Source organism: Micromys minutus, assembly GCF_963924665.1.
Source record: "Micromys minutus genome assembly, chromosome: 10".
Taxonomy (NCBI): Eukaryota; Metazoa; Chordata; class Mammalia; order Rodentia; family Muridae; genus Micromys; species Micromys minutus.
In genome coordinates, this window is record NC_137979.1 from 37,287,520 (window position 1) to 37,359,608 (window position 72,089).

The window sequence follows — 72,089 nt, forward strand, 5'->3', positions numbered from 1 at the left end:
GAAATTGTGAGCAGATTCAGCTGTGTTTTCTCTTGGGATATAAACACATACGTGCACACGCGCGCACATGCAAATCTAAATTTACTAAAGAAGCAGGAAGTATCAAGGTGCAGTCCCTCCCAGAGTAACACTCTAATAAATGTAAACAGAAAGATTGTGGTTGCTGTGTAACTGAACTTTGCCCTATGAGCCAATGGCACCTGCTGGGTGGGCCAGTTTCTAGTTCCCTATTTCTTCCCCATTTCTTGTGACTCAGAATGAGTCTGTTTAATAGACTTCAAGATAGACTTCTTTAAAGAATACTCTATCAATGCCCTGAAGTGACCTCTTCTCTGTCATTTGTCTGGAAGGCAGCCAGCAAAGCAGCAGGAGCTCCCGGTGCAGCAGTGTTAGGAAAAGAGAATTTTAGAAATGGGAGCTCCCAGCCTCTGGACAGCAAAAGTAGGTCAGAAGTTACTGCCAGAGTTCCGCTTTACTTCCGCCTTGCTGTGTTGGTGTTTGAACCTAGGAACTTGGACATGCTAGGCAAGCATCCTTTTACTGAATGACATACCGGGGATGTTTTATTTTTGAGAGAGTCTCACTGATTTGTCCAGGCTGGCCTTGACCTCACTCTCTAAACCAGGCAGTTTGTGAACTTCTTACCTCAGTTTTCAGAGTAGCAAATATCGCAGGCGTATACCACCAGGTCTGACTCTTCTGGTTTGTTTGTTTGTTTTGATTTCTCCCTTCCCTGATGCTAATGATGGTTGTGGTGCTTTGAATATGAGTGAGGCCGGATGCTTCCCATCATGATGATAATGGACTGAGCCTGTGAAACTGTAAGCCAGCCTCAGTGAAATGCTTTCATTTAGAAGATTTGCTTTGGTCACAGTAAGAGACCCGTGACTAAGACAATGGTCCTCTAGTCCTTAAGGCAACACTGCTCAGAGGAAATGCCAGTTCCAACAGCTCAGTGTCAGCTGCCTCATTTAGAACAGCTGCTTGTCCGAGTCCTGCCTGCCTGGCCAGCCCTTGTGGGCCCCTGCTGTGAACTCTGCCCTAGCGTCTTCTCACATAGTGCCACTAAGGGTGACTTTCTCATCCTGTTTGTCTGGAGGACTGCTGTGTGCCAGGCATTGTAACCATGGTAGGGGTGTTCTGAAAAACCACCCCCAAATCCATGCCTGGGGGTAGGTGGGACAGGGGTTCTATATCCTACGGAGGGATGTGGGGGGTGGGGGTGTAGAGGGGTGTAGAAAACAGGCAAGACTATGGCATAGTAAACAGACATCATGTGCTGCTCTGAGTAAAGTAGCAGGGTGAGATCTTCAGAAGGTAAAACTGGGGGGAAAGCATGAAGGTAAGGTGTGTGTGTGTGTGTGTGTGTGTGTGTTTAAAACCTGAGCTGTGGGCTGGAGAGATGGCTCATCAGTTAAGACTACTCCCTGTTCTTGCAGAGGACTGGACATTTAGTTCTCAGCACCCACACCCTGCAGCTCTTTACTGCCTGTGACTCCAGCTCGAAGGATCTATCCTGCACTCTCTTCTAGCCCTCAGGGATGACTGTGCTCACTCCCCAGCCCCCAATCCTGTGCAAACATATAATTATCATCATCTTTAAAACCTCAGCTGAGGCTGATCCATTCCTGAAATCACAGCACTTCAGGTTGAGTCAAGGCCAGCCCGAGTTCTGTGGTGAGACCTTGCTATCTATCTATCTATCTATCTATCTATCTGTCTGTCTGTCTGTCTGTCTGTCTGTCTATCTATCTATCTATCTATCTATCTATCTATCTATCTATCTATCTATCTATCTATCTATCTATCTATTATACGTTCACTGAAGGTGTCCTCAGACACACAGAAGAGGGCATCAGATCTCATTACAGATGGTTGTGAGCCACCATGTGGTTGCTGGGAATTGAACTCAGGACCTTTAAGAAGAGCAGTCAGTGCTCTTAACCACTGAGCCATCTCTCCAGCCCAACATCAGATTTTGTAGTGTCACAGATGGCTCCCCCGAGGTCTCTTTGAAGTGAGTGGCCCTTGTCTTGTGTGACTGACTCCTTGTTAGTCATTTATGGCTCCTTGGTTTTGCATTCAGAGCAACTTGACTTTACTTTCTTCTATTGGTTGTCATCTTACCTCTTGGTGACCGGACCTGCCACCTCCACCCCTAGTTTATCTGGAATCCTCCTAACTGCTGTTACCACTGTGATCCCGAATAAAAACAATAGCTGATAATGCGTTTGTTTCCGCTTTCCGCTTTCCCACCCAGCGCTCTACGTGAACCTGATGAACAGGATGCAGTTCTCGATAGACCCCAACTTACTATTATATTTTATGTGTATCCATGTTTTAGCTGCATGTACATCTGTGTGCCATGTGCACGTCTGTCTGATGCCTGAAGAGGGCAGAAGAGGGGTTTGAATCCCCTGAAACTGGAGTCATGGATGGTTGTAAGCCGCCATATTGGTGCTGGGGAATCAAACCCAGGTCCTCCTCAAGAGCAGCCAATGCTTTTGACTGCCAAGCCAGCTTTCCAGCCATCCCCTCCTTAAAAAATTGTTTTTAAAGAGGTTTTAACATTTCTTTTGGAACTGAAGAGATGGCTCAGCAGTTAAGAGCACTGAGTGCTCTTCCAGAGGTCCTGAGTTCAAATCATAGCAACCACATGGTGGCTCACAACCATCTGTAATGAGATCTGATGCCCTTTTCTGGTGTGTCTGAAGACAGTTACAGTGTACTCATAAAATAAATAAACAAATCTTAAAAAAAAACCCCAGCATTTCTTTTCTTGTGTGTGTGTGTGTGTGTGTGTATGTGTGTGTGTATGTGTGTGTGTGTGTGTGTGCATAGGTGGCACTGAGTGTGTATAGATCAGATGACACTTATCATATATTTTTAAATTATATTAATTTGCATTAGAGAGGGATTGCCAGGGTACACACGTGGTCAGAGGACAACTTATGGGACAGTAAGTTTCCCTCCTTCCACCTGATTGGTCCTGGGGAATCAAGTACCCACATGAGCATTTTGCCAGCCTGGTTTTGTTGTTGGTGGTGGTTTGGTTTTGTTTCTTTTGAGTCAATGTCTTTCCTTGTAGCCCTAGTGGGCTTTGAACACAACTCAAGAGCAACCTCCCGCCATAGCCTCCCGATGGCTGGGACTATATAGGCTTGAGCTACTATGCCTTGCTTGAAAACCCAGCTTTCAAAAACGAGGAAACATTTCATTCACCTCAAGAACTCTCAGTCTCGAGGCAGGGCATCTCGGGGTTGATTCAGCCTATGTCAACTCTGTGACAAGGACAGCACACTTGGTGAAGAGAACAGGTATATTCTGCTTCTGAGTCTGTGCTGTATGCAGTTTGGGAGGGACAGCTCGTTTCAGTCCACTTGGCATCTGTTGGGCTTAGTTTGGTGAAGAAGGGAGCTGCCCTTTGATCTGCTCCCTTGCATCAGAGGTTAATATGAACTGGGACCCACCCATGCATCTGTTTGGGTTCCCTGTAGTAGGAAGAAAGAGCTGGTACCCAAGGGCAGCTGTCCCAGGCAAACCAGGCAGAAACTGGACCACCTTTTATGACAGAACCTCAGGAGACCCTGTGTCACACTGGCCTTGCAGAGAGGTCAGAGGAGAGCCTTTGGACTCAGCCATATCACCTACCTGAACCCCAGCCTTTGGGTTGAACTGGGGGAAGAAGTTTCATCTTGAAAAGCATGCCACCCCCCAGTTGTAACTACCAAGTTTTCAGGTAATGAATCACACAACCATTGTCTATATTCCTTAGGTATCTCTATGACAAAATACCCATTGTTAACAATGTAAGGGAGGGTAAATTCTGGCTCACAGTTTCAGAGAGATTCAGTTCAGGAATGCCAGAAAGGAATGGTGGAATTCTTCATGGGGAGAGTCTGAGACACCTCACATCTTGGCAGAGCAGGAAGCAGAATAGGCTGGATTAGAACCTTCAAAGGCTGGCCTCCAGGGACTTTAACAAGCTAGTGATGACCTTGTCCTAATGGTTTCACAGCTTCCCAAAATAGTGATGCTAGCCAGAGAACAAATGTTCAAAACAGGTACCCCTGGGGTATATCTCCACAAGTGTCAGAGAGGCAAGACCTGACCTCAGGACCAGAGAGGGCTCTTAAACACCCCATGATCACCACCAACTCCCCACAGGACACAAGGCCTATACTTCCAGTTCTAACCAGTCCCAGGCAGCTCCCCATAAATGTCCCCATTATCTGTAAAGTGTCTGTGTCTAAAGCCAAGATTATCAGTAGCGCCTGAAAGCTTGGCTCCTACGTGTGAGGAGGGCTTCACCATGGTAAGCTTGCACATGGTACACTTGAAAGGCATCTTATCTGTGTCTTGGCAGAACACCCTGTGATCTTCCTGGATGTGGAAGGCCTTCAAGGAATGGCCAGTAGTTCCGCTAGCTGTCTTATCGGTCTGGAGAAGCTATCAGACTGTTTCTCCTTCCTCAGGGCTTCAGGGGAGGTGGAAGGAGGAGGGGGAGCTTCCTGCCTAACCCCCTCACAGCAGAGCTTTAGAATACCTAAACTTAGAGGCAGCTTCTTAACCCCCCCCACACCCACCCTCCCACCCCATTCAATCGTGTTCATTGGATCTTCAGGTCTCATGAATTTCAGTGCAGCACTTTCTGGTGTATGTGACAAAAATCAAGGGGCCCTGGAACCTTTGGCTTATTCCTTTTGTTTGGGCAAGGTCTCTCAGGAAGTACAATCAGGCCTCAGACTCTATAAGTAGCTGAAGATGACCTTGAATTTCTGATTCTCCTGCCTCCAGCTTTTACTGCTTGCTTGTAGGTATGTGTTACCACATCTGGTAATACTCATCAATCCGGCCTTGGATTATTGTTTTTGCTGTCTATATAAGCAATAGTATATTTTTACCAGTACATTTCTTTTTATTGCACTGATTTATTTATTGTGTATACTTGGGCCTGTGCACTCCTGTGGGAGTCAGAGGACAATGTTTGGGAGCTGTTTCTCACCTTTTGTGGTTTGTTTGGTTTTGTTTTTTTTTAAGACTGAGTTTCTCTGTTTGGCTCTGGCTATCCTGGAACTCAATCTATGAGACCAGGCTGGCCTTGAACTCAGATCTGCCTGCCTCTGCCTCCTGAGTGCTGGGATCAAAGGCGTGTTCCATCACCGACACCTTGGCTTGGTTCTCGACTCTGTAATAGAATCTTTTAGTCTGTTACTTTATGTGGTTCTTTGTGATCAAATTCAGGTTGTTAGGCTCAGTGGCAAGCACCTTTACTTGCCGAGCTATGTCACCAACCCAGAAGTGGCTCCTGGTAAGCATTCTGATTCAATGAGCCAGGACCTGGCCTGGGTTCTTTTTGTGTGAGCTGGCATCCTACGCTTCTGTTTCTATCGTCCACGTAAGAATGTGCGTAATGGCTATTGAGTAGATTCAGTCTTCCAAAGCTCAAGCACCACCTACTCCCTCTTGGAGACAAGGAGTCCTGCATGCATCCAAAGCTGTTCTCAGAGCTGCTGTACAGGTGAGGGTGCAATGGAACTCCTGCCTCTACCTCCCCGGTGCAGAGATTACAAGCACTGTGGCACAAATCCTCCCCAATGAATGAGTGAATGAATGAATGAGTCTCTTCCATTGTTATTCGCTGTTTTCCCAGACTCATCTCCCATTGATCCTCTGCTAGCCCCCTACCTCTGTCCTACCTGCCATCTCGTCCAGCATAACATCTTTGGATTTGAATTTGTTTAGTTGTCATTTCTTTCTAGGCTCAGGCTAAGTTTCACTTTCCTTTTCCTGCTAACTCTTCTGCATTTGTCCGTCCATCTGTGGGTTTGTAGATGAGTCAGAGCTGAAGATGCCTGGAGGCAGCAGAAACTGACCGGTCAGAACAAGTTCATCTGCACTGCTGGCTTATAGTGATGGTGTGCCACACACCCATAGCTAGAACTGCTGGGTTTGGTTGTTTGTTTTGTTATTTGAGACAGGATTTCTCTATGTAGCCCTGCTGCCCAGCCTGGAATTCGATATATATACCAGGCTGACCTCAAATTCATAAATGCCTCTGGATGAGGTGGGAATAAGAAGTATGTATTATCATGACTATGAAAATCTGTATTTTTCACACTTGTTTTAGTGTGCGTGTGTGTGTGTGTATGTGTAAGACACAGGATACATGTGGAGTTCAGAGAACAACTTATGGTGGCTGTACCCTGTACCCTTCTTCCATCTTGTGGGTCCTGGGGATCAAACTCAGGTCATCAGGTTTGGCAGCAAGCGTCTTCCACCTGTTGAACCATCTTTCCAGGCCAGTTCTGATGAGGTCCCTACAAAATTCTGCTTTTTGATCTGAGGAGATATCTCAGTTGGTAATGTGCTTGCCATGTGAATTCAAAGAAGTGAGTTGCATTCTATCCCCTAAAATCATGGAAAAAATGGTTGGGTGTGGTAGCTTCCAATTATAAAGCCAACACTGGGGAACTGGAGGCGACAGAGGTCCCTCAGGCTTGCTGCCTACACAAACTAATCTATATGGTGAGCTTCCAGGTTGGTGAGAGAACCTGAGGAATGATACCTGGGACTGAGGTTGCTCTTTGGCCTCAACACACACATGCACACATGCTTGAATACAGGATTCACCTACACACACATGAACATACACACATACGCACAAACAAACACAATTATCTGTTTCGTGGCGTAGCTGTGAGATAGTGGAGAGAGGAAAAAGGAGTCTTTGATAACTTAAAAAATGCGTGTGGGGCTAGAGAGATGGCTCAGCGGTTAAGAGCACTATTCTTCCAGAGGTCCTGAGTTCAAATCCCAGCAACCACATGGTGACTCACAGCCATCTGTGATAGGAACAGATGCCCTCTTCTGGCATGTCTGAAGACAGCTACAGGGTACTTATAATAAATAAATAAATCTTTAAAAAGCTGTGTGTGTGCGTGCATGGGTTTGTACAGTAGCATGCAATGTCTTTGGAGGCCACAAGAGGCACTGAATCCCCTGGAGCTGGAGTTACAGGTAATTCTGTGCTAGGAACCAAACTCTGGTCCTCTGCAATTACCTACTCCTAACTGCTGAACCATCTCTCTAGCCCTGTCTTAATTTGCTTCAACTGTCAGTGTTGACCATGTGGAGGCACCTGAGGAGGGGCCTCTTTGAGGGATTGTCTAGAAAGGATTGGTCTATGAGCATGTCTTTTGGGGCAGAGGTGGGGGATTATCTTACTCATGGATGCAGGAGGGCCCAGCAATACCACCCCAGACAGGTGGACCTGAGTCTAAGCTAGCCTGTGAGCAAGCTAGCAAGCACCCCCCCTCCATCTCTGCTGTGTTTGCCTGTGAAGTGGGCACCTTGAGTGGAGGGAATCCTGTGTGAAATAGCAAACAGACCTACCTCTAACCTAGCCTACGTTTTTGCCCTCAATTCCACAAAAGAATTCCATCCTGTAAGTGGAAATAAACCCTGCTCTTGCTTTTGGTCATAGCAACAGAATGAAACCCTAGTAGTTAACAATAGCCAACTACATAGGGAAGTCTGCCTGTGACCCAGTGGAGGCTAGAAACCCCTCACTTACTAGAAGATGGTGCAACTTAGTTAGGGAAAGGGAGGTCCAACCCCCCTGGATTTCAGTCATAAGGTTGGTGTCCTCATGCTACACACAACACTGGCATCAAAATAAATCCACGTGAGAAAGATGCAGACCACCACACTGAGACCACCACACTGATTAGGCCAGTAATCTAAGATTATGAATCCTTTAATGTTTGGCCTGCAACCAAGAGCAAGCCAATGCCTCGCCTCAGAGTCTCTTGGTATTGAAGCTCAAAGGCAAAATAGCAGCACAATCACGTCAATCTTAGGTGAGGTCCGAGTAACCCTGTAACCTTTGTATTGATAGAACCTAAGTATTTCAGACACAACATGACAATTAATTTTGATTTATACTTTCCCAGTTATTTTAGCTTATGTTTTGTTTCCATAATCGTTACTTATTTTTGTCAATACATCCAGATGGACCATAGTCAGGGTCATAGAACACGGTGTGGCCAAGGCAGACCTGACGGTTGGGAGGTAGGGGTAGAGGGCTAACAAGTGTCTAAGCAGATGTAAAATGGAGTCAGACTTCAATGTGTTGTTAGGATATAAAAAACAAAGTTTCTAGGGGCTCTGAGACTTTTCCAAAAGTCCCCATTCTTAGTATGTGAGACCCTAAAGACACAGAAATGGTTAAAGTTAGACTCAGAGACTTTCCAGTCATCCCAAGGCTACGAGATCCCACCTGTGCCTGACAAATAAAAACAATGGCCCAGAGTAATTCTCAGAAAAACCACAGAATATACTGATAGCCACCTGGCCCTCTAGAAAGCCCTAGATAGGGTCCTGACCCATGTCATAATTAACTCATGCTCTAATCACCCAACTCTGAGAAACAAAACAAGGACAAAACCCCTCAAAGTTTTGAAATACATAAACAAGTTTCTGAAAATGTAAAAACAAAGTTTTAGTGGACAGGTCAAGCTAAAGTTATACCAATCAAGCTGAGTTAAGACAAACCAAAAATGACTGTTTTAGGAACCCTTACCCCTCCCTGTACTGAATTCCAAGGAGAATGCAAATTGTCAACAACCTTACTGCCAAAGTTTCTCCCCCTTTCCTCTGCTCTTTCTGAAAATTATACTGCTGACCAGTGGTAAAATAGTAGTTTACCCCCCCCCCCCACAAAAAAGTATAAAAGATGTATGCTTTATGAGTTCGGGATTGACTCTCCCTGTGAGGATGAGCAACCTTATGTACATGGAATTAAAACCTCTTGTTATTACAGCGGTCTATTGTCTAATTGTGTTCTGTGGGTCACACTCCTGAGCTAAGACTCCTCTGGGTCTTACAACAGTTACTGTTCAGAATGTAATGATTTGAGCAACAGAAATAGTATCTGTTCTGTTGAGTCAACTGAATTTTGAAAGGAACAAATATGTGACTGAAACTGCTGTATAAATGACTGATACTGTACTGATGTTACCCTACCAACTTACCTGGGACATATGCTACGACTTTATGCTCCAGTTCATTTTGTACCACACTTAATGGGTATAACAGTTTGTTTTTGAAGCAGTTCCAGACTGGTCTGAAACTTTTAAAGGTATTTGCCACTGCATGTAGCCCAGATGTGAGAGACCACACCAGCCTGCTATGTGGGTGCCAGGGTCTGAACTCTGTTTCGCAAGGTTGTACAGAAAGTGCTCTTAACTGATGAGCCATCTGTTCAGTGCCAATTACAACTGTTCGTTTTCTTTTTGGGTTCTCTGTGCAGCTGTGGCTGTCCTGGAACTCATTCTGTAGACTCTCAGACTCAGAGATCAGCCTGCCTGTGCCTCCTGAATGCTGGGAGTAAACTCACCACAAACCATCACTGCCTGGCTTAATTACAATTCTAAAGTTTTTTTTTTTTTTTTTTTTTTTAAGATTGATTTATTTTGTTTATATGAATACACTATAGCCGTCTTCAGACACACCAGAAAACATCAGATCTCATTACAGATGGTTGTGAGCCACCATGTGGTTGCTGGGAATTGAACTCAGGACCTCTGGAAGAGCAGTCAGTACTCTTGAACTGCTGAGCCAGCTCTCCAGCTCATTAATTACAATTCTAATGCAAGAAAGGCAAAGGCAAGAACAGCTGAGAGCTCAAATAAGAGAGCACACTGGGGGTGCAGGGAGGCTTTGGAAGGCTCAAGCCCCCTCCTGTGACATATCTCCTTCAAGAACCCACCTCCTAATTCTTCCTAAGTTCCACCAACTGGGACCTAGTATTGTAAGACACTCTCTTTCAAAGCACCACAAGATGTGTGACCCCATACCTAGAGGCACTATAATTTTTCTGTTTTTCTTTCTACCCCCAAAAATATCTGACTTAGAATTGCCACAAATTATGTTTGCCCTGCTGAAGACCACTACTAACCTTTGGTGGAGACCCCTGGCTGCATTTATGCGATTGTTGTCTGACAAACACACACCCAACCACACTTCTTTAAAGATTTATTTATTTATTATATATAAGTACACTGTAGCTGTCTTCAGACACACCAGAAGAGGACATCAGATCCCATTACAGATGGTTGTGAGCCACCATGTGGTTGCTGGGAATTGTACTCAGGACCTCTGGAAGAGCAGTCAGTGCTCTTAACCGCTGAGCCATCTCTCCAGCCCCCAACCACACTTCTTAAGTGCTACACTTTTAACTTTATTCTAAAACGAGCAAAAACATATCTTCAGCATATCAAATGCTTTCATTTACATTTCTGTTTGTAGGCACTGATCACAGGATGCAGACCCAACTCGATAATGCAATAATTAACACAGAATAAGTAACAGCTGTAGGTGTTATTACTGTGATCAGAGCAGGGTAAGTGTGTAAGAAGCCAGTTGGCTGCTCCAGTGTGTGTGTGTGTGTGTGGGGGGGGGTCACCGAATATCTTCAGTGCTGTGGGGTAAGAGTTGTGGGTGGAGGTTCTCTTGTGAGAAGACTGAGGGCCCAGATGGGCTGCTCTAAACCTGCACAGAGCAGAAGGCCCATCTATTCATAGGGGTCATTCAGGCGGATCAAGTTATAATGACTGCCAGTCCTGAACCCAGCAATTACAAAGGGTGTAGCAAGTGATCACCATGTAAGAACATGCACTGCCCTGTCTAACCCTGGGTTTTTCTTCACCTGATCATCCATCCAATCAGGATGTAGTCATGCTTGGACACTGTTGGAACTTCCCAACTCTCCTTGTTTTCAACATTCTATGTCAGTCACCAAAGGGATCGGCATTCCTTTTCTGTTCAGTGTATTCTGTGCTGCCTCCTCTAGTGAGTAGCCCAGGCTATCCTTATAGAGACCGGTTTTTTGGCTTAATGTCAGCATAATGATTACATACTTTCTGGATATCCGACAGCTATTCTAGAGGGCTAAATCTTGCCAATGTCGGCATTAAAATTTGACTCTTTAAGATACTTTCCCCCAAAGAGTATTTTCAGAAAAGCATGAGGTTTGGAATGCATTTTAAAAAATCATTGGAAAAATCAATCATGTGACAAAGTCATCATAGTATTTTCCAAATCCCTTTTACAAAAATACGATCTTGGGGCTGGAGAGATGGCTCGGTGGTGAAGAGAACTGACTGTTCTTCCCGAGGTCCTGAGTTCAACTCCGAGTACCCACACCATCATGGTGTAGATACATGCAGACAAACCAACCACACACCTAAAAGCCCTGGTTTTTTGAGACAGGGTTTACATACCTTCCTGCCTCTCTCTGAGATTACAGACATTGCTATTAGCCATGCCCCACTGAGGGTCGGCTTTTTAAATAGTGGAAATACTTTACCTACTGGTCTTATACATAACTCAGTAGAGTTCAGTGCAGTTTAAGATGCCACACTGACTGAGGTGGGAGGCACGTGCTTCGTCTCTGCTCCACCAGATCTACTCCCCGTCTTTCCAAGAGTCCATGGAGCAGTCTAAAGACTATGTTGCTCCAGGAACTAAAGACTAGGTCACTCTAGGAACTATCAATTTCTAATAGCTAGGTCACCAGTTGGGTTAGAATACAAGCAACTGTTTTGAGATAAGGTCCTCATATATAGCCAGGCTGGCCTTGAACTCAGCCTCTAGGTTTTGGGATTGCCAAGTTGATTCAAAAAAGGGCAGGAAGTCACCCCTTAACCACACTTGTGGCCCTCCTGGCTCTCAGAGAATACCTGAGATGCGGGGGCTAGGTGTGAAACAGGACATGCTCTATAAAGGTGAGCTGTTGCTGAGCATGTGACGTCATGAGGATTGGCATGATGTAACAAAACAATTTCTCCTTTAAAATTTCTAGACTTAAAAACAGAGAAAAAAAATTATATATAAAATTTACTTTGGTAACTCCTTTTTTATTTTGCTATAACTTTTCTAATAAAAATTTAAACCTTTAAAAAAATTTACTTAACATCCCCTGTCCTAAACCATTCGTAAGTTTAAAAAGTCACAGAAACCAAATTAATACCTCCCACCCCCATTTCTGAATACAAAGTGCTGGTTTCGTGATTCAAATTTTTATTTTGAACAAAAGCATCATGACGTCATCGCCTATTCTACTGACCTGACCTCTCTGGTCAGATTATGTATTTAGGTCCACATTATAATGTGCAAATTAACATAACCTTTCAAGTTTTCTAGCTAGTGCAAATTAAAAATCCCACAGTGTACATTAGAAATATTTTTTACTTTATGTTACAGATGGAAATTACTTCCTGACATGCTGGCAGAAGTACTAAGTTTACACGGCACAGAAAGAACTTTTCTGAGTCAGCCTACATAACAACCAGGCACACAAATACTCTATAGGCAACTGCTACAGATTCTCAGACTCTAAAAAAATAAAATAAATAGTTTTCACTGTAAAAGTTTATAAATATCAGCTACATTACAGGTTCACAGCTAAGTTGCACAAAGTCTAAAACATTTAAGTTGCGTTACCTTACTACTGGACAGCGTCTATTCTGAGACAGAAATGCCCCCGACTCTTATATATACAAACACTGAAAACTATCTGCCTAAAGACCTATTTGGAGTTTAAGCCACTAAGTGCATGAGGCGTGAGGAATGCATCACAGCAGAAAAGGCGAGAGATGTGGAAACAGATAAAGAGATGGTTCATAGTTTTTCCTGAGAATGTGCAAGTTGTGTTGCTATGGAGACAACTTTAAATGGGACAGAGTCTCATACTGAGTTATTTTGTGAAGTACAGAGGCTTGATAATAAGCTATCACCATCTAATATATAACTTGCAAACACCAAGTATTACAAGTTGTATTCAAACAAGGCACATGCCTATACATTTATCTGGAATGCTGGGTAAACTAGTGTCTAAAAGTGTGAGCTGTGGTAAATAAAATATTGGCATGTTTTGGAAGTGGAAGTTACATAATGGAACCTGAGTAAGGCATCAGAAAGACATCACGGTGTGTTGTGGCAACGGGACACAAGCCTGCTCTACCTGGAGTATCTCAGTAGTTACCCTAACTATTTTGGCTGATAGCCCAGAGTTAATACATTGTTTTACCACAAATAGAACATTATGAAATACAACATCCACAATAAATTTAACATATTCATTGGGGGGTGACTCTATAACAATTCTGACCATGAATCTAAGGATGAATTTCACACTCCAAACAGGATCCTTCCCAAGGAACAAGCTGCAAACTCTTCCAGCCATCTCAGACCTCGGCTGCAGCTGTCCGCTGTGAAGGTGAAAGTAGGAACAAACTCTGGAACATCTTTCAATAGCAGAACTTGGTATCACCCAGGAACAGGTGGAAGAGGTTAAATTAGCAAGGTAAAATTACTTTAGATAATGTACTCACTAATATTTTATTTACTAAGTTGTCCTTTCAAAAACATGGTCTAGGTCTGAGGTGACTAAAATTGAAGTTTATGGCAATTCGTTGACTGTAGATTCATAATAAACCATTAAAAGGGAGATAAAATGGTGGTTTTGGGAATAGATTCTAGTCTTTCAGAAATTAATTCTCACAAGACCAGCAAGTGCAAACATACCATGTGTCAGAAACACACCAAGCTAGATGTCACTGGTGTGGCTAACTGCACCACCAGCAGCAGCAGAGCGCCCTCTAATGGAGAGCCATGGACCTGCCTCCAATAAGTACTTTGCAATGGAGGGTGAAGGGGTCATGAAAGAAACAAAGCTTTGCAGCCCCAAGTTCTTACTTATGTGCCTTCCCTTTAAGGTCTGAGGAATGGGCACAGGTGGGTATATATCATGGGAATCGAGAGTGCTGTGTGACTGTGAGCAGCAGATTTATGACACTTTACTAAATAAAGCTGTATAGCACAGTGTAAATGCTTAACAGAAGCATCATGCCGCAAGGTAAACAATAAGTTACAAATCTATCTTTCTCACTTTGGAATAAATATGATATAAACATCTTAGCAGAGCTCCCTCTCCGAGGGCAATGCTGTTAACAGTGCTTCACAACACAAGACCACTCAACTTGAGAAGGCGGGCAGCCTGGAATTTTTTTAATAACTAATCTGACTTGGAAGCTCCCCTTATGTGTCTGTTTTTTCCAGTCAACAATATCTTTTAGTCTAAAGTAAAGCTGGTGAACTGTAGAGCTTCCAATCCAAAGTTTTCTAATCTTACTTTAGACCTATCTACCTATCTAGTTGTGTATACATATATACATGTGTGTGTGTGTGTACACACACACACTAGAATGACAGGGCATTCATCTAGACTTCCAGAGGACCAAGGTTCAATTCCTAGTACTGCCCAAGCAATAACAATTTAAAAAAAAGAAAAAAGATTTTGTACTTCAGTTCAATATGGTCATGAAATACCTGGAAGTCTAACAGGAACTATGCCATCTTTCTTTCTCTTTTCTCCTCAGGCACTCCTAGAAATCAGAACGTAGGGTCCATTTGGTGTGAGGTGTGGGAATCTTAGGAAGCACATTGCAGGAGGAAGCCCATGTTAGCCATGGCCGTTCAAAAGGCAAGCGAACGGTTAGTGTGTTGTCACCATAGCAAGAACTAAGGGAATGATTTCCCCATCTACATCCTGTCCACCAAGGCAGTGCACAGTGCAACGTGAGGCCAGTCTGAAGATGTGCAGCCAGAGGAGCATTCCATCTCCGTGGGCCTTCCTGTGGTTTTTCTTTTTTCCTTTCCAATTAGTGATAAATGATCAGAGTGTGTTGCTGACAGAAGAGTCTGTCTGTGACACTGAAGTCTAGAGGTGGAAATGCTGTTTACATGGCTCACACACAAAAAATACTAGGAATGAAATCGGCCGGAGTGCCAGCAGCACATCCCGTGGAGGACATGTCACCGGTCTGGGCAGGTGCCGGTTCATCTCATCCTTCTACTCGGCCTCCTTTAAGTCCTCGTGATCCGAAGGGCTTGAGATGTCATCATCCGACTGCTCTCCAGAGAAGTACAGCATCAGTGCATGTGTCTTGTGTGTTATGGTGACAGTACAGGGTCCTTGGGCCCACGGCTCCCCATCCACCTGCATCGGCATCATGGAGCACTTCAAAGTCAGCTGAAATCAGGAAAACAATTAGAAAAGTGTCTGTTCTAGAAACTATAGGCAGCTGTTCCTATACACCACTACCTCCATGGGTCCTTAACCTTTGACATTAAAAAATTAATCTGAATATAGCCTTTTAATAGACTGTTTAGGAATTCTTTTCCAGTGGGCATTTTATTTCGTTAGCTGGCCAGCTAGCTTCCTGCAAGCCCCTGCTACAAGCTATAAAGTTTGGGGCAAGTGAGAGATGCTTGCTGTCTTCTGCTACCAATCCCTGTCACCTACCCGCACGGTATGCGCTTGTCCTATTCGAAAAGGATTTGCCAGCTTCACCTGGATTTGAGCACAGTGGAAAGACCCATACACTCCAACAACTTCCAGTAAGCCATCATCATGTCTGACATGAGAAGAAGAAAATATGGATTACAGAAGGCAGTAAAGTCAAATTGCTGAAAACACTTCTAATTCAGGCGGGCCATCATCCATCCATCCATCCACAGGATGAAAGGCACGGCGGCACCACACCTACCCACCATCTTATTATTAACATATACAGCAGTGAAAATCTGAGGAAAACATGAGATCTCAACATGTTTTACAACAACTACAACAACAACAATAATAATTAAAAAAAAAAAAAAAAAACCCACCCCACCAAAAACAAAAACAGAAGGTGTACTGCACACTTTTAATTCCAACATTCGGGAGGCAGAGGATCTGAGTTCCAGTATACCAGAGTTACGCAGTACCATCCTGTCTTGAAAACAACCAAACCAAACAACACAACACAACACAACAAAACCCAGGGCACATTCTGCAGTGAGCTGTGGTGCCGACAAGCATGCTCTAGTTCCAGGGAGGCTCAAGTAGGACTGAGTTCAAGATTAACCTGCTTTACAGACTTTACTCCAAACCACCCCCAACAACCAAGCTACATCACAACTGTACATACCTGGCTAGAGGATACGTCTCGTCTCCCATTCCTTCCCACAGTCTGCAGCCTCCGCCCCAGTATCCAATGTTCAGAACAATAATACCCTCCAAGTTAGGCAGTTCAACTCGCTCGCCATCCAGTTCTAGCTTTAAAGAAATGTAAGTGGTTAGTTACCACAGGGCACCCACTTCCACAGCATTCTCTAACGAGCATGAGGGAAGACAACTTCCTGCCTGGCACTGCAGGCAACCTGGCCTTTCTTCGTCTTCATACAACAGAACTAACTGTTAACTAACTGGCTTGTTCCTGCCATGTGCGTGTGCATGCGTGTGTGGAGGTCAACCTAAGCTGTTTTTCTTGGTTGAGTGTCCCTGCTTGGCCCTTATTTTTTTAAACTTGGTTTCTGGGGACTGGACTAAGGTCCTCATTTATTTGTATTGGAAGGCAGCTGAGCTGTCCCCTCAGCCCCAAGAGAAACAGTTTTTAATCAGTTTATCAACATTGTCCTTTTTTTCAGTCTCCATCACCTTGCCCTTTTTTAATTTATACATTCAAAGCATTTTATGTGTGGTGTGAATTCCTGCTTATGTCATGTACCGCCTACATGCTTGGTATCCAGGGAGGCCAGAAGATGGCATCAGATTTCCCGGAACTAGTTACTTAGGTACCTGCACTTGTGTGTAACCCCATTCCCAAAAAAGTAAGATACTCAGAAAAACCTCTGCACCCTGTTCCATTCTCCCATCCTAGAGAGCAGCATGGCACCTCACACTCCCAGGCCATATTCCCTACATCCAAATTAGTAGAAAACCACACGGCACTGTGTCGGTCTTGCATTTCTGACAGTATTTTGTGGCAGAACCTGCTATCTTCCCTGTAGAGGTTTCCAGGCTGTGCGCTCTGGCCTCATTCTCTCATATGCCCTAACACATTGGTGGGTACAAACCAACACAGCACTCCCTCAGTACGAGCCTCCACTGGCTTATTAGCCTGGCACGGGGCAGAATTCAAACTCTAAACAGGCTGGTAGGATACCGTGGCCTGGCCTGTATCTGGATGCCCTTCGTCTGGCTCTTGCCCTCTTCCTCCCTGCACTGAAGCTCTCCTGCAAGTGTCAGGGCTTGATCCTCAGCACTACTCAGTAACCCTTTCATGGAGGATCCTGCGCTCCTTCCCTGCTGGGTGGCTCCTCACATGTTCATGCTGCCCATTCTTGCCAAGGTGGTTATCATTTCTCCTCTTCTTATCTGTCAATGCTTTGGGGCTCCTCTAATATTTTTTTTGTTACTAAGCATTACAGATTCTTTCTAGAAGCAAGCAAGATACACAAGACTGCTATATATGATGTCGGGGTTCTGTAGCAACTCACACAATCAACAACGTCCTATTCTTACTGCTAATACATTTTTATTTGCTTTAGTTTGTAAGAGGTATCATACAAAACATGAGTTAATCTGTTACATTTTCCTGAGAGTTCAGATGAGTCAACACTGTGTTAAAAACTTTAAATTTATTATCAGGCAGCTAAACAGATTCTGAAACAAACCTGGATTTAATTTGTGACTACTAGTTCCTGTGGCCACAAACCATGTGACTTAGGAAAAGTACCTAATTTCCAAGTCTCTGGGCATATAGTAATATTTGACATTGAGGGTTGTAGTGATAACATAAAGGAATAATGAACATAAAGAAACCTAGGTAAGTGGAGGGTGCAGACATGACTCAGTGGTGACGAATACCTGCTACTCCTACAGAGAATCTAGTTCAGTTCCCAGGTACCCACACAGCAGCTTACAACTGTCCTGAACTGTTGCTCCAGGGGATATGGTGCCACCAAAGGCACAAAACTAGTTATATATATACAGGGCTGGAGATATGGCTCAGTGGTTAAGAGCATTGACTGCTCTTCCAGAGGTCCTGAGTTCAAATCCCAGCAACCACATGGTGGCTCACAACCATCTGTAATAGGATCTGATGTCCTCTTCTGGTGTGTCTGAATACAGCTACAGTGTACTTTATATATATATATCTTAAAAGCAAAAAAACCACTCTACATCCATGAACAAAGTATGTTTGTGGAAAATTCAGCATTTGTTAAAGAACTTCAGAATCTAGAAAATACCTAAGCCTTTAGAAAAGACATTAGTAGCTTACCTCAATTTTTTTATTCAAATCTTTACACTCTTGCACTAAACAATCTTTAGTTCCATAGAATAAATAAACAGCCTGTGAGAAATGAACAAAAGATATTAAGTCATCAAGAAGACACTATAAAGTAGACACTAACTATGGCCTTAAAGCACTAAGAAGCTGCTATGACATTAAATCAGGAAGACACTGTAAACATGACATTAAAGCACTAGGAAAACACGATAGCAAAGCTTAGGCACTGATCTGGGATGCCTCTGGCATGCAACTCAGTTTCACACTCATTCAGCATCCATTTCATCTGGCAACTGCAGCTGAGGAATTCTAGGTGAACACATGAAATGTGAGCCTTTCTCTCTCTTTTTGGAGACAGGGCTCATGTAACCCCATCTGGCCTAGAATTTGATACTTAGTCGAAACTCCTAATCCTCCTGCCTCTACCTCTTGGGTACTGAGATTACAGTTGGCTGGTTGTTACCACACCTGGTTTTAAGGGGTACTGGGGGATAAACCCAGAGTTGCTGAATCCTGCATGGTCATTTAAAGGATGGCATGATAGTGTTCCTGCCTCTGGAACAGAGCCAACGGGGCATAGGCATGAAGCTTGTTTGTATAACAAATATATATTTTACTTCATGTTCCTCCTTTGGGGAATATTCTCTCTGCCAAGGTTAATGACTCCATGGGACTTGCAGGACAGCCCTTATGGCTGTGGGAAAGAACTCTGAAAATAAAAGTTCAAAAAAAAATTGTAATTTCTCAACTATGCAAAATGTAAGGATGCAATATGAATTATATGTAGGGCTTCACAGACCTAAAAGAACAGAGGCAGCTACACTAATAAGCCAGCTTGCCAGAAAGATAAAAAGGCAGGCAGATTCCTGAGTTCAAGGTCAGCCTGGGACAAAGCTAGTTTAGACCCAGGCTTGATGGGAATGGCAATCTCAGGATGAGGATAAGGATAACCACACCTTATACTCTATGCTTACAAAGGCAGATCTCTGAATTCATTTGCAATGTTAAAAAAAAATATGCTTGCTCTAAGAATCTAGGGGCTGGGGTCAGGAATGCTGACTTGTGGTACAATTAAAAACGTAACCTGGAATAAATGACTTAATTGATGTGTAGCTATCTGGATGAGCTGCCTGGAGATCTACAGAGAGAGATGTCTCAAGCAGAACACAGGCTGTCAGCTTGTACCCACGATTTGACTTTGAGTTGTTCTTTTTCCAGCTCCTGAACACCATTTCCTCAGAATCCCCCTCCAAGTGGGAGGCAGGTCCTTGGCACAGGGCAACATGCATACTACACATGAACTCTACCAACTGCGCAGCATTTCTGAACCCTCTTTTTCCTCCCCTTTGACAGAGTCTTTCTATGCAGTCCACATTGGCCTTGATTTGTGGTGATTCTCCTACCTCAGGCCTATTTTGTTTAGAATTATAAAATCATCCTCTTTAGAAGGTTACAATCAACCCCATTATTTTGTGGTTTAACTAGTCTTTCAGAGGAAGTGTGGGATATGAATGGGATATTTTGTGTTTCATAACATTGCCTCCTGACTTACATTTTATAAGACTATGTTGGGGCAAGAAAATTCTATCTCCAGATTATTTACAGAAAAAAATCATAAATCTAGCAACCACTGTATAAACAGTTTTGAATACAGAAGGGTTGACAGAGAACTAAACTTGCTGACTCTATAAATAGCAATCTTTATTATCTTAGTAACATTGTCTTAAAAAAAGATGTTTTTATTTTATGTGTGTGGGTGATTTGCTTGAATGTATGTCTATGCACCACATGTATGCTTAGTAGCTGTAGTTATCAAAGAGGGCATCTGACTCCCTGGAACTGAAGTTAAAAAGGGATGTGGGCTGTCCATGTGGATGCTGGCAATCACACTCTGGTCCTCTGTAAGAGCATCCAGTGCCCATAACCACTGACCTATCTCCCCAGCCCATGTTGTCTTAGTAATATTATTTAAAAAATATTAGTGTCTATGAAAGAGAGCTGTCCCTGAAAATTGTGATGGTTTTTTTGCATCTATTGGATCCTGAAATGGTTGCTGCTACTAAAAAAGTCACAGTGGAAATTTCTCTACCCCTGACACCCTTGCCCTCCAAATTCCCCAAATTCCCCTTCGTCTCCCAGCCCGTGCCTGACAAATAGAGATAAAGGGAACAATGGCCCAGTGGCCCACCCGGCTTCAGTGAAGGAACATCCTTGAGTAAATAATTCTCAGAAAAACCGAGAATGTACTGACTGATAACCACCTGACCCTCTGGAAAGTCCCAGATAGAGTCCTGATGCATGTCACAATCAGTCCATGTTCACTATCCAATAGATTTAAAGGTCAATATGCTTAGCCAATAAATTTGAATTATAATCTAGCTGATGTAACCAATATCCCTAAAAAGTATAAAAACTGCTTATAATAGTCTGTTGGGGTTGCCTCTCCTTAGGGTGTTGGATGACCCCAGTGCACCAGGATCAATAAACTTCTTGCTTTTGCAATTGATTGCTGCCTCCGTGTCTCTTTGAGAGGGGTCTCCCAGATACAAAGACTCTCAGAGTCTTTTATTACAATTTTTTTTTTTAAATTACCAGTCTTAGGACTAATTATTTAAATACAATGATTTCAAAAATGGCCTAATATGATCAGTAAAATTAATACAACAGTAGAAATAATAGCAGGAGGGAATCAAGAGATGAGCAAATTGAGAACCACTGTTTTACAAAGTAGAGCTACTGTATAGATTATTTGTTTAGATAATTTCCTGGCATAATTTCCTGTTGCTTTAATGTGTTAGATTTCTCTCATGTTATCAATGGTTGAATTGATGATTTGCATAAAGAGGCAAACAAAATCTCTCAAGTGATCTTTAAATAGCTATCGTGGTTAAGATGGTTTTCCCCTTTCCTTGGTATTCTGCTAGCTATTCTTACAATTTTGCTATGCTTGCCCATAATAACTAGACAAGCTATGCAAGTGACGTTCAACCCTAGTCTCTATTACAGCCACAGTTCTCTTTAAAAAATAAAGAGTGGAGTTATTGTGGGCATGAAGGTCTTTGTGCTCTCTCTCACACACATGGAATTGTTCCTTCAAGGGAAGAATGTAAAACCTGTTCTCTGTTCAAAAGGCTGGAGCTTTCTAGTCTGGTGGCCTTGCACTCTCTGCATGGCTGAAGATTTTTCTGGCACCAGATCCTCCCCCTGACCCTTACTGAAAGTGTGTTTTCCTCAGTTGATCTTTATGGACTAGACAAAGAGTTTCTATGGAGTCATGTCTGATCTGTCGTTCCTCAAGGAGACACATGCACACTTTGCTGTGCGTGTGGGAGTGAGTTAATTATCACCAGTAGTAGTTTTCACCAAATTGTGCTGAGCTTAAATATGCCTAAAGTAAACCACTTGGGGTCAGACTCTTGAAGTTTAAACCACCACTGGCTACTGAGTCATGTCGAGCAGAACTGCCTTCTTGCTTCCCACAGAGCATCACTCTGCTGTCTGTGAAGGTCAAAAGACAGCCTCCACCCTCTGCCACCTAGTATGAAATTTCAACTATTTGTCAAACAAAAATAGGGATATAACTAATTTTCACAGCCAAAAAATAATAAAAAAACAAAAACAAAACAAAACCCTAAACAGAGCCAAGCATGATGGAATACACCTTTAATATCAGCAGAGGCAGGTAGATGCCTGCAAATTCAAGGCCACCCACTCTATATAGCAAGTTTCAAGGATACCCAGAGTCCCTGTCTCAAAAAAACAAAACAAAACAAAACAAAACAAAAAAACCAATCTAAAAACAGTAACAACAAACCAAACAAAAACAAAAACAAAAAAACAAAAACAAAAAAAAAAAACAAACAAACAAAAAAAAAAAAACTAGAAAAGAACACACAAAACCCAAACAATGCTTTCATGTAAGGAACCAGCTCTGCTAGGAACTGTAGCAGTAATGTCTGGAAGTGCCATAGGTGACTTTACTGCTTTGTGGGCCTTTCCTAAGCTAATGGAATATATTTTTTCTATTAGTGACATAACCAAAAATTTATTTTCCCTAGAATTTCTTTCAGCTACTTAAGATAAACTTCAACATACTCCAATTAACTTACATATAAATGAAATATTCCAACTTTTAATTTTAAAACTCTTGCTATAGTTAACAAAATATATTTACGGATTTTAATTTAAAATCTTACACAAAGCAGAACACATAAACGTTTCTGTAAGTCAGTGTGATCTGAATCTAAGAGTGCTAAATATAATTGAACTGTTGATTTTTACTGTACCTTCGCTGATAAGCAGGAAATGTTATTTTATCCAACACACCTTGTTAAGGATTCGGCTGGAAAACAGAGACGGCGCCTTCTCACGGTGAGCGTGAAAATTGAGAGCCATGAGGGCATCGGGTCCAATAGAGAAGTAGTTGTTCATTGTGAACTCCTGGGAGAGAGGAACGGACAACGCTACTGCTACCAGCTGGGCCGTACACAGGTCAATCTTAGTCTGCATTCTTCTTGAAAATGCACTGCCTTCTCTATTAACTGTTCGCAGTTACATACCCTGCCTGGTGAAGCTTTGGGCTAAGAGCTGCAGACAGGGCTCCCGCCGTTTCTGCTTGACAGAACTTCTATCTGCAATGGCTCTGAACTGTCTGCAGCCTTTTTTGCTCCTGTGTTCTCATGGTACTACTTGCTCTGTACCTTCTTTGCAACTTTCAGACTGTGGCTCTTAACGTTTTATTACCTTCGTCTGTACTCTCAATTCAGCCTAAATTCTTCTGTCTGCATGTCTAGCTCTGTTCTCATTCCTAAGCAGAAAGCACAAACCACCAGCCTCTTGTTCAACACCCCGCAGTCATCTGAGTCACTATGCCAGTAACACATCCTATTACACTGGAACTAAAGTTCTTTATTTTATTTTCCTGGTTAACACTATTTCCATTTATCTTATCGTGAAAATTAGAAATAGCTATGTATTCTTCCTTTTGTGGGCATCAGTGACAAGTCTCTAATTCTAAAAATGTCTTTAAACTGAAAAGGGAGTCTCCACACTGTCCTCATGCTCTGCCCATGTCTGTAAGCCACGGTCACACCGTCTTTAGAATTTCTCTCAAATACAGATGGGGATTGTGGGTAGCTCGGAATCCAGTACTTGGGCAGCATGTGTGAAACCTGGACTTCCATTCCCAGTAAACAAATACTCTTTTACCTCTGTATTATTTGCTTGCTATTTGCTGGCATGCTTCACCTCTGTGAGGGAAACTCTGTTTCTTTGCTGACCCAAATTAACTTGATCTGGCAAGGTGGCAGATACTCTTCCACAACACATTTTATACAGTCCAGCTTGGGGGCCCGGATGGGGCTCAGTGGCAGAGTATTCAGCTAACACTACCCAAAATACAAGCCAATGAGGAAAACTGGACCCAAGGTAGTAGAGCTTATCGAGTAAGGCTGGCACTCTGGTGCTCTGCTCTGTACCCGGCCCCCCTTGTACCAGATCTCTCTATCCTACCCACAGATGGACACTGTGCATTTGCTAAACTGCTTACTGAAGCACTAAACACGTACCTTGGGTTTTCTCAAATTGTAGTATCCTTTATTTGTTACCTGCACTTTCCATCTAAAAGACAGAAGTTAAAAGAGTACTTTTTACCAAAAAACCCTATATTCTAGGTAGCCTGACATATAAAAAATTCTATTTAACAAGTGCTATTTTATTTAATGAGTGCTACTTTAAAGCATTTGAGAACATACATCTAAGTAAGTGTGCAAATTTTGGCATAATTTATAACTGAGCCATTTACAATATCAAGAACAAGACACCTGTATCTGGTATGAGTACAGCAAATATTTAAATTACATTTATCTTGTTTTTGGTTTTTGAGACAGTATCTCAACACTATGGCCCAGGTTGGCCTCAGATTCATGGCAATTCTCTCCGAGTCACCAGGCCTGACCAACTTCATTGCATTTTGTAGCTACACAAGTCTTCATTTATAAAAATAATATCCCCAAACTCAGATAACAGACAGCTAGCACATGCAGCTTACCTGTCTAGTTTGACTCCATCTGCTTCCATTACATTTCTTAAGACCTGTGCAACAGGGATTTCTCCAGCATAGCCTGTACCCCAACCCAGGGTATTGGACAGATCATTGCCTGTTCCCAGAGGTAAGACTGCAACCTCTGGAATGTACTTTTCTTGTCCCTAGAATATAAAAGACACACTGCAGAGCCTTCTCTTTAGATTTTGTAGCATAATAGTAATGGTAAAATTTAAAGACTAATGCAACAAAGACACAACTACAACTGTTAGGGTGCTAACTACTTCATCAGTGTCTCATTCCTAACAATCCAAATTGGCACCATCTTCTGATAATCACCTGCTAACTTCATCCTTTGGGGTGAGGGTGGGGAGGTGTGCACACGCCAGACAAACACTCTACTACTGAGCCATGTCACCATCCGCCATTACAGTAGTTCTCAAAGACAGATACCTTAATCTTCATCTCATCGATGGCATCGAGGACCCAGCCCACAGTCCCGTCCCCTCCACAAACGAGGACTCGAACAGAGTAATAAGGAAGAAGAGTGCACAGCTGCAGGGCTTTGATTGGGGGAGTTTTAGTTACATCAAACACCTACAAATGAAAGGACAAGAAAAGGTTTTTACCCAGCACTGTCTTCCACCTGCCGATGACTTCTAGCTGAACAGCTGAGCAGCAGTACTGGCTGTTGCATACTTCCCTTTCCCAGTTCCCCAGAGACAGGGCTACACCTCCTGTTTACTGAGGCTCATCCTGTACACGGACCTACAAAGGAGGAACCAGCCTCATCCCACTGACTAGGACACCAAGGCCCAGGAGGTCACATTAGTTGCTGGTGAATCTGCAGATGCTGAGATACAATTCAAACTAAGTCTATGATACTGTCTGGCTCCTTTCTACTCACATCACAGTATAGTGGGCTAAGCTCTAGTGTTCCACTCTTTATGCCTTAAAAACAAAATACTAGTGCAGATTTCTAAAAAATAATTCTGACAAATACACAATGTCCTAAAATGTAAGGACTCTGATTATTTATAAATATTTACTGACACAGGAAATTCTTAGAGACTAATGGTCTTTGTATAGGTGGCTTCTGTGGTATAGTTTATAGTAATCCAAGTACAGGGACAATCTTAATTCCAATGGTAGGAAACTTGGTAAATCACCACATTTCTGTTAAGTTACTAGTTAGTCATCAGGTTTGAAATCAGGAAGATATATTGCAACGGCAATATATTTAAATATTTAAATCACTAAGGAAATGTAAATTTGTGCCTCTTACTGTTAATAGCAGTTATCCTATTTGGTGCTAGGGACTGACTCTGGTGCCTTACATGCTAGAAATTTACTTTATCATTAGGTTATTGCTCTAATACTGAAGATGTAAAAAGCAAAAACTGGAAGGAAAAACAGCAATTACATTTCGGACTATTACCTGCTAGTGCAGACATACGTTCTTTTTCTAAAAACTGTGTTTTTAAGAGAGGATCTTACTGTGTCGTCCAGACTGACCTTGAACTTAGAGATCCACCTGTCTCTGCCTCTTTTGTGTACCGGGATTATGAGAGTGTGCCATTACACCTGGATTCATTTAATTTTAGTAGCATACCTCCCCCATTTTAAAAAACAAGGTATAATCTTACTTTTTAAAATAATTTCTCTCTGAAAATGAACAAGTGGATGGTTTCAGTTTGGACAATTGCTGTCATAATTCAGTTTATAATATTTTTAGAAAGTAAGATGCATCAAGGCCCCATAGTTACTTCCCACTTCCAGGCCTCAGCAATCATGAGTCTACACTTTCTGACTCCACTGACTTGCCTTTTCTGGACAGGTCACATGAATGCAGCTATACAGCATGATCCCTCCAGCCTGATGAGTTAGCAGTGTCTTTTTAAAGTTCATGCACTATCATATATGGTTTATTTCCTTCATTCACTGAAAAATATTCCACTTTATGAATACACAACCTGTTTAACCATCCAGCAGTCAATGGACAGTCAAGCCTGTCTACTTTTTGGCAATTATGGTTACTGCACCATTGAACATTTGCTCCTAAGTCTGTGGGACATAAGGCTTCATTCATTTCCCTTGAAACAGGATTGCTGGGTGTTGTGATTTTTGTTTTACTTTATATTTGAAGGGCTTGAGTGTTTTGTAATTACTATTCTTTCCTATGACTAAATAGTGAGCCAAGGCACCAAAAACCATTGCATTTCAGGGAAAATAAAAGCTAAAAGTAAGGAGACTTAGAAAGGAAGGTTTTTTTCCTTTATTTACCTGGACTGGATTTAACAGGATCTTAAACTCTCCCAACAGTCCTTCTCCCATGTTAGTTCCACTACGAGAGTTGGCCAGGATTATTAATGGGGTCCATTGCTTTCCACACTTAGAAGCAAGCTAAAAAAATGAACAGAAACAAAATGGGGTTAGATTGAGAGATGGCAAACATAAAGCTTCCCTTATTAACAGTGGTGCTATTTGCTGAAGTAAGAATTATGCAGTATCATCAACACAATAAAAAGCCCAGGAATGGCACAGGACCATCCAGCTTGGCCTTCCACTCAATGTCAACTTCTTATGTGTATACGTCTCAATGTGGAGGTCAGACGACCTTCCCTCCCTCCCTCTCTGAGAGAGTCTCATACTGTCTTGTTTGGTCTGGAATTCAGAGATCAATTTCCCCCTGACTCCCAAGTGCTAGGATAAAAAGTCTTCCAGCAGAGAGCCTATCCTCTTTCTTGAGACAGGGTCTCACCAGGGGTCAGGACTTGTCAGTTATACTAGGCTGGCTGGCCACCAAGGCCTAGAAGCTCTGTCTTCCTAGGGCAGGATTACTCATAGATGCCACCACGCTCAGCCTTCTACACAGATGCTGAGGGCTGAGCCCCTTATGCTTGCATGGCAAGTACTGACTGGACCATTTCCTGTCTCCACAGTATTTCTTCTGCATCATCCATTTTAAGAAATTAAATTTAATCAACTTTTTTTGTTGTTCTTGTTTTGAGACAGGACCTTTCTGTGCAGCCCTGGCTGTCCTAGAACTCACTCTGTAGACTAGGCTGGCCTTCAACTCAGAGGTCTGCCTGCCTCTGCTTCCTGAGTGCTGGGATTAAAGAAGTGTGATACCACCTGCCAGCTAAACTTAATCAACTTTTAATAATTTACATTATTTTTATGTGGATGAGTGTTTTGTCTGTCTAAATATGCATCATGTGTAAGGAGTGTCCTCAGAAGCCAGGGGGTGCAAGATCCCTTGGAACTAGAATTACAGACAGCTGTGAGCTGCCATGTGGGTGCTAGGAATTCAAACTGGGCCTCTGGAAGAGTAGCCAGTGCTCTTTACTGCTGAGGCTTCTTTCCAGCCCCCCTTTCATTCTTTAAACAATATTTTCATGGGGCTCCTGCAGAGGATTTGAGTGTGGTTCCCAGAACCCACTTGAGGTGGCTCACAAGAGCTTGCTAAAGATAGCTAGAAGTCCCTTTAAATATGAATATCTAAGCATGTCCTGAATGACTTCTGCCTGATACTTAGGGCCCACTGAGATAGCTCAGCAGGAAAAGTGCTCATTGCCACTACTAATATCGCAGTTCAATCCCTGGAACCTACTTGGCAGAAAATGAACCAACTCCCACAAGTTAACCTTTGACCTTCACACATGCTCCATGGCTCATTTGAAGCCCCCATGAAATACGTAAATGTAATAAGAGTTTTAAAAATATTTTATTTTCAGTTTCAGCTTTGTGTGATGTGCATGTGTGAGTGCAGGCATCCATGGAGTCACATATGTGCTCATGGTACAAGCACATATGTACATACATGAAATAAAAACTTATAAAGGAACTCATTAATAAAGCAGTCCACTTAAAAAGGGGGGGGGGCTGGAGAGATGGCTCAGCGGTTAAGAGCACTGACTGCTCTTCCAGAGGTCCTGTGTTCAAATCCCAGCTACCACATGGTGGCTCACAACCATCTGTAATGAGACCTAATGCCTTCTTCTGGTGTGTCTGAAGACAGCTACAGTGTACTCATATACATAAAATAAATAAATTGATCTTTAAAAAAATAAAATAAAGCAGTCCACTCTACTGTTAAATCACATTAGCATAAAAACAAGTAGAAAATGGGTTCTTAATAATTTTCATTGACTTCTAAAATAATCAAAGTCATGAGATAATTTACCACACAGTTACATAGGTTGAGTATCCCTTACCGAAAGTGCTTGAACCCTAAGTGCTGGGTGTACCGCCCCCCAACCCAAGGTCTCACTTTATTCTTTCATACAAGTGTTACTTACTCTGGGTCTCTCCTCCCGTTTCCTCTCCACCTCCTACAATCACCAAACCCCATAGTTACTAATTCTGGTTTGGTTTAGTATTCCATAGATCTTAATCAGGGGCACCTGTGTGATGCTGAATTTGGACCTATCCATCAGAGCCTGGAGGCTCACCAGTGAATGTATAAACAGACAGCATGTCTTCCTCTCTACCGAACAAGTGCCAGCAGATCACCAGCAAGTGGTAGGTTGTAGCATTGTTGTCTGTCCCTGTGTGTCCTGTCGTCATCCCATGTCGTTCCCCCAACCCTAACAAAATTTCTGCGTAGCCCTGGATACTCTGAAAACTATACTCTATAGATCAGGCTGGCCCCAAACTGAGTGATCTACTTGGCCTCTGCCTCCCAGAGTGCTGGGATTAAAGACATGCACTACCATGCTTAGCCAGAAGTGTCTTAGTTTGGAGTGTTTGCACACACATAATGGTAGGTAATGGGGTGTTTTGGAAATTAGATCCAAGTTTAATATGAAGTTGATTTAATTAACTATGTATGAACCTTCATACATAGCACACAGGTAATTTTGTAGGATATTTTTCACTGTCCCTACACTTTTTTATTACAACCTGTCCTGAAATTAGGAGGATTTTCTACCTGTGGGGGTCATGACACTTAAAATGTTGGGCTAGGGATACTCGACCTTTACATTTCAGAGTCTCTCCATCGACGAACTGGATTTTATTATCTCTTATCTGTTTTCCTTTTCTAGATGTATATGGGGATATATCAGCTTGCAAGAGTTCGTTATTTGTGATTCCTAGTTTTTTTGCTTTGTTCTCTGAGACAGGGCCTCACAGAGATCTGTCTGCCTCCTGCCTCTTGAGTACTGTGATTTAAGGCTCTTTTACTTTTTTACGCATGGATGGGCCTTTTGGCTGCATTTATGCCTATGTATTATATCGAAGCAATGCCCACAGGTCAGAAGGTGCACTGGATCCCTTTGTTAGAGTTAGAGCTGGTTCTGAGACTCCACGTGGGTGCTGCGAACCCAATCCCGATCCTCTGGAAGAACAGTAGTGCTCTTGACTGCTGAACCACCTCTTTAGCCCCTGCCTCTTAGTTTTGAAACCAGATTTTGCTAAGCATTACAGAATTTGCAATATAGACTAAGCTACCCTTAAAACTTTTGGTCCTGCTGCCTTTACCTCCTAAATGGTGCTATTAAAGATGTTTGTTACCATGGTGAACCGTGGGTGAGGTTTTATTGTCATCTCTCTAGCCCCCTAATTTTTCTCAAATATACAGAATTAACTATCTTATATGTTAACTTTAAATGAATAAATTTATAAGAAAATCAATTAGTTACCACTTCATAATTTGTGTTTTTGTCTTTACGCATCTGGTTAATGGAAGTTAAATAACTGGGCGGGATGATGAGATTTCGAAATTCTCCAAAGTCACACTTTTCGCTCTTTAAGCTGCTTCTCATGCACTCATCGTGAACTGTCTGCTGGCACCAGACGCACCTGAGGGAAGAAGAAACAACTGTCAGTTAGAGCTAAACCAGTGTTCCCAACGCACAGACCACTTTCTCTCAAAAGTTAAAACATTTGGGCTGGAGCGATGGCTCAGAGGTTAAGAGCACTGACTGCTTTTCCAGAGGTCCTGAGTTCAATTCCCAGCAACCACATGGTGGCTCACAACCATCCGTAATGGGCTCTGATACCCTCTTCTGGTGGGTCTGAAGATAGGGACACTGTATTCACATGCATAACATAAATATATATATTTTTAAAAAGTTAAAACATTCTATACACACAGAAATAAATGTAATAAAAAATTTCCACAAAAATGTTCTACACATGATCATACTTTTTAAAGTGGTAACACCAGTAGGTACAACCTCCCTAAAAAGGTCAATCTAGAACAACAGCTATACACTAGAAATGTGTGTGTGTTAGCTCAAATCTATTTATGATATCTGTAGTTCCACAAGCCTGGTTTGGAGATGTTTCAACTTTTATGTAGAAAGTAAAACATCCCATTTCTTTCTTTTTAAACTATTTATTTCCGGGTTCTTTGAAAGAGTAGCCAGTGCTCTTAGCTAGAGAGCTATTTTTCCAGCCCCCAAACATCCCACTTCTTTAGCGGCTGATAAATAGTTCAATGTCTGGTTCTAAAACAAAGATAGGACATGTGTATCCAGATTTACTCTGTACTGGGTGCCTGTGCCAACAACAGGCAGGGATTAGTGCTAGCGAGGCTCAGGCTTTCTATTATTAATCTGCTAAACTGTTTAATCCACTCACAGACAAGACACATCTGACTAGCAAAATCAGGCCATCAGAGGACAAAATCAATTTAAAAAGTAGTGAATGTTAACTCTGGGCCTTCTATTTTAAAGGTGTTCTTTCCTTTTGGATGTTGAGATTTGTCAAGTAATTACTGCTGCTTACTCAAGAGTTCTACTGATGGCTAAAAATAGATTCCTGAACAATGTGTCTGAGACAATCACAACACAGCTTGCTCACATTTATACTGACCTTTAACGTCAGAAACTGTAATAGATGGTTACAGCTGATGTAACTGTTCCATCTCCTGGTGGCCTACAGCTAATTACTATTTTACTGCGATCACTGTATATATATTTGTTTTTGATTTAAGATTCTGCTTTTTGGCTCCCTGGCTTTGAACTCCAAATTCAAGAGTACTAGAATTATAGGCAAGTGGTACCAAACTTGGCTTGGGTCAGTTTTTCCCCCAGTGCTGGGGATACAACCCAGGACTTGTTCCTGCTATTCTATTGTTCTATTTATTATCTACACATATAGGACTGTAGCTCAGCTAACTCTAACTAGTATATTCTATTTATTTCCCCGTATACAACATTTATTTGTGGTGGAAAAGGGTCAAATCTCACCATCTATTTTATTTATTTATTTATTTAATTTTTTATGTGCATTCATGTTTGGCCTGAATGTATGTCTGTGTGAGGGTGTCAGTTCTTAGAGTTAAAGTTGGGTGCTGCGATATAGGTGCTGGAAATTGAACCCAGGTCCTCTGGAAGTGCAGTCAGTGCTCAGAATTACTGAGCCATCTTTCCAGCTCCTCCCACAGCCAATAAGAATGAGAATGAGAAGCTGATCTACTTACTTCCTGGGTTTCTCACCAGCCGGGCTAATCAGATTTGGCATGTAAATTGTTGCCACAGGGAGATAAGCAGTTAGGGAATATTGTGAGGAGCCACATAGTTTCCCATTCAGAAAACAAAGTTCTTGGAACAAAACAAAACAAAACAAAACCCAACAAACAAGCAAACAAAAACCCATTGTGTCGATAAAGCAAGGGCAGGGGGCTGGGAGATGGCTTTGTAGTTAAAAGCATTTATTACTCTGCAGAAGTCTTGGGTTAGACTCCCAGCAACCACGTGGTGGCTCATAAGCATCTATAACTCTAGTTCCAGAGGATCTGATACCCTCTTTTGACCTGGGGACACTAGGCATTCATGGGGAACATAAATATGCATTCAGGTAGAACACCAGTGCACATAAAAAAAAAAAAAAAAACTAATGCCCTGAAGAACCTCCCAAAATCTTCTGACAGGGTGACACATGATGGTGGCCTTATAAAAGATAATTATAGCCTAAAAATAGTGTATTATTACTGAACATAATCTGCAAAAATACTCAAGTATTTCATAATAATTTCCTCTGGGAAGACAAGACTAAGGCTGGGAAGGCATGAACGTCTAAGCGTGCTATTTTTGTGTGTTAGTTAAGTTTCTAAAAACTAGAATATAGTCACGAATTTCTTTACTAAGTTTTTAAAAATAGTATTTTAAAAAACACTATCATGCTTGAGAATTTAGGTATGTAGAAATATATAAAGTCATCTACAGACAGCCACTTAGTTCTTTGGAGCACTTACTCCAGTTTAATAGTGCGAAAAGTAGGAAGTGGCCTATATATGTACTGGATACTGTGTTTCTTCCTAGTTGGTATTAGGCATATTTTCCTAAGCTAGTATGTGTTTCTAAAAACATGGGTTAGAAAGAAGTGTGTAATATTACATTATATGGATATGTTATAACTTAGTCAATCTTTTCTGTTAAAATTTATTTTCTTTTTTCTTCTTAATGTTTCATACCAAGCTGGCCTCAAACTCGGTATTGGGCCAAGGATGACCTTGAACATCTGTGATCTTCCTGCCCTGTCAGGCTGAGATTACAGGTGTGCATGACCAGGGGAGTTTATGTGGTGCTGGGAACTGAACCTGGGCTTCATACAGACTAGGGAGGCATTCTCCCAACTAAGCTACTTTCCCTAGTCCCTGAAAACCATGTTTTTAAAGTACTGTCCATTAGTACCTAAAAACCTGTCTTGAAGATTAAAAAAAGTACTCTATTGTTTTATCTCAGAGGTCTTTTATACCTAGGAAAAGTAAGTTTCCTTTTTGCCCTTTTTTGGTGAATTGTTACGTGCTATATTCATCTTTAAAGTGTTACCATGAAGCCTTGACCATATCTATCTTTCATTAGTTTTTAAAACTCTACCTATCTACCTTCTAAGGTATCACATATATGTTAGAAGGGCATGCCACAGCACTTGTGTGGTGGTTGGAGGAAAACTGGGAGTCTGTTTTCTCTTCCCACCATGTGGGCCTTGGAGATAACTCAGGCTGTGAGACTCGGTGGCAAGAGTGCACTCTGATGCCCCTCTCATGAGGGGTTAATGACTGCAAACGCTTTGACTTACTCAGAAATCTTTTTGTTATACTTATAAAAAATATGTGTTAGTTTATCTTCAATTCATTTTAATCTCTTGTATCTCAGACTGCCCTTGAACTCTGTAGCCAAGGATGACCCTGAATTTCTGACCCTCCCCAAGTGGGTGTTTTGCACTGAACCTGGGTCCTCTCTAGAAGAGTGACCAATACAACTGCTGAGCCATCTCTCCAAGCCCAAATATAATACATTTTTTTTCATTTGTTTTGTCTTTTTTGAGACAGGGTCTCACTATGCAGCTCTGGCTGTCCTGGAACTTGCTATGTAAACCAGGCTGGTCTTGAACTCACAGAGATCCTCCTGCATCTGCCTTCTAAGTGCTGGGATTAAAAAGGTGTGAGTCACCATGCCTAACTAATATAACGAATTTTTACATGGAACCCAATTCCCTATTTTACCAGAAAAGAAGTGAGAAGAACAGGTAAGCTAGAGAAAAGATGGGGGGGCTACAGAAATACAGTTGCAGTGGTGGGGCTAGAAGCAGGCCTCTACAAAAAGACAAAAATTACAGAGAAAGCAGATTCCAGAAGAGAACGTATAAGATTAAAGAATAATTTCACATATGTATGAAAATACCAAAAAGAAACTATTTTGTATATTAATCTAATAATTTTTTTCCCCAAGACATGGTTTCTCTGTGTAGTCCTGGCTATCTTGAACTCCTACTGTAGACCAGGCTGTCTTTGAACTCAGGAATCAGCCTGCCTCTGCCTTCCAGAGTGCTGGGACTGAAGGCTCATGCCACCACTAGCTAGCTAACCTAACACATCTTTAAGTTAAGAGCGATGCTAGAGGGATGAATCTGTGATTAAGGGCGCTGGATGCTCTTATAGAGGACCTAGGTTTGAATCCCGGCACCTGGACAGCAGCTCACAACCCTCTAACTCCAGTTCCAGGGGATCAGATGTGTTCCTTTGGCCTCCATGTGTACTAAGCATACACATGATGCAGATAAACGTGTAAGTAAAAGACCCACATATACACACACAACTTAAAAAACAAACAAAACACCTCGAATTGGTGACCACATATCTTGTTTGACTGTGGTCACCTCGATTTTAGCTTATTTTCTGGCTTCCTTATTAGTAATGCTCTCCATGTGTCCCAGCATAGACAGTAAGTTCATATATAACAAGAACTTTTCAAGAGGACAGGAAGGAAGACGGATGAGTGTTTATAAATGTGTACAACTGTTCTCCCAGAGGACCCTTTGGTCCCCAGCACATCAGCTCCAGGGTAGGCTGATACCCCCTTGTGGCTGCTGTGGGTATCTGCTCCGCACTTGAGTGCAGATACCCACACAACACACGCACGCAATGTGCTCTGGCTTCCAGAAGCTTCAGAGCTATCACCACCTTTCTGTTCGGCTCTTGAAAGTGTGTGTGGGAATTTCTATTTGTGGGAAACAAAACCTGTTACACAGTGAAGTCCAGACAAGGCTCTGACAAGGATGGGTGTTGGAAATCTTGGGGAACCAGCCCCGCTTTCTCTTCGGTTTTCTCAAGTGAGATGATCAGCAAGGCAGCACGGCTGTCCACCAGCCTCCAACATGGAAGCCTGTTTCACACAGCATCCCACCATGCAAGAAGTCCTTGTTCAGTGTGTATGCTGAAGCCATGAAAGCATTCTCAGTTTAACTCAGGTGACTCATCTGAGACACCACTCCTGAAAGATCTGACAACAGAAATTTCCTTTCAGGGCTGGTGAGACAGCCCAGCAGCCTGATGAGCTAAGGGCCACAGGACTCGTGGGAGCTCACTTCACAAAGTTGTCTCCTGACCTCCACATAGACAACTCTGTTGCAAAGGAGCACCCCCTATACATATATGATCGGAAAGCACAATACTCCTTTCCTGTCTTGTGTGTCAAACAATTGACTAGGACACCAATCGCTGTGTTAGCAGAAGAAATTTAAAAAGCTGCTTTGAGAAGACTCTTGTTTTCAATGTTCCAAACTAAGAACCAGTTGGTTTTGGGACTGGCAAAAGGTTCTTTGTGTACCCTTCATTATGTAAAATGGGGTGCTATAGAGTTGCCATGAGTCAGGCAGCACTTAAGAGGCCTTTGATGAAAATTAAGAGCCCCGGCCGGGGTGGGGAGTTAGGGGTGGGGGTGTTCAGTTGTTAAGAGTGCTTGAATAACATGCGTAATTAAGGCCTTTAGGTTGGATACCCAGCACCTCATGAACTGGTTCTGGTGCTGCACACCCGTGATCTCAGCATGCGGAGGTGAAGGCAGAAGTATTAAAAGTTCAAGGTCATCTGCTATCCAGTGAGTATGTGGCTAGTCCGGGATACAGGAGACTGTCTTAAAAGGAAGGGGAAAAAAGGCAACATCTACATGAGACCTGCTGCAAATACCAGGGATGCCGTGAGTAGTTTAAGCCATTTGCTGAGATGAATTTAGGTCTTACCACCCACTGTTTGCAATCCTGCCTCCCACAAAAGCCATACCTGTAATCGCAGAGTTTAGGCTGGCTGCCACACTGCTGCCTGCAGATCACACAGTAAGTGCACAGGGGGACATTGCCGCGGATCCAGTGGTGGGGCATGGCATCTGCAGCCCTGCTGTCGTTCTTGAGCATGATCTCTTTGCAAGGGAAACGCTTGTCGACCTTCTTGAGGCAGCCCTCGTCCACGCGGAGCCCGCAGCAGTCGCAGAAGGCTCCTTGCAGGATGTGCTGCGCGCACACGCAGCAGTAGGTGGGGTGGCTGAACAGATCGGTGTCGCGCCAGCAGTGCTTGCTCTTGCGGAAGATGTCCCTGCGGTGAAGCTGCCGACGCGAACGCTGCAGACTACACCATAAGGTGATGAACACCGGCAACAGCACGGAGCACAGCGTCCATAGGATCAAGTGGCCATCGGGGAGTAGGCTCTGCGCGGATGGGCCGGACCGCTGTTCCCCCTCCATCTTCCCAGGCCCAGGCGTGGCCTACGGATCCAGCGGCCGGGTCCAGAGGGCTTGCCTTAGGACTCACTGCGTGGGGTTGCGTCTCGTCTTCGCTGCGCGTGGCCTCGGCCCTGGGAAAGGTGCAGGTCGCACCCGCGGACTCCGTGCAACACAGGCCGGGCCCGTAGCCACCGCGCTCACAACGGCCGTCGAGCTGGGCCTCTCCCGAACCCCTCTCGCGAGGTCTCTAGAGACCCCAGTTCGCTCTCGCGGTCTCGGATACCACCTCCAGCCAAGCCTCTGGCCGCCGTCCCAACCTCACGCTGCGAGACCAGCTTGGGGTTAGGAGGCCGCGCTTGAGGAGCGCACCTGCGCAGTCCGCACGCCGGCCAGCAGCTCCGTGGGGGCCGGGCGGGGCCTGACGCACCCAGAACATGGGCGGGGCCAGGACAAGGCCTATGGTGGCGCTTTCCGATGGTGGGGCGGGGCTAGAGAAAGGCGGGGCCCGCGCTGATAAAATTTATTTATAGGCGGGGCCAGGTGTAGGGCGGGGCTCGCAGCGGCGCTTGGGTGGGAGGGGTCAGGTATGAGGGCGGGGCGGAGGCTGGAGGTGGCTTGGGAAGTTCAAACACTTCAAGGGTCTGGACCATACAGGAAAGGATGAGCAGAGGACCCGATAAGATGGTGTGGAATGAGGCACAGGAAATCGGGGGCGGAGTAACAATGTTAGTGTACATGGTTGACTGTCATGAAGTTCGGAACCAAAGGAAGTTCTGCCATAAGAGACTTACAGTATTTGATCTTTAGCCTGATCCCCTTCCTCACTGGTGAAGATGGGATTGGCATGGTTATGGATATTGGAGAATCCTGGATGGAGAAAACTGGCTCTTCTGAAAGCGTTCTGTTCTGAATGGCACAAGTCAAAGATCGCCAAAAGTCACCAGTTCTCTTTGTATATAAACAAAACAAAATAAAATAATAAAGTAATTGGGCATGTGGCCTGCAGAGGTGAATGAATCTCTGTGAGTTCAGGGCAAGCTTGATCTATGTAGTGTGAGGACCAAAACAGGAAAAGTATACCATACGGGTTAAGAGTTCTGTTTGCATTTAAAGATAAGTTCCTGTTTGTCCTGTGTTTGTTTGACCCTTCTGCACGGATATGCTTGAACACATGTGGGCTAGAGGTAAATCAGGGGCACATGTTGGCAGGAAATATGTCAAGATATATGCTTGCCCCTGACTGAACCTGATGGGAAATGCCTTTTTAAGTCTCTGCAAAGCATAACTTGAGGCCATTTTCTGGGAACCCAGAGTCAGACCTGGCCAGAGAGTCCATCACCTGGCTGGTATTTAATTAAAGCTTACTGTAAATTGTGGTAGTGGTCTTATTCTCCACTAGTGGGGTTAACACAGGCTCTTGGTCAGCTAGGGGTATACAATAAGACTCCGCCTCAAACAAACAAACAAACCAAACCCAAAACAACCCCATTGAAAACAGCTCTCCACAACCGGATCACTTTGTTTTTCTTTGGCATGAAAAAGAGTGCCTGGGCCAGCCAGATGGCTCAGCAGGTACCTGCTGCTAAGCCTGACTACCTTACTTTGATTCTTGGGACTCAAACATTCTCTGTGGGCACCTACAAAAACACATATACAAACATAAATACGTAAAGAAGTAAATATAATTCTAAAAATAATTACTTTGGGCATACGGGTCAGCTTCGGTCTCAGCCATGAGTTTCTATAATTTGTTTTTATAATTCTATAATGGAATTTTATAATTCTATAAGATGCAGGCTCTGATCCCCCTTCTCTCAAGGAAGAGACCTGAGATCACGTTCCGTTTGAGACAGTTTCACCCCATAAGCCAGGCTGGCCTCAAATGTGTGGCAGTTGTCCTGCCTCTGCCTCCCCAGTGCTGGGAAGCACAGGCCAGCACCGCTTTGCCTGGCTGTGAGCATCCACATTTGTAACAGCTATCAGGTGACAGCTATGATGATGCCTGTGGCCCGAGAACACACCGTGAGTCTGAGACTGGTGTATGGAACAGGCTGGAACTGGAAGTTGGAGATACTGGTTAAGTGGGAAGCCGATCAGATGGGCTGGGGAGTGCTGGGAACAGAGCCCTGCCTGCCCCTGCACTCGGGGATTCCTGACTCTTAGGCTCATCATTTCCCCTTTGGGTCGAAGATTCTCATCTGCAACCTGAGAGATCTCTACAGCATAGCTTCTGCTCCGACCACTGGCATGGTGTATGCAAGTGTTACTGTTTTCTATAAATCCTTCTAGGTGCAGAACCCTTAAAGTTATTAAGAGGCAACAACAAACACACTCTTAAAAAGTGACAGTTTCTCTCCATGTTTTGAATATTTGGAAAACACAACAAATTAAAGAGAAAAAGAAAAAAAAAAGCATCTACCAAATGTCAGTCCAGGGACAACTGGTGTTTAAACATTTGACGTGTTTTTCTTCTGTTGTCTTTTCTCTCTTCTTTCTTTTTCTTCTTTGAATATATCTCACACTGGCCTGAAACTCACTATATAGCTAAGAATGATCTTGAGCTTTTGATCCTCCTGCCTCCACTTTCCAGGGGCTGGGATTACAGGAGAGAGGCATCAAACCTGGTTTACTTGGTGTTGGTGGAGGAACCCCGGGCTGCCCAGTAGGCAAAGCCGGGGCCAGCCCTCTTCTCTTTCTCTCTGGAAACAGTAGTTACCTTTTTATAAGCATATTTAGGGGCAAGTGGTAAACACATTCTCTATCTGGCTGTTTCAAATTTAGATTCCAAGGTAACGGTTTGTGTGTGTGTGCGCTCACCAGAGTATATGTTTGACAGAGTCATTCTATGTTCCTCAAATAAGTCTTAACCTGTGGTTTGTTACCCCTTTGGCAAACCTGTATCTCCAAAAATACTTACCATATGATTCATAAAAGTAGCAAAGTTACAGTCACAAAGTTACAGTCACAAAGTGGCACAGAAAACAATTTTGGGGGACACCAAGACATGAGGAACTGTGATAAAGTATTGGAAGGTTGATATTGGAAGGTCTAGCACATGGTGACTGTCTGGCTGCAGCCTCCCCAGTGCTGAAATTACCGATATGCATTGCAACACTTGGCAACAAATAACTTTTACATATTTTTAAAAAGCCGTATTTATAGCCCTACCAAGACCCTGTACAATAACACCAGTTGACATGCAAGCAGGTCTCAAGAAGGCCACACCCAGAGATGAAAAGCTATATCAATTATTAACTACTGAGAGAGGGAGAACCGGCCAGGCCCAGGTGATGAAATTCACACCTTCTGTAACCGTGCTTCCATGATTAGTGAAGTTGTTGCTGGTCTATGTTGCTGGTCTTTGCTACATTGTGGGTTCTTTTTCATTCTTTAATCTTCTCCCAACCCCGACTTCATTCCATATCACTAGATAGGAGAGAAAGAGAGACCCCTGAATCTAATTTCTTTCTTCTCATTCCTTCCTTGGGCACTACTAAGAAACTGAAAGCAGTCACCCTAAATGACCAGCAATCACCCAGCCCCGCCCAGGGCACTCACTAACATTTATATATGTTAGGGTCCAGGAGTCGCCTCACAAACCACGAGAACACCTATCTCAGTCAGACAGGGATAGTTTAGGAAGCATTTGCCTCAGGGCTGTAGATCAGACTAGGGTGCTGACTGCTATGCTGAGACAAAAACCCACAAACATCTGTGCCAAATTATTTCAGCAATCAGGATTCATGAGTAGGGGCTTTCCTCAGGAACATGTACACTTGTCCTGCTCCCGTTGATTGGGATATTAAACTGTGGCAGGGGACCTGCCTTGCCTAACATTCAGGTCTTAACTTGCTAACCAGAATGTCAGTTACCCACATACATGATTCTTTCTGCCAAGTAGGATGCCAGTTTCCAGGGATGTCTATATTCTAGGTGCAGAACCAATTAAAGTTATTAACACTTTACTCAACCCCCTACTCAGAATAGAAATTGTATTTAAGATGGCTTTTTATATTGATGCAGGTGTCTCTCTGATGCTGGGGTCCATTCCAGGAGCAGCTTAAAAGGCAAAAGCCATTAAGGCTCATACACAGGTGCAGGAAGTGCTGCTGGCTGGATGGTTGGTTTGGGTCCAAGCTTATTGTGGCTAACTATAGAAAGTAGTTTTTTCTTAAAGATTTGTTTATTTATTATATAAAAGTACACTGTATTTGTCTTCAGAAACACCAGAAGAGGGCATCAGACCCTGTTACAGATGGTTGTGATCCACCACATTGTTGCTGGGAATTGAACTCAGGACCTCTGGAAGAACAGTCAGTGCTCTTAACTGCTGAGCCATCTCTCCAGCCCTAGAAAGTAGTTTTTAACTGACCTTTATTATGATTAATTTCCAAGAACACCAAAGCACAGAACATAACAGAATGTGCAATCAACTCAGGCATGAGAAAGCTTCCTAGCAACAGCAGTAACAGCACATAAGAAAGTTTCTTTGTAATAACAGGATAAAATGGTTGGCTAGACAGACAGCAGTTACCCAGACCTTAAGAATATACTCTCTGAAAAGTTCCCAGAATTCCAAATGTCACACATTGCAGAAACTATCTGCAGGTGGCAAAACCATGCCTCTGCTAGAACACGAGGCAAATCATAGTCAGCTGCTGTGGACAGTCCAAAGCAGCCCCATGTCTTCACACCTAAAATTAAAACAAAAATACTTTCCTATAATATTTCTGTGTTTTTCAAAGAACACAGTTTCCAAATTGTCACTACAAGTATATGCTATTACAAACATCCCCCGTCTCACATGCTTCCCTTAGATTCTCACATGCACGTAAAGGCTGAGAAGAGATTAATGCTTATAAAGAAGTTTTTTTTTTTTTTAAGATTTATTTATTTTATATATGTGAGTACACTGTAGCTGTTTTCAGACACACCAGAAGAGGGCATCAGATCCCATTATAGATGGTTGGGAGCCACCATGTGGTTGCTGGGAATTGAACTCAGGACCTCTGGAAGAGCATTCAAGTGCTCTTAACTACTGAGCCATCTCTTTAGCCCATAAAAAAAAAAGTTTTAAAGAATAATATTCTGAGTGTGATGGTGCATACCTGTCCCTCACTGGGGAGGCTGAAGCAGGAGGATTACTTCAAGTTTGAGGCCAGCCTAGACCCTCTAGTGATATCAAGGCCAATCTGAATCTGGCTCAGACAAACGTAGTCTATGATAAAAGTCAGTATCATCTGATAATTATGCCTAAGTAGGAAAAGTTTCATAGAAACTCCTGCCTCTGAGAAATCTTACTTTGTTCCTGTGAGATTGAATCCAGAGTCTCCTGTGTGCTAAATCCATGTTCTACCACTGAGCTGTACCCTAGTCCCTACTTATTATTGCTATAATCAACTGTGTTGACTGCTGTCCAGACATTTTGCTGCATTCATTGTCCACTATTATTATTATCATAATCTGTTGTTGTTGTTTTGTTTTCTTTATGGTTTTTTCAGACAGGGTTTCTCTATGTAATGGCCTTGGCTGCTCTGGAACTTGCTTTGTGTGCCAGGCTAACCTCACTCACAGAGGCTTTCCTGCCTCTGGCTTTCAAGTGCTCTGATTAAAGGTGTGAACCACCATAGCCTGGCTCATCATCCTCATTTTATGTGTGAAGGAATTTTTGTGGCATTACACAGTTCCAGTCAACAGAATGGGGACTTTGACTCCCAGACTGTCTTATACCAAGGCATGATGTTCTTAGCCCAGCTAGACTTTGTTTTGTTTTTTGAGACAGAGTTGTTCTGCGTAGCTGTAACTGTCCTGGAACTCAGGATGTAGACCAACCTTGAACTTAAAGATCCGCCTGCTTCTGCCTCCCAAGTGCTGGCATTAAAGGCATGTGCCACAACCGCCTGGAGATAGATATAAATTTTTCTTTTTTTGAAGGCTCCCTGTAATATCATCTAAAACTTTGGGTTGCCTATTTCCAGTCCAGATCCCCTAATCAGATTATGGCAGAGGTAGGCGTGTCCCTACCCTAAAAAGTCTCCAGGTCATTCTTTCACTTATTTAGTTAAAAAAAACTTGTTTCATATTTCAGAATTTAAAACTACACGCTGCAGGGGTCTGGGGCAGTAGCTCAGCCTGTGCAGTGCTTACTGTTCAAAAATGTGGACTTGCATTTGATCCCCAGCTGGAGAGAAGTCATTGCGCTCCCAGAGGACCAGGGTTCAATTCCCTGCACCCACATGTGGCAACTCACAACCAGCTGTAATTCCAGTCCCAGAGGAATCTCTTGGCATCTGAGGCCCTCTTTTGGCCTCTTGGTGTACTGCATGCACGTGGTGTACAGATACAGACATACCGGTACACATGACACAAAATAACCATTAAAGACGTTTTGAATGTAAAGGAAAGGAAGGAAGGAATGAAGGAAGAAAAGTTAATGAAATCTGAGTGTAGTGGATGGTGCTTGTCATCCCAGTGCTGGGGAGAATTCTTACGGCTCACTGGCTAGTTGGCTGTCTTTGGCTTCCACACATATAATTATACACACACACACACACACACACACACACACACACACACACACACCATACACACACATCATACATACAGCTTGAAAGGCCATAGGACACACACCTGTGAAGCTACTTACCAGCTGGGCAATATTGTACAGGAACAGCAGTTCTGTGTGTTTTGTCTCCGTTGTCCCTGTCATAGGAAACACCTGTCCTGAATTTGGGGGCGGGGGCTGCCTTCGTTTCTTTGCTCTTCTTTGTTTGTTTTTAATTTTTTTTTTTACCATCCTCAAGAATGTCTCTAAACAATACAGTTTTGAAAAAACTGTAAAACAAGTTTCAACTTAGCCATATCCAGAAGTAGCCACAGGGCCCTTCTGTGAATACAGCCTAGGGAATTCCGGCTGGGTCTCAGGGACAGAATATGGACTCAGCTTCCCGGAGAAGATCCTAGCCTGGGAAGTCAAGGGGAGACCCACCTGGCAAGGTCTTGGAAGAGGGCTCATCAAGGTGGAAATTTCCAGGTTGGGCTATAATCTGACACAAACATGCTCTCGGGGAGGGTGCTGTGGGGTGTTGAGTATGTCCATGTGACTCAGGTAAGGGGGTGAGGTGGTGGAGAGCAAGAACCTCCACAGCTCCAGGTGTCCAGATGCCTTGTAGCAGGCACGGGAGACACCCTGGCTACACTGCTTTTCTTTCACCAACTGTTAACATTTTCTTTCCTTCTCTGTTTCCTTTTGTCTCTTTCCAGGTCACTTGTCCACTTGTCTCTGGAAGGATGTCTTGGTGGCTGCTGGGCTTTGGTAGTGATGAGTAAAGCTAGCCTCTGTGAACGTCCATGTACAGCTTTTCATGTGGACACAGCTTTCATGTGGGTGAATGCCTCTCTTCTAACCATAGTTTTCTTAAGCCTCCCTGTCATTCTTGCTTTATTTTAAAAATATTTCTTCAGTTTTCCTCTTAAATCTTTTTGTATTAAATTTTCAATGTCTGCTCTTGTGTTTTTAAAAAATCTTTTAATGTGTGTGTGTGTGTGTGTGTGTGTGTGTGTGTGTGCATGCACACAAGCTGAAAGTGACTGTCTGAAGGTCAGGGGATATGTTTTAGGACTTAGCTCTCCTTTTTCAAGATAAGTATGGAAATTAAAATTAAGTCCAAAGCTCTACCTTCTAAGTCCTTTCACCAGTCCTCTGGTTTAATTTCTAGAATTTTCTTTTCTTTCTCCTCCTTCCTCCCCATTTCTTTCTTTCCTTCCTTCCTTCCTTTTTATTTTACTTTTTTTGAGACTTGGGTTTCTCAGTCTGTCCTGAAATTTACTCTGTAGACAAGACTGGTCTCAAATTTGGAGATTTGTCTCCTTGTGGTGGGATTAAAGGCTTGTGTCACTCCCACCTGACTCTCTTGTGTGTGCCTGTGCATGTGTGTGAGTGTGTGGGCATGCGTTGGAGACATGTTATACCAGCTACATCTTCCTCTTTTCTTTTTCTGTCTTTTTTCTTTCTTTCTTTTTTTTCTGCAGAGCATCAGATGCTGGAGAAGCACTGTAGGGGGGCCCTGGTCTCAGACTTCTCAAGATGCCACCAGAAGAACTACGTCTAAGTCAGTGTTTCTCCTAGAATGAATGCTGTGTCCTCCGGTTCCAGGGGCACGTTCCTTTGAGCATCCATCAGCATCCTACATTCCTGCCCCTCTGCCCACAGGCTGCTCCTTCCTGTTTGGGTTGGAGAGCAGGCTGGCTCTGGCCATTAGAACTGTTGCTGACCTTGGCTGTCCTCACCTGCGGGCAGACTCAAAGTGAGGCCAACGTCTGTACCCCGAGGAGAAATTAAAGTCTGTTTGTGGAAGCACTCTGGAGGCCGGAAGGTCTCTGTCCAAGGCCAAAACATCACACCATTGTTTTCCAGTTCCCCAAACAGGAAGGGAACCTGGGCGTGCTTGGGCAAAACCCTGAGGGAAAGGAGGGGAACCCCAGGTGGATGGATGTAAATTGGGTGAGTAAATGCATGTTAAAAAGGGGCCACAGTCTCTTCTAATAAGCAGTGTATAGAGTTCTGCATCCTGATATGCATGACTAACCTTGGCATCTTTGTTCCTCTGAAACCGTTTCACTGGCTCATTTTCCTCTTCTCGTGTTTTCAAAGACACGGTCTCTAGTTCTCCAGGATGGCTTTGAACTTCCTAAGTAGCCAAGGATGACCTTGGCCTCCTGATCTTCCTGTCCCCTCCTCCCAAGTGCTAGGATTACAAACGTAGCAAACCCTGCCGCTGGACAGCTGTTGGTGGGGTTGTTTTACATTCACCAAGGACAGTTAGAAGCTGGTCCAGGAAGGAGTTGCTTCACACAAAGAGGGAAGAATAAGACCACAGTTAACACCTTCCTGCTGTGTGTGTGTGTGTGTGTGTGTGTGTGTGTTGGAGACAAGGTCATTCCACGAGTAGATGGCCACAAGCTGTGACTTTCTGCCTCTGTTTCCTAATTGCTGGGGTTAGAGGCAGATGCCACACCTAGCTAAACCCGGATTTGGAGATGATTCCAAAACCACAGTTGCAACCATTACACCACCCTGCCTACACTGAGGCGTTCATTTGCTTTTGAATGCCATCCTGTCAAGGCCTTACTAATATTGTTAATATATGCAGGCAGGTTTGTGAGGGTTGGCTGACCCAGGTAGATCGCCTTGAATGAATTGCTTCACAACATACTGCACACCTCATTTGTACGCTATCTGCTATTGTCCCATCGTCCAAAGAGAGTCACCTGTTCCATCCCTTAGCTTTAAGTGAGAGCCGTGACCCCACCTGAATATCTGAAAATTCAGTTTCTGAGTGCGCAAACTCAGAATCAAAAGTAACGAATTCAAGGCCTTTCTGGCTGAGCTTCTGTGCGCTGCTCAGACCCCGCTTCAGTATAGACTCGATGTGAACACGAACTCAAATCATGCTGCCAGAAACTCTTCAGCTCCGCCGGGGCACCAACACGTTATGAAGTGCAGTGTTTTTACTGAACATAGGTCTCTGCTTTGCGGTCAGTGAAGTGTCTCAGCTGATAAAGGTACTTGCCACGATGCCTGGTCACTTGACTTTGGTCCCCAAGACTCACATAAGAGAGAACTGATTCCCCAAAGATATCTCCTGATGTCTACCTATAGATCTTGGCAGGTGTATGACCCACACCCATTAACTAACTAATGAAAGGGTTTTTTCTTTCTTTCTTTCTTTGTTCTTTTTTTTTTTTTTTAAGATAGGGTTTCTCTGTGTAGCCCTGGCTGTCCTGGAACTCTGTAGACCAGGCTGGCCTCAAACTCAGAGATTTGCCTGCCTCTGTCTCCCTAGTGCTGGATTTAAAGGCGTGCCCCACCACTGCCCTACTAATAAAAGTATTTTTAAAAAGTTCACTGAATTTGACTTTTCAACAATTTCCAAAGTGGTCCTGAGCATCCTGTATCACCGAGTGCTATGAATTTAAGTGGAGCAATGTTCTTAACACTGACAACTATGGAATCAAAATAGCTATCATCTCTGAAAACTATTGAATAAGCCCTAAAAGAGAAACACATATATTTACATAATTAATGCTCATTTATCTTGTAATATTCATGCTAAAATTATTTGTACATGAAAACTGCTTTAAAATAAATTTCTTTATGGTTATCTTTAGTAACCATCTGATTTGAATACTTGGATCATATACTAATTTACTGAGTGTGGAGGAGTTTCTATTACAAAAGGTTTGTGAAGGTCCAGTCTGGAGGCCAGGTACAGACTGTGAAAAGTTGATGTTAGTAATTCAACCTAACACAACCACTCAAACCTACCATCTGTCCTCTTAGTGTTGCTGCCGATTAGTGTGGGCTTGTGGACTTGTGGCTTATAAGACAGTCGTCATCACTTTAGAAGTCTCTATTGCCAGGCACAGTTGGGTAGGCATTCACCTTTAATCCCAGCACTCCGGAGACAGAGGAAGACAGATCTCTGAGTTTGAGGCCAGTCTGGTTTACAGACTAAGTTCCAGGACAGCCAGGGCTACACACAGAAACGGTCTCAAAAAACAAAAACAAGGGCTGGAGAGATGGCTCAGTGGTTAAGAGCACTGACTGCTCTTCCAGAGGTCCTGAGTTCAATTCCCAGCAGCCACATGGTGGCTCACAACCATCTGTAATGGGATCCAAAGCCCTCTTTGGGTGTGTCTGTGAAAGACCCCCGCTTAGCAACAATAAATGCCATTTCTGTAAGGCTGTGCACACATGGGGCAGGCTAGGTCAGGGTCCCAGGTGGCCAAGCAAGATACCGGTGGGCGGCCAGCTTACAATAGACAAAGAAAGGAAGAGACTCAGATAAGCCCAAAGCAACTATCCTTGAAAGCTGCAGCCCCGGCTGGTACCAGGAGCCGTGTCCTTAGAGCCATATTTTTGGGTTCACTCCCTGGCCACATTTAAACTAGCCAATTAAAACCCTGTTGCTATGCTTCTGCTTCTGTATCTTGCTTCTGCCCCCCAAACCCTATAAAAAAGAAACTGTCCCTTGGTCCAGCGCGCCAGTCTTCTGAATAGGCTGTCGCCCATGGACGTCTGTGACCAATAAAACCCTCTTGCGACTTGCATCCAGTGGTCTCGGCTGATTCTTGGGTCCTGGAGTCTCCTCAGCTAAAGGTCCTCTCAACGAAGGTCTTTCATCTGAAGACAGCTACAGTGTACTCATATACATAAAATAAATAAATAAATAAATCTTTAAAAACAAAACAAAGGAGCAAGCAAGCAAATTGTGGCTGATGCTGGGCATATACAATTCGAACACATGTTAATTCTCTTGGTTGGGATAGATTCAGTATCTTTCTGTACTAAAACAAACAAAAACCAAAATAGATTTCCTGCAACTCAGAATTTTACTTTATTATTATTACTTTTTTAGTTCCTGGAATTTTAAATCTCTTTTGCTATTAAAATATTATGTAGCAGGGAGGATGCTGGGAACTGTATAGTGTTGGCTCTATAATAGTCCTAAATATGTGGGTAATTTTAAAATCACTTCTAAAAAAAATGGGGAACTCCCATGAAAACATCAGTTATGTCCTGAGATTATGGGTGGTGGATGCCATCCATCATCCATCCATCCATCCATCCATCCATCCATCCATCCATCCATCCATCCATCCATCCATCTATCTATCTATCTATCTATCTATCTATCTATCTATCTATCTATCTATCTATTTGTCTATCTATCTCGAGGCAGCGTCTTTCTGGTGGTCTGTAATTCACAAACCTCCTGCCTCAGTCTTGTGAGTGTTGGGAATAGAGGTGTGCCCCTCCAAGCCTGGATGGCACTTTCTTGAGTCCTTAGATGTTGTCAAATGGGTAATTGAGTTGTTCTAGCCTGTAGCATCTGTTTAAGACCTTCAAGTAAGGGGTTGAGGTGGGGCTCAGCGGTAGAGAACTTTCCTACTGGGCCTTGGGTTTGAGACCCAGGAATGAAAAATAAATAAATAAAATGACCTCCTCTTTTATAGCAAAAGAGATCAGTACATTAACCAAGTAGTAGAGAAATTAGTCCTGGGCACTGGAGCCTCCCAGAACAGGAAGTTTTGTGGTTTCATTTCCCTATGGCTTTAGTTGTGGGTTCCTGTTTTCTATTCTGCCACCCTGTGGCCATATTTGGAATCGCATCCTTTTCTGAGAGGCAAAACTGAAATAGCTCACCTACCTTCAGCTCTCCTAGCTCCATCCACACTTACTGGTCCTTTCCTTCCACCAGAGCATCCTGGGGTGTGATACAGGCTCTGACTGTCACCTCTCCAGTCCAGTAGAAAATACACACTAATTTAGAGCTTACAGCTCACCAGTGGAGGAGACAGCGTTTAAAAGACAAAGAAATAAACATATGGATAAACTGTGGGGCAGCAGTGAGTGTAAGAGGCGTGGGAATTTTACTGAGAAGGCTCCGAAGGGCAGAGGAAAATGGCAATGATCTGGGGAGCCTTGAACACAAAGTGAATATGAATATATTTTTTAACTGGGGAGGGTTGGAGGGGTAGCAGGAGTGGGGTTGGGAAGGATTAGATGCATATTGCCCAGGGTCATGTAGTGCGGGGTAAAGAACCTGATTTTGTCTTGAGTCCATTGGGAAGGGAGTGGAGTTTCTTTTTTTTTTTCATTTTTTAAAAATGTTTTAGACGCGGTCTCACTATGTAGACCAGGTTGGCCTAGAATTCACCGAGACCCACCTGCCTTTGCCTTCCAAAGTTGTATGCCCCGTTAGCTGGTTGAGTTTCTGTTTGATGGGGATGATTGGTGCTGTTGCTTGGAGGATGGTTTGATTTGAGCGGCGGGAAGCTGGGGACCAGCTGAGGACCTAGGACAGGAGCCGGGTGAGCTGTAAAAGGCAGTAATAGCAAGAGAGAGGTGTGGCTGTGGGCCCCTGATAGCTGGTCTCCTGCTTCTAGCCATATGCAGCTGTGGAACACTTGAGGCGTGAAAAGGTGTCATATCAGAGGGTGCAGGCTGACTTAGTAACAACAGAGTGTGAAATAGCCCAGAACTGGCTGGTTTATATATTTAAAAAAGTTTTTTTAAAAGATGTGTTTATTTATTTTATGAGTACACTGTAGCTGTCTTCATGCAAAGAGGCCATCAGATCCCATTACAGATGGTTGTGAGCCACCATGTGGTTGCTGGGAATTGAACTCAGGACCTCTGGAAGAGCAGTCAGTGCTCTTAACCTCCGAGCCATCTCTCCAGACCTGACTGGTTCATTTTTTACATTATTTATTTATTTATGTATGTATTAATTTTTGTTTTTTAAAAAAACGAGATCTTTCTACATATCTATGGAACTCAGTATGTAGACCAGGCTGGCCTTGAACTTATGGAGATCTGCTTGCCTCTGCTACAAGAGTGCTGGAGTTAAAAGCCGGGCTATTTTATATTGCTTAAGAAGCGTCCCAGGGGACTGGAGAGATGGCTCAGTGGCTAAGAGCACTGACTACTCTTACAATCACCTTACAACCATCTGTAATGAGTTCTGATGCTCTCTTCTGGTGTGTCTGAAGACAGCTACAGTGTACTTATACATAATTAATAAATAAATCTTACAAAAAGAAGTGTCTCAGGATTGGGGATATGGCTCAGTAGAATGCTTGACTAACACAGCATCGAAATGAGCATGGTGGCACACACCTTGCTCACAAGATGACTGTGAGTTCAAGTCCAGTCTGGGCTATATGTGACCCCATCTTGAATGACCTTCTCCCTCAAAGATTGTTTGTTGCTTTTGTTCTTTTCATAGGGTCTCATTCAGTCCAGGCTATGCTGGAACTATTAACATAGCCTAGGATGGCTTTGAGCTTCAGACTCTCCTGTCTCCCCCTGCTAAGCACTGCAGCTCAGTTATGGGCTGAGGGGATTCACAGCTTCATGCTTGTGCTCGCAAGGATCTGGGGCTAGCCGCTTCCTTGACCAAAGAAGTTTCCTTCTCTTCTACCTGTGTGTTTGTTTGAGTCAGGGTCTTTCTATATATCTAAGGCTGACTTGGAGAATCATAATTCTTGTCTAGTCTGCTGAGTCTGAGGAAGCACAGCTGTGCGTCTATACCTGTGGCTGGTTCACATCATGGTTTTGTTTGCTTGTTTGGGTTCTGGTTTTGCAAGACAGGGTTTCTCTGTGTAGCACTGGCTGTCCTGTAACTCACTCTGTAGACAAGGCTAGCCTAAAAACTCAAAGACCAGAGAGCCACCTGCCTCTGAGCACTGGGATCAAAGGTGTGCACCAGTACTAGCCAGCCACCTGATTTTTATTGGACAGAAGCTACTAGAATAGAGATGTGCTTTCAGAGTGAGTGCATACTAAACAGTTTTTTATTTTTTTTGTTTTTGCTTTTAATTTTTTTTTTTTTTTAGCAATTTCTCAATAGGTATAGATTTTTTTTTTTCTAATGGACCGAAGAAGTTTATTTGATAGCACAAAACAACAGTGTTCTATCCAAACACAAAAAGCAGCAGAAGAAGAAAAAACAAAACAAAAAGGTATGTAGATAAAAACCAAGATACCTAAATGCTTTATTACATGTATCTATTTACTTGTGTGGTTTTATAGATACAAATGAATGTGGCACAAGAGTGCCCTGGCACTTGTGTGGAGGACCGGTTGGTTCAGGCTTTTCACCCTGTAGATCTGGGGGATTGAATTTAAATGGTCAGAATTAGTATCCATTTTATTAACAAACCAAACCAAACCAAACCAAACCAAACCAAACCAAACCAAACTAAAGCTGCGCAGTGGTGGTACATGCCTTTAGTCCTAGAACTCAGGAGGTAGAGGCAAGCCAATCTTTGTGAGTTCGAGGCCAGCTGGTCTACAGAGTGAGTTTCAGGACAGGTAGGTAGGATAGTGATACTGAGAGAAAGAGAGAGAGAGAGAGAGAGAGAGAGAGAGAGAGAGAGAGAGAGAGAGAGGAAGCATCTTTTGCTGACAACACGATTTCATTTCCCTTTTGCAGTTTGCTTGAAATCTCTGTATACTAACCCAGTGGCAGGATATTTCTGTTCTAAAAGTTTGTTTATTTTTCTTCTTTTTGAGGACACTTGAGTTTAATATCAGTTACCAGGCATTAGCATGGGCTCCAACAACAACCGCGGGCCAGGTTCTGTTTTCTTTGGAGCTGGCAAAGTGACCACAGGACAGCAGCCATTATTCTGAATGGAGAGCATTATGCAAGGAAATGGCACGTCCTCTCCAGCTATAATTTGTTATGTATTTAATGATTTCTTCACATGATATTTATTGATGAATTTCAGAGAGCCACGGCACCAAGTTGGACCCTCCTTTTTGGTTGAGACAACTTCAAGAAAGTCAGGTTTGCACTGAACTTATTACATGGTAGAGACCTCGAGCTCCCCGATCCTGCTTCTACCTGGAAGGAGCTGGGTACCTGCAGTATGCCTCCGCGCCAGCCGCTTTTCTGATCTTTATGAAGATCACATTAAGTCTGGTTAGAGCTGCTTACGGTTACTGATGGTTTATTTTATTTTAGATATGAGTGTTTTGCCTGAATGCATTCATGGGTAGCAGCATCTATATGCTTGGTGCCTGGGAAGGTCGGGAGACGGTATTGGATCCCCCGGAACTGGAGTTATAAATGTGGGTACCGGGAACTGAGGAACACCGGAATCTGGGTGTTCCTCAGGAGCAACAGGTGCTCTTAACTACTCCAGCCCCGAGAAAAGGTTTCTTCGGTCTCACAGTGTAGGGAGTTCTCGAACGTGTCTGATTGTCCCTCTTTGGGTTGGGCCTGTTTTTGAGGAGCATATGGTGGCAAGAGCACAGAGTGGAACCAATCTTTTTATGATCCCAATGCCAAAGAGAAAGAGCAATGGAGCCAGATCCCACAATTCCTCTCCATCAAGGGCGTGTTTCCAGTGACCTTGGGATTTGTGATGTAGGTGCCCCCCTCCATCTTTTTAAGACAGGACCTATGTATACAGCCATGGCTGCCCTAAAACTCACGATGTATAACGGCTGGCCTCAGACCTGCCTGCCTCTGCCTTTTGAGTTCTAGGATTAAAGTCACTCTTTCTGGGCTAGGTTCCACATCTTAAAGGTTGTATTTCCCCGTCCCCCCAGTACTGGCCTGTTGGGGGCCACGCCTTTGACACATGGGTCTTTATGAGCAGGTGGCTTCTCACCTAGAGCACGGAGCACAACGTTAGGTGTGAAGACGGATTTTTAGATTCTCCCTCGACGCTTGTGTATGAACCTGGACTTGATTTGTTTTTTTTCATCACTGGATCTTAATTCCCTTAATTTTAATAAAGAGGTGGCTGACAGCGAGTGGTTACACCTACTTTGTGAAGCTCATGAGTTCGCTCACCAATACTTTATCATACCTTATGAGGGTGTGGGTTTTGTTAGCTTCTTCTCCAAGAAGAGGGAGAGGGGTCAAGATTCAAGGCTGGTCTTTCTGGCTCCAAAGTCAAGGGGAAAATCTTTTTATTCCCTTCATCTTGCTCTTTGCTTGGTTCCTTACCTACCCCTAAAATCATCAGTGTGTTTGTGTGCGTGAGAACTTGGGTGGATTTTGGGAAAATGTCATAAAACATGCAAATATAAGAGACAATTAGGGCTGGTGAAATGGCTCAGTGAGCAAAGGTGCTTGCTGCTAATTCTGACAACCTGAGTTCAGTCCCCAAGACCTACAACAGTGGAGGGAGAGGACTGATTTCCACAAACTGGCCCCTGACTTATGTCCTTCCATGGAGGTCTGCGAGTGCCCACATACACACACACACCCATAAACACAAAATAACTAAATGTCAAAAAAAAAAAAAAAAAAAAAAAAAAAGCAATGCATACCAACTCAGTGAAACAAAAAACACACTGAATGAAGCCTTAGAGAAATACTCAGAAACAATTACAGAATGGGCTGTTTATACGAAATGAAAGTTCCCAAAAACGGCACCAGGAGGTCACATTGCAGAGGGACCATTTCCTGTCTCAGGATGAAAACGTCTCAGGAATTTGGAGGGAAATATTTTAACAGTCATTATTGCAAACTCAGAGTCAGATGCACTTAGCATCATAAGGCAAACCGTGTTAGTGGAAATCTATGCAGCATTGGATCTGACGGGGGGGGGGGGCTCTTTCAAATAGGAAGGACCGGTCGGGGGAGCGCAGTCAGCAGAGAGAAGCCTGGCATCATGGAAAGGCTGTTTGTCTTGATTTTTGCTTTCACCCTGCTGGCTTTCTCCTCAGGTAGGTTCTCTCTCCAAGGGCCCGGCCTGATTTTACGCAGATATAATAATATATAGTGTATATTGACATTTTGCTGCTCATTCTTTTCGTAAGAACAAGCTTGTAGAATTATTATTCTTTAAAAGGGAGGTAAATACCCTTAAAAGTCTTAAAATGTGTCTGAGTACCATTTTAGAAAATGCTGAGGAGCCTTTAACTGCATCTTCTTTTATAGTTCATATGGGATTACAGAGGTTTTATATTCTTTTATCATGCTAATATTGTTTAATATTAATTTTAATAATAATTTTGCAACTGTACCTTCTCAGTGGAGTGTATGAAGACCAGGTTTAACACAGTCGTATTGCCACAGACAACAGAAGAGGAAAGAATAAATATTTTTTTTAATACCATATTCAGGGATGGGGATGTAGCTCAGTTGGCTGAACCCTTGTCTAGCATATGTGAAGAAGCCCAGAGCTTAGTCTCAGGACCACATTCACTGGACAAGGTAGTAAATAACTGTCATTTATCGTAGCAGTCAGAAGGATCAGGGTCAAGGTCCTCCCCACTAGATACTGAGTTCAAGGCAGGCAAGCCAGACAAAAACAAGCAAGCAAGCAACAAAAAGCAAAACCACACGTTACACAAATGTCCACTTTAAAGATTTAAGTCCTGACACTTTTGCTCTGAGTTAACCATAGTATAAACAATATAAAATTTCTGGTCTTCAGAAATGCCACATCTTTTGGGACAGAATTTTTTTTTTTTTTTTTTTTTTTGTATTTTAACTGAGATTAGACTTGCAAATTCTCTCTGGAATACTAAGGTAGAGTGTTGATTCCCGGACCTGGGAATCTCTCAAGTCTTTTCCTGATTTTTCCAGAAGCCTCCCCGATTCTGACAGAAAAGGAAGCGAAACAGCTCCTGAGGTCCAGGCGACAAGACAGGCCCAGCAAACCTGGGTTCCCGGACGAGCCCATGCGGGTGAGTGCCTGGCACTGGCAGTTTTATAGAGCATGTTATATCTTCTGCATGAGCATTCGTTCAGGGCTGGTCACAGGGTAGCTGTGAGATGGATGGTTCCATTACAGACTCAGGAGTAAGACTAAAGTGTGATCTTCACTCTTAGAGATGCTGGCTCTACCCACCTACTCAACGCAGAAATAGCAGGGTCTACAGGGGTGTGGAGTGTGTCCCAGCATCTCAAGAGGGCTGCTCCCTCCTCCCTCCGCTGTCCTCCATCCACTCTCCTCCCTCCGCTGTCCTCCGTCCGCTCTCCTCCCTCCGCTGTCCTCCGTACACTCTCCTCCCTCCTCTGTCCTCCGTCCACTCTCCTCCCTCCGCTGTCCTCCATCCACTCTCCTCCCTCCGCTGTCCTCCGTCCACTCTCCTCCCTCCTCTGTCCTCCATCCACTCTCCTCCCTCCGCTGTCCTCCGTCCACTCTCCTCCCTCCTCTGTCCTCCATCCACTCTCCTCCCTCCTCTGTCCTCCATCCACTCTCCTCCCTCCTCTGTCCTCCGTCTACTCTCCTCCCTCCTCTGTCCTCCGTCCACTCTCCTCCCTCCGCTGTCCTCCGTCCGCTCTCCTCCCTCCGCTGTCCTCCATCCACTCTCCTCCCTCCGCTGTCCTCCGTCCGCTCTCCTCCCTCCTCTGTCCTCCGTCCACTCTCCTCCCTCCTCTGTCCTCCGTCCACTCTCCTCCCTCCTCTGTCCTCCGTCCACTCTCCTCCCTCCTCTGTCCTCCGTCCACTCTCCTCCCTCCGCTGTCCTCCATCCACTCTCCTCCCTCCGCTGTCCTCCGTCCACTCTCCTCCCTCCGCTGTCCTCCGTCCACTCTCCTCCCTCCGCTGTCCTCAGTCCACTCTCCTCCCTCCGCTGTCCTCCGTCCACTCTCCTCCCTCCGCTGTCCTCCGTCCGCTCTCCTCCCTCCTCTGTCCTCCGTCCACTCTCCTCCCTCCTCTGTCCTCCATCCACTCTCCTCCCTCCGCTGTCCTCCGTCCGCTCTCCTCCCTCCGCTGTCCTCCGTCCGCTCTCCTCCCTCCGCTGTCCTCCGTCCGCTCTCCTCCCTCCGCTGTCCTCCGTCCACTCTCCTCCCTCCGCTGTCCTCCATCCACTCTCCTCCCTCCGCTGTCCTCCATCCACTCTCCTCCCTCCGCTGTCCTCCATCCACTCTCCTCCCTCCGCTGTCCTCCGTCCGCTCTCCTCCCTCCTCTGTCCTCCGTCCGCTCTCCTCCCTCCGCTGTCCTCCGTCCGCTCTCCTCCCTCCGCTGTTCTCCGTCCGCTCTCCTCCCTCCTCTGTCCTCCATCCGCTCTCCTCCCTCCGCTGTCCTCCGTCCGCTCTCCTCCCTCCGCTGTCCTCCGTCCGCTCTCCTCCCTCCGCTGTCCTCCGTCCGCTCTCCTCCCTCCGCTGTCCTCCGTCCACTCTCCTCCCTCCTCTGTCCTCCGTCCGCTCTCCTCCCTCCGCTGTCCTCCGTCCGCTCTCCTCCCTCCGCTGTCCTCCGTCCGCTCTCCTCCCTCCGCTGTCCTCCATCCACTCTCCTCCCTCCGCTGTCCTCCGTCCGCTCTCCTCCCTCCGCTGTCCTCCGTCCGCTCTCCTCCCTCCTCCCATCTGCTTGCTCCGGAGCTGTTTGTTCTCTTTGGCTGATGCCGACCCACTGGCTGCCTCTTGGACCCCAGGCGACCTGGACTAGCATCCTCAGCTAGCGATGGCCTTCCTAGAAAATCTCCATAGCAGCCGCTTCTGGTTTCGGCCTTTAGTCTCAGCTCTGCCTTGCGTAGTCTCTGAACCAGGGATCTGTGATCGTTAACATTGTCAGCTTAAGAGGATCTAGGACCACCACTAAGAGGAGGTTTGCCTGTGAGGGTTTTAAGACTGAGCTAACTGAGGTGGGGAAAGACCCATTCTGAATGTAGGCAGCGCCATTCTATGGACTGGGCTCTAGACAGCCATACAAAGGAGAAAGCAATCTGGGCACCAGCTTTTATTTGTATTTTCATAACATATTTTTAAACATTTTTGAAGTTATAATGTAATCATGTTGTTCCCCACTCACAACTTCATGAACTTTTCTCCCCTCCCCACTAATCCCCCACTACCACTCCCCCTGCTCTCTGCCCCCCAAGACAGGGTTTCTATGTGTAACAGCCCTGGAATTCACTTTGTAGACTAGGCTGGCCTCAAATTCACAGAGATCCACTTACCTCTGCTTCACACACACACACACACACACTCATACACACAAACTTTCACACACATATACACACATACACATTCACACACACAACACTCACACACACTCATACACACAAACTCTCACACACATACACACTCACACATTCACACATGCACACTCATACACACAAACTCTCACACACACAATCACACACACACTTACACACACTCATACACACACACTCACAGACACACACAGACTCACACAAATAAATACAAAATTACAACCTGTTCAGTCTGAATAATGTTACCTGTATCTATGTAATCTCAAGGTTGACAACTTGTCATCGGATAAGCAGTTAGAGGGGTTCGTCCCCGGAGAAGACCATTTCTTCCTCTCAGAATTCCCATTGCCTATGGTTCTTTGTCTAGGGTTGAAGTCTTCTGAGCTCTTCCTCTTCCATGTTAGCATGCCCGCAGGCCTCATCCTTGTTTAGGTTTTGTTTGGGCAGCCATGTTGACCAGACTTTATGAATGCAGCCTCTCTGACATTTCTAGGACACACAATTTCACAGCAACCACCCCCCCCCCCCATTCCTCTGGCTCCTATGGTCTTTCTGATTTCTCTTCTGTAGTGATCACTGGGCCTTAGGTGCAAGAATTGTGTTGTAGATGCATCTGCTGGCCTGGGTCATTTCTTTTTACTTCCTGATTGTGGGGGCAAAATGAACAGTAGCCTTGTGGTCCCACTGCCATGCCCCCCTTCATCATGATGGACTGGTACCCCCAAACAGTGAAGGACAATAAGTCTCCCTCAAGTCGTATATTTTATCACAACAAAAAGGTAAGTAGTTACACAGCCCCCTTTCCTGCCTTCCTTTTGGGTGTTTAGTACAGGGCGTAAGACCTTGGTAGGCTGGTCTAGCCTCTGTTTTGGGGCCTACCTTGGCTCCTGCTGTGGCCAGCTGCAATTGCTTTGGATATTTATGGTATTTCTGCCTCATCCAGGTGAAAGTTTATCACAATGCATCAACAAGCTTGGGAAATTTGCAAATTTGGGGAATCTGGCTGTATCTCTGTGGTTCAGATTGGTCTTTTCCTTGGACCCCTCAGCTGGGTGTCTGCTCTTAGTCAGATCTTCTGTTGAGGCTTATAGGAACCCAGAACCGTGTTTACTTTTCCTTGCTGCAAACTCAATGTGCATAATTTGATATTTAAAACACTCTCTTTATATAACTTTAAGAAGATTTATTTATTTTATGTGTATGAGTACACTGCCGCTGTCTTCAGACACACCAGAAGATCTCATTACAGATGGTTGTGAGCCACCATGTGGTTGCTGGGACTTGAACTCAGGACCTCTGGAAGAACAATCAGTGCTTTAACCACTGAGCCTTCTCTCGAGCCCTTAAAAGACTTTTATTGGGCTGGAAACGATTCTCAGTGGTAGAATGCTTGCCTGGAATGGGACAAGGTTCTAGATTTGATGCCCGGCATTGAAAGGGAAAAATGATGGTAAATGCTTTTGGCTCAGGTCAAACTAGATTTGAATCTTTCAATTCACTTTGTTTCTTCTTTCATTCTTTGTTTTATATTCACTTATTAAGTGTTGTGTATGCGTGTACGGAGGCAGAGGATCACCTGTAGGAGCTGAGTCTCTCCTTCTGTCCAGTGTGGGCCAGGCCCAAAATCAGGCTGTCAGGCTTGGCAGCAAGCACCCTTACCCAGTGAGCCTTTCAGATAGCTTGATAGTGTATATGGGGAAAGTTTCTTTACATTACTATACATCATGACTCTTGGCTTTCTTTTCTGCACTGGGGATGAGGGTCTTGTCATGTACAAAGCAAGCATTCTATCAGTAAGTTCACATCCTGATTTCTGAAGTTTTCTTTGACAGCATCTGCACTTGGCTCGTCTTGAACTCTGTGGGGAAACAGCCTTGGTCCTCACCGAGGGCTCTGTAGGCCTCTGTGTGCAGGTGTTTGGACCGTTGAAGCTCAGTTTCCTGCCTCCTGCAACTGTGGAGCACTTGGCTCTGAACTCTGCATTGTGTGGTCCTCTCCCCTCTTAGAACCTTCTGAGTCTGCTCCTTTGCTGACACTGCGCCTCTTCCTGGCTTAGGGCCATAGCCTGCCTCAACCTCTAACGACACATGCAGCTGGATTTCAGTGCAGAGTATGGTGGCCCTGATACTTGTCAGCATGTTATGGGATGTCAGTGAGGTCCATGGCCAGGCAGGGTCAGGAACTGGTGATCAGAGCTGCACAGTGGGTGGACATCATCCACGGGCCCTTGGCTCCTGAAGAGACATGGCTTCCTTCTGTCTTTCCCTTTCTTTTCCTCCTTTGTTTTTTTTTCTTTCTTTTCTTTTTCATTTGAGACAGGGTTTCTCAACATAGCCTTGGCTATCTTGGAACTCACTCTGTAGAAGACCAGGCTGACTTTGAACTCCCAGAGATCCACCTGCTTCTGCTTCTTGAGTGCTGAGATTAAAGGCGTGTGCCACCACATCTGGCCAATACATACGTGCTTTGAAAAAGGCTTTGAAGAATATCTGTGTCAGATATCCTTTCTCCACGTTCTTCTTTGGGCCTTTTGGGCTACTTGGAATGATGCCCATGGACATCATTGCAACATGGTTGGGTTTTAGTGCTCCAGGGGTTTCGAGCAGGGTACTGATATGATCAGGTCTGTGAATTAGAGATTCAGAATATAGAGCTTCTTAGATGCTGGCCTTCAGATGCCGTGCACGGGAAACAGCCAGTGGCATTGTTGGACACACATCGCATCTCCTTGTCACGGTACCCAGGAGACTGACGGGCGAACTTGGGCCAATGAGTGCCTCTTGAGAGCTTTTGGGGGAAGGCATGTGCCCCTGGAAAGCAAGCCTGGAGACCCGTGTGCTTACGGCCAACTTACCTAACTGAAACATTAACTAGTGGGGTTGTCTTATGTTGTTTCTTGCTAAGTGACTGGATAGAAGAAAACTGGTTCAGAGAAAGGAGAGGCCATGGAAGAAGTGCTTTAGGGAGGTGTGCTAGTTCAAAATGAAAACACAGATAGAGATTTGCAGTCTTTCCTCATGTAGAGCTATGGTGAGTGCTTGTCATTGTGACCCTTGGCTTCTGCAGAATTACAGGCTTATTGGACACAGGTTCAAATGCACACAGGGGCCTTGACTGTTTGAAGCAGTCCCTGCGTGTTTCCTGCGCCTGACAATGTCCTAGTGATGGTCAGACTGGCATCTGCCTCGGGGAGGCAGGGAGAACAAGACCCTTGATGGAGGAAGCTGGGGCCTGGAGTGACCAAGCCAGTTCAGTCAGTCAGCAGGGCAGGGCAGGAGCAAGGGTTAAAAAGACAAAGACAGGGCTGGAGGGATGGCTCAGTGGTTAAGAGCACTGGCTGCTCTTCCAAAGATTCTGAGTTCAATTCCCAGCAACCACGTGGTGGCTCACAACCATCTGTAATGGGATCAGATGCCCTCTTCTGGTGTGTCTGAAGACAGCGACAGTGTACTCACAGATAATTAATTAAAAAAGACAATTAGACAGCACAGTACAACAGCTATGTTTGATTATAAAGGTCTCAGATAGATTGCCAGAGCGGAATGAGGAGGCCAAGAGAAGGAACAGGTCTAAGGCTCTTAATACATTTTTCCAAATTGCCTTCCAAATGGGTCAGATTAATTTATATCTTATTAGGAATCTGTACTGGCTGGTTTTGTGTGTCAACTTGACACAAGCTGGAGTTATCACAGAGAAAGGAGCCTCCCTTGAGGAAATACCTCCATGAGATCCAGCTGTAACGCATTTTCTCCTGAACTCTTGACAAAACCTTATATGAAAATTTGCATGTACAACTTTCAGAATGTAGATGAAGTTTTGAAGAAAAACTTTGCCTACTCATATTAATTGCGGCTTATATGTGTGTATGGGGCAAAAGTGATGGTGTTTCTGAGTGATAAGATTTGGGGCAAAATTTTACCGTCACCTCCGTCCTCTCTGTGGCTTGTGTGTATTTCTTAGGGCTGCTGTAAAGGACTGTGGTAAAATCGCACTTTATTATCTTACAACTCAGGAGGCCCGGGTTTGAAATCAAGCATCTGCAGTTAGTTCCTTCTGGAAGCGCTGACGTGGCTGTTACCCGTCCTTCGCCTGCCTCCTAGTGGCGGCTGGTGGTCCTTGCTGTTTCTTAACCCATGGCCGCACGACTCCAGCCTGTCTGCTGTAACGTGGCCTTCTTTGTGTCTACATTTCCTCCCCCCCCTTCCAGTGTTGGGGTGTTCTAGTTTTGTTTCTGTAATAAAATATGCTGATAGATGCAACGTGGGGGAAGAAAGGGTTTATTTTAGCTTACAGTTCCGGGTTGCGCTCCGTTCCTGTGGGAGAGTTAAGTTAGCAGGAACCGGAAACAGCCATATCTACCGTCAAGAGAGAATGAATGAGAGCATTGCATGTCCTCAGCTCATCTCCACTTTATCACAACCCAAATCCAGGGAATGATGCCCCACCCATAGTGGGCGGGTCTTCCCATCTCAATGAACTAATCACCACAATCCCTCACAGAGAAGCCTACCCACAGTGCCTCGCTGAGATTCCCTCCTCACGTGAAGGTGCCTTGTGTCCAGTTGTTAGCAAAAACAAGCCATCAGGCGGGGATAGAGCACATATGTGCTAAGCAAGTGCCTTGCCACTGACTGGCCCCCTAATTTCTCGCATTTCCCTCTTCAAAGGACACCAGCCACGGGACAGGATCCACCTGAATCCAGTAGGATGCCATCTTTAATTGGTAACATGGGTAAAGATTCACTTTCTGAAACAGGATTTCCCTTGAATGAGTGTATATGAATTTGGGGGACATACAATTTAAGCTTCCTGTTTTAAAAAAATAAATGATCCTAAATCTGATTCCCACAACATTATGTAAGCTTGTCTGCATCTCAATTCGTTGTGTCTTCCAAATTGATTAAACTTTGAGTCTCTCTCTCTCTTGCAGCTAGAAAACAAGAAAATAATAACTACCTATTAGGCTCATTGTGAGGTTGAAGTGATCTCTATGGGTGATTCCTTAAAAATAAACAAACAACCCCCCCCCCAAAAAAAACAAACCAAACCCAGCCCAGTAAATAATTCTTAAAGCCTGACCCACGCCAGAGTCATCAGAGCCTCAACTGGGAAAATGCCTCTGAAAGATCAGGTTGTAGGCAGGTCTGTAGGAACTTTTCTTAATTAGCAATTGATGGGAAAGGGCCCAGGCCACCGTGGGTGAGGCCACCCAGGCTGGTGGGCTTGGATTCTACAAGAAAGCAGGCTGAGCAAGCCACGAGGAGCAATCGAGCAAGCAGCACCCCTCCGTGGCCCTTGCATCAGCTCCTACCTCCAGGTTCCTGTCCTGCTTGAGTTCCCGCCCTCCTTGCTTTTGATAATGGAACCCTGAGGGAGGGAAACCCATTCTCCCCAGTTTGCTTTGGTCCTGGTGTTTCATCACAGCAGTAGTGACCCTAACACACAGTCTCCTGCATCCTTTCTGCTTAGAGAAGAGAGACAGTGTGCTATGGCATGGGGACATGCTGGCTCCAAGCTGTCTCTGGGTTCCCTGCCACTCTTCCATCTCCCATCCCCTTCCTTCTGAATGTTACAGTGTTTCTCTTTCCTATCTACCCTTCCTGTGCACTCACCTTTCCTTACTTGCACTTCTGCTTTCTGTGACCTGATCATCCGTAGTCTACAAATGTTAAATGGGAGATTTTAGCAGGGAACAGTGTGTAAGTTAAAATTGGCTCTGTGGGTTGGAGAGATGGCTCAGTGGTTAAGAGCACTGACTGTTCTTCCAGAGGTCCTGAGTTCAATTCCCAGCAACCACATGGTGGTTCACAACCATCTGTAATGGGATTCAATGCCCCTCTTTTGGTGTGTCTGAAGGCAGTGACAGTGTACTTATATACATAAAATAAATAAAATAAATCTATAAAAAATTGTGTGCTATTCTGGGGAGGGTGGTGAGGTCTTGTGATGTCTTGCTTGATCCTGCATAGGGTAGCCATGTGTAGCATGTTTACATTCCTGCGTCACTCTGCAGTGGTCTGAATGAGAATACCCACATTGGCTCATATATTTCTGTGCTTGGTCCCCAGGTGACCTGTTTGAACTGGTTAGGCGGTGTGGCTTTGTTGGTGTAAGTGTGCCCTTTTTAAGGTGTGTCACTGAGGATGGGCTTTGAGATTTCAAAGGCCCACACCAGACCCAGTCTCCCCCCCCTCTTCCTCTCCCTCTCTCTCTGTCTGCCTGTATCCCACCATGATTATTATGGGCTGACCTGAACCTGTAAGCAAGTCCCCAGCGAAATGCTTTCTTTCCTCAGCGTTACCTTGGTCATGGTGACTCAGACAGTCTCTGTCTCCATTACTGGGTCCATTATAGTCTGAGCTTCTCTTTCAGCAGTTTTTGTGTACAGCCTCTGCCCTTCCCCTGACTCCGTCCTACCCCACAGACACATCATCTCGTGTTCCCATAAGAAGAAGGGGAAGCACAGCCCGATAAGCTGTGTTGAGAGCTGAGGGTGTGTCCATGTGTCTGTGTGTATGCATGTGTGATAGACATCATTTACAAGCTTTTATTATAGCTTATTGTCTTATGTGTGTGTGTACATTCATGCTTTTCCATGCATTCAGAGGCCAGGGTTAACCTTGGGTATCATTTTTCAGGAGCCATCTACCTTGTATTTGAGACAGGATCTCTCACGGACCTGGAGCACCCCAAGTAGGTTAGATAGGCTGGCCAGTGAGTCCAGCATGGGGATTAAAGGTGTACACTATTATGCCTGGGCTTTTAAGTGCGGGTTCTGGGGATCGAACTCAGGATCTCATGCTTGCAAGGCAAGGACTTTACTAATGGACTATCAGGTCTTCCAGCTTCCTATTTTATTACCATGGATACATTCAGTAACTTTCTCTCTAGACAGACCCACCCAGCCTCTCCTGAGGCAGGCCCTTCCCCGAATGAAGTTAAAGGCTTTACTGACAGAGTTACCTCTCCAGCTCTGTATCGTAACATTAAAGTTATTCTATTTTGTAATGAATTATTGTCATTGACTTCTTGCTTGGTCCAATTTGTAAATTAAACTTCATTATAGGCCTGTGTGTATAGGAAAAAAACGTGGTCTATGGAAATCCTGCACCAGTTGTGTTTTCAGACATCCACTAGGGGGCGCTGAGAAGATAGTTCCTGAGAAGACAGGCTACAGAAACAATGCTGTACTCGTCACTAAACACACCCTTGTGAAACCGGGTTTCTAGAAAAAGGCTGAAAGAGATAATGGGCCTACCATCTTGCAGAGTACTAAAGCCGGTGCTCCAGTGAACTTTATATTTGATACTTAAATTTTAGTTTATTTAAAAATATTATTTTTTAATTTTAATTATGCATGTGTGGGTGCATGTGTATACATGTGTATATATGTGAGTGCTGGGAACTGAACTTGGGTCCTTTGCAAGGACAGTATGTGTTCTTAACCGTTGAGCCACTCCAGTCCCCAATCTTGACATTTATTGCCCTATTAGACTCTTCTAAATCACTTTAGGAGATGGACAGTTTGTCTCACTTCTGGGTCTCCAGAACCAAACCAGTGATCAAGTGATCATTTGGTAAATGCTAGCTGTGTTTCTGCTTCCTGTGGAGGGTGGGTGGGGGTGTTCTTACTCAGCAGGGTAGAACTTCGCTGTGGAACCTAGAGTGTATCTCAAGCAAATCTCTTTTATCTCTTCATTTAAACTCACTGAGCTTCTCTTATCTTTCCAAACCTTAAGGACGAATTTGTTTGCCATTTTCCCGGGAGAATCAGGCAGATTCCTTAAGAACGATGACATTTAGGCTCCAGCAGTGTCCTTTGTGATCACTTTGTTTATAAGTGCTCCCGTCCCCTGGGGATTCGCCTTCCTAGGATGCTTGGCTGTTTTGGCTTGTCTTCCTTTCAGGTGTGTTCTTACTGGGTGCAGATAAATCATGCTGGCTTTCTGGTAAGTAGCCTTTGTAAACATGCTTTCCTGTTTAGCACCATGACAACTGTCGCAGGAACTCCATTACCCCTTTGTTCCCATGATCTCAAAGATGGTTCAGAATCACTGAGATGTCAGCGTGTGTTGGCTTTCCTGGGATGTGGAGCCTTTGGGGGAATCTAGGACAGTTAACTTCTGAGCCATTCTCCAGCCTGCGTGATTACCTTTGACTAACGAGCAAAATAAATTCTCCCGAATGTCAGTGGATCCGTAATCCTGCCCAAATGTCGCAGGAAAGGATGGAGACATCTTGGAAAGGGTTCATGCCTTGATAGGCTGTTTGCTATGTCGTTCTTGGGTCAGGCCAGGCCCTGCTGGACATCTCTTCACATCATCACGCCACCAGCGAGGCTCTAAGTGTCGTTCCCGTTCCAGTTACTGGGAAAAGATTCACTTTAAATCATTACAATGAGTGTTTGACATGGAACACAAATACGAGTTTTTGTTTTTGTTTAATTTCTTCCCTCCCTGGAGAAGGGAAATCTAAAGAAATGAAAACCTGTTTTCCATCTCTCTCTCCTTTCTTCGTCCAGGAACATTTGAGAGGGTCATTAGGACTGGGTCATTTCTGACTCGGCCAATGCAATTGTTGAATTTGTGGTTTTTAGCCGATTTGTAGTTGGGCTTTTCATCTTTGACTAATGACTGCTTTCAGGCCTTTGTGGCATATTCATTTCCCCAACATTTAAAATAAATACTCAAGTGTCATGGAAACCGGTGCTGGCTTCTTTCTTGTTCTCAGTGTGTGTCTATTTTGGTGGCTTTTCTTCAGTGATGACTTCAGCTGCTGTGAAACAGACACTGACTTCTGCTTTTATGTACGTTTGGCTCTTATAGCAAAGACAATGGACACAGAAGGCGAGGGACCTTCCAAGGAGGACTCAGCAAGATAAAAAGCAATCTCTTCATGTATTCATTTATATATCTCTTCAGCGAGCTGAACTGAGGCCCTACTGTGTACCAGGTGCTAAACCACATTACCCAGGGCTGGGCAGCATGTGCTATAGTCCCGCTATTCAGAAGGCCAAGGCAGAGAATCCTCTGAGCCTGGGATTTGTGTGTTTTTGAGACACTGCACCTCTCTCTCTACTTAAAATTATTTTATGGGCTTATTTTTATTTTATGCGTATAGGAGTGTTTTGCTCGAACGTATGTGTGCACCATGTGTGTGCAGTGTTTCTACAGTCCAGAATGTAGATCTTCATATGAAAGAGAACATACGCTGTTTGTCTTTCTGAGTCTGGGTTGCTACGCGAGTTTTTCCAGTTCCGAGAAACAGGAGATGCTACAAAGAGGGAGGTAATGCTTCACCTGTGTGTGTGCTTTAGGTCCTTGTCAAGAGGCATGTTAAGCATCTCTTTCCGTAGACTACTTCGTTTCTTTTTGAGGCGGGGTCTCACATTAAGCCTAGGCTGGCCTGGAATTTATTATGTTGCTTGGGCTGGCCTTGAATGTATGGCAATTCTCCTGTCTCAGCTTGCCATGTGCTGGGATTACAGCACATAGCCCCCACGCCTCGCTCCTCTGTGAGTGTGTGTTCACTTACATGATGTATGAGTATGAGTGTTTTCCTGTGCAGATGTGTATGCAGGTGTGTGCCCATGTATGGTGCATCTGGTGTATATGTGTGAATGTTTTCCAGTGCAGGTGTGCATGTGCAGGTGTGTGCACATGCATGGTGTATGTGTGTGAATGTGTTCCAGTGCAGGTGTGTGCACATGCATGGTGTATGTGTGTGAATGTGTTCCTGTGCAGGTGTGTTTGCAAGTGTGTGCACATGCATGGTGTGCATGTGTGAATGTGTTTCTGTGCAGGTATACATGTACAGCTCTGTAAACATGCAAGGGGAAGCCAGAGCTCCTCAACTGCTCTCCACTGTGTGTTTTTGAGGCAGGGTCTCTCACTGAACCCAGAGCTCACTTATTCTGAGAGACTGGCTGCCCAGCAAGTCTGGAGACCCTTCTGTCCCTGCCCCATCAGTGCTGGAATTATTGGCACACACCACAATGCAGGTTCTGGGACCTGAACTCGGGTCCTAATCTTATATGGCAAGTATTTTGCCAAATGAACTATTTCCTAGCTTCACCCTCCTTCTTTCTTCTTTCCTTCCTTCCTTCCTTCCTTCCTTCCTTCCTTCCTCTTTTTGACCTGGTTTTTCTGTGCAACGGTTCTGGCTGTCCTGGAACTTACTCTGCAGACCTGGCTGGCCTTGAACTCAGAGATCTACCTGCCTCTGCCTCCTGAGTGTGGGGATGAAAGGCATGCACCACCACCGCTAACCCATCTTTCTTTTTCAATGGTTGTGTTTAGTGCTGGCTGTAGAGTTTCTAGAGCACATCCTCAAAACGTCAAAACTTCAAGTTCAATCTGGGCCCGCTGTTAAAGGCTTTTCGGTGCAGTAGGAAGGCTTAACATATTTTTGATATAGACATATGTCCAAAGCACTTAATCTTGCCATAAATACTATATTACTAAATATGTCCACTCTCTCCCATGGTGAAATGCCACTTTTCTGGTTAACAGCCACTGGTTTTTTTATTTTATTTTATTTTATTTTATTTTAGAGTTGCTTCAATATTTTGTGGTTCTGTTTCACACACACTTTGGAGAGATTCACACCTCATGGTTATAGCATCCCGGGTCCTTTCTGAGTGAGGTTGACCCCTGCAGGCTGTACCATCCGTCTCCCTTGCTGGCTGGCTTCCCACTGAACGGTGTGAAAGCCTGAGGACAAGAAGGGGCAAGCTGAGTGTGTGCCACACTACTTTGATCCCAGCCCTTGAGAGGCAGAGGCAGACAGACCTCTGTGAGCTTAAGGCAAGCGTGGTCTGGGTGGCGAGTTCCAGGAGCTGTGTTTGTCTCTACAGGAGTATATGCACCACCTCCTGGCCCTGGAGCACCGTGCTGAGGAGCAGTTTCTGGAACACTGGCTGAATCCTCACTGCAAGCCGCATTGTGACAGGAACATTGTCCATCCCGTGTAAAGGACCTGGGGCCAGCTTGGTATGTCCCAGGCCTTCTGTTGGAATGGGTGACTATTGGAAGTATGTTCATGGTAGGCAGTTTTTTTTTTGGGGGGGCAGTGTGCTCAGAGGCCAGTATGTCAGTTGTGTGTTGTTTAGGGGGTGTCAAGGGAACCAGGCCAGGAGAAAAGCAGGGAGCCTACTAGTCACCAAGAGATCGCAGATCTGGAGGGGATGATACTGTATTTACCAGCTAGAAAAGAGCTGTGTACCCCATGCATGCAATTCCTACAGAGGCCAGAAGAGGGCACCATATCCCCTAAGACTGGAGTTACAGCAGCTGTGAGCCACTGTGTGGTTGCTGGGAATTGAGCTCTCTAGAAGAGCAGCCAGGGCTGATAACAGTTGAGCCATCTCTCTCCCTCTCCAGCCTTTTATCTGCTTCTGTGCAGGTTTTCTTTTCCTTTCTCCTTTCCTCCACACCTCCCCAACCCCCATAGCTTTGGAGGGCTTGGAGCATGCTGTGTCGAAAAGGCTGGTTTTGAACTCAAAGAGGTCCACCAGCCTTTTTGTCTCCTGAGTGCTTAAAGGCACGCACCACCATGCCTAGCCCTCTCTGAGGTCTTTACAGACCAAAAAGACAGACCAGAACGGGTGTGGTCACAAGCAAGCTTTTTAATCTTCAATGCTGCATATTTTGAGCTACTGTGATGGTACGGGATTGGTCCCTTTGGAATGTCACCCGGTAGTTCGCCAAGTGTCATCGATGGTGTGAACTTTGACCCCGTTTTATGGGTATTAAGGAGCACCCAGGCACAGAAAGGACTGACATGGAATAAATGCAGAACTTTACTTGATCCTGTCCAAGATGTCCCTGGGAGGGACAAGTCTTGTAGAGGACAAGAAGATGTGGAAGAGGGCAAGAGTTCTGAGTCAGCTTCTTCTGATGTGCCAGGTGTTAACTAGAGTTGTTCTGCTCAGAGTTTCTCTGACTTGGCAGCTTCCAGGAGCTGGGGCTCAGCTGCTCATTCTCAATAGGCCAATCAAAGACACCATTAATAAAGAAAGCCAGAAAAAGGACACTTACTCTGTGGGAACACCCTGGGAAGAGGAACAGAGGTCCTGTGACTCCTGTGTCCACTTTTAGGGTCCTGACTTGAGGTTTAGTTTAAATAGAAGACCAGACGCATGCATCACTAAGTGGTCTTGGTTAAAGTGTGGTCTGTCAATCATCTACGTCTAAGTTTCCAGTCTCTGCCACAAGGTGACAAGGTGACAAAACCTTATGAAATCTCTTTCTAGCAGACAATTTCTCCTCTCCCAGGTACTGGGCTTTGGTCCTTCCCTTCTCCCAGCATGGACACTCCTAGAGAAATTCCAGTTTTGAAGAGTTGATAGCCAAAGGCAGGGATAGCCTCCCCAGTGTTTTTGTTATTGTGTTTTTCTTTCTTTCTTTTTTTTTCTGGAGCTGAGGACCGAACCCAGGGCCTTGCTAGGCAAGCATTCTATCGCTGAGCTAAACGCAGCCTCCGCAGTCTTAAAGAACTTGTGAGTAGACTAGGATGACCCGGAACTTCTGGTTCTTCTTCCCACCGCTCCCACATACTGGGATTATAGGAATGTGACACCACAGTTAGTTTTATGCACTGCTGGGGACAAAATGTAGGGCTTCATGCATGCTGGGCAGTGCTCCAACAACGGGGCTGTGTCAGCTCCACAGTATAATGCTTATCAAGTGTAGAATGCTTATTTCCGCCAACATGCTTACACATGATGCACCCATGACTCCCAGGCTGCCATCTCCTCCTGCATCAGGACCTTGTCTTCCATCACAGAAAACTCTACGTGGTTTCTTCTAGAAAACAGAACGGTGGGGGCAGTGAGATGGCAAAGACACTTGCCGTTAAGTTTGATGATTTGAGTTTGGACCCTGGGACCCACAGGGTAGGAGAGAACCAAGTTCCACAGATGCACGTTTGTGCTTTGATTTCTACATCTGTACTGTGATACACACACACACTCACACACACACACACACACACACACGCACACACGCACACACACACACACACACTCAAACACACACACACACACACACACACACACTCACATACACACATACACACACATTCAAAAGAGGAAACAGAATTGTGAGGTGCTTAGGAGCTCAGACTCTGGCTAGAGTGGGCTGACTGCTCTGAATCTTAACTCTGTAGCAAGCTCCTCTCAGTTTCTGCTTCTGAATCTATACATCGGGATGATGTTGTCTTTGGTCCTCAGGGATGATGTCTCCTCCTTCCCCTCTTCTTTCTTCTTGTGTTTTTGGGTCAGGGTTTTACTGTGCAGTCCTAGCTGTCCCAGAACTCACCCTGTAGACCAGGCTGGCCTAGAACTCAGAGCTCTGTCTGCCTCTGCCTGCCAAGTGCTGGGATTAAAGGCATGCATCACCACTGCCTGGTGGTGAATGACTTAAACAGAGTCACAGGATTCCACAAAGGTGTCATTTCAGACTGACAGGGAAGCAGTAGGGACAGGGGTGGCTCAGGCTGGAATTTGGAGTCAACAGCTTGCAGATCTGGAGTCTACTAGTGACTGGCTGAATGGAAAAGCCAGGCTGACCGCTTTCTGTTTCTCCTGTAAGATGCAGAGATTGGCAGCCTCTCCTTTGCTGTCCTGAGGATCCAAAAAGTTGGAGATGGCTCAGTGGTCAAGAGTGTGTGCTGCTCTTCCAGAGCGCTTGAGTTCAGTTTCCAGCCCTCGTGGGAGGAGGCTCACCATCTCCTATATAATCTAGCTCCAGGAAAATCTGATGCCCTCTTCTGGCCTTCTGGCACACGGAAATCTATATACATGTGTACACATACAGATACACATATACATAAATAAGACAAATCTTTTAAAATTGGTACACAGAGGGATTCCCCCCCCCCCCAGGAAGTAACCGCTGGTGGCTCTTCCCTTCTCCTTTCTTATTCCACCATCACCACCATCATCACCACCACCATCATCACCACCACCACTACCACCACCACCATCATCACCACCACTACCACCACCACCATCACCATCACCACCACCACCATTACTACCACCACCACCACCACCATCACCACCATCACCACCACCACCATCACCACCACCACCACTACCACCACCACCATTACCACCATCACCATCACCACCATCACCACCACCACCATCACCACCACTACTACCACCACCATCACCATCACCACCATCACCACCACCACCACTACCATCATCACCATTTTTCTAACATTATTTTCTCATTCTTTTCTTTTCCAGCAAGCATGCTGACAGGCAGTGATCCAGAGACTGCTCATCTTCTATTTGATCTGAAGCCTTAGAAACAATGTCTTCTGACCTCAAGAACGTGTAGCCTTCAGTGAGCAGCCAGAAGTTGCCTTGGGGAAAACAATGAATATATATTCTGCTCCACTTACCTCCTACATCATGGAAACTAACAGCTTGAAGCACAGGGCTTCTGAAGGCCTTCCTGCCAGTTTGCAAGTGTAGGCAGAACCCTAGTCCTTCCTTAGAGGGTTGCGGAACAGGCATGGGGCAGGGCTTCTGTCCTGAGGACCCTAGGGATATCTTGTTCAGAGAGCATCACTTGGGGCTGCTGAGTTTTTGGGTCATCTACTTTTTCCTTTCTTAGCTGAACTAATAAAGGCTGGTGCTTAATCTTTCTGTGTGCCTCTTTTCCTATGAGGAGAGTACTGGAGATTGCCTTCCCTTGCTCATCTCTGTAAACCCAGTTCCAGAAAGTGTACTAATCTCTTTTATTTTTAAGACTAATTTATTTTTAGTTTATGTATATGAGTGTTTGACTGTATGTATACCATGCACTGGGGAGACCAGAAAGAGGATGCTGATCTATGGGAACTGGAGTTCACAGATGGTTATGAGCCACCTTGCTCATGTGTGCGTGCACAGGCGTGTGTGTGTGTCCTCTGCAAGAGCTGGAAGGCATCTTTCTGGCCCCTATACTGTTCTTCAGTATCTGAATGAGCCTTGGTGAGATGGTGGGTGCCTGATGACCTGAATTTGATCCCTAGGACCTACATGGAGAAAAAGAGTCAACTCCTGTGAGTTACCCCCCACCCCCCACTTCCACTGTGGCACAAACACACCCACACCCACTCATACGCACAGAGAGGATAGATATGCACATGAAATAATAAACTTTTAATGCAGATTGAAAATGGAAACATGAACACTCAGCAGTTTTGCACAAACTACTTTTCTGTTTTTTCTCCCCCCCCCCAAGAAAATATTTGCCCAAGGTCATCCCAACAGGACTGTAATACAACTCTAAATGCATGCCTAGTCCTCCAGCAAAAGCGACATTTCTTGTGGGAAGCGGAGTGCTTCTTTGTACCCCATAGCCCTGTCCTGTACCTCAGTTCCAGAATTAGAGACTCAATGGTCTAAGCTCAAGCAGAGCAGGGGAGTCGTTTTGAGTGG

General features: G+C 44.5%; 2 protein-coding genes across 3 annotated transcripts; one reads left to right on the forward strand and one right to left on the reverse strand.

Moving 5' to 3' along the window:
- Window positions 1–12,547: 12,547 nt before the first annotated feature.
- Window positions 12,548–36,498, reverse strand: DGKE (diacylglycerol kinase epsilon). Of its 2 annotated transcripts, none has more exons than XM_080923242.1 (11): window positions 35,741–36,498; window positions 29,871–30,030; window positions 26,509–26,628; window positions 24,679–24,822; window positions 24,232–24,389; window positions 23,750–23,801; window positions 22,509–22,622; window positions 18,174–18,245; window positions 16,038–16,165; window positions 15,419–15,482; window positions 12,548–15,097 (listed from the first exon to the last, which is right to left on the reverse strand). In XM_080923242.1, the coding sequence occupies exons 1-11, from the start codon at window positions 36,196–36,198 to the stop codon at window positions 14,918–14,920; spliced, it is 1,650 nt and encodes a 549-aa protein (XP_080779368.1). In that variant the 5' UTR covers window positions 36,199–36,498; the 3' UTR covers window positions 12,548–14,917. The 2 variants fall into 2 exon arrangements, with proteins under 2 accessions (XP_080779368.1, XP_080779367.1); XM_080923241.1 differs by having other exon boundaries at window positions 15,371–15,482.
- Window positions 36,499–53,376: 16,878 nt separating this feature from the next.
- LOC308426153 (uncharacterized protein C17orf67 homolog) lies at window positions 53,377–67,622 on the forward strand (the record flags this gene model as incomplete). The annotated part of the gene is made up of 3 exons (XM_080923911.1): window positions 53,377–53,431; window positions 54,297–54,397; window positions 67,506–67,622. The coding sequence occupies 3 exons, from the start codon at window positions 53,377–53,379 to the stop codon at window positions 67,620–67,622; spliced, it is 273 nt and encodes a 90-aa protein (XP_080780037.1).
- Between the last annotated feature and the right edge of the window lie 4,467 nt (window positions 67,623–72,089).

Coding starts and splice junctions, on each gene's coding strand:
- DGKE (XM_080923241.1), bottom strand. CDS start 36,198: ATGGAGGGGGAACAGCGGTCCGGCCCATCCGCGCAGAGCCTACTCCCC. Junction 23,802..24,231: donor GATGGAGTCAAACTAGACAG/GTAAGCTGCATG, acceptor TCTGTCTTTTAG/ATGGAAAGTGCAGGTAACAA. Junction 15,483..16,037: donor GAGACGTATCCTCTAGCCAG/GTATGTACAGTT, acceptor TTCTCATGTCAG/ACATGATGATGGCTTACTGG.